At 41.5% G+C, this 72,089-nt stretch overlaps 3 protein-coding genes across 5 annotated transcripts; 2 read left to right on the plus strand and 1 right to left on the minus strand.

The window, feature by feature from the left end:
• The first annotated feature begins 1,565 nt into the window (after positions 1-1,565).
• Positions 1,566-3,511, plus strand: LOC134290057 (zinc finger and SCAN domain-containing protein 31-like). The gene is made up of 4 exons (XM_062857031.1): positions 1,566-1,892; positions 1,956-2,219; positions 2,292-3,083; positions 3,161-3,511. The coding sequence occupies exons 1-4, from the start codon at positions 1,677-1,679 to the stop codon at positions 3,443-3,445; spliced, it is 1,557 nt and encodes a 518-aa protein (XP_062713015.1). The 5' UTR covers positions 1,566-1,676; the 3' UTR covers positions 3,446-3,511.
• A 19,308-nt stretch (positions 3,512-22,819) lies between these two features.
• On the plus strand, positions 22,820-24,545 carry LOC134290058 (leucine-rich repeats and immunoglobulin-like domains protein 1). The gene is made up of 2 exons (XM_062857032.1): positions 22,820-23,011; positions 23,073-24,545. Exons 1-2 carry the CDS (start codon positions 22,992-22,994, stop codon positions 24,148-24,150), a joined length of 1,098 nt encoding a protein of 365 aa, XP_062713016.1. The 5' UTR covers positions 22,820-22,991; the 3' UTR covers positions 24,151-24,545.
• A 2,592-nt stretch (positions 24,546-27,137) lies between these two features.
• LOC134291871 (uncharacterized) lies at positions 27,138-59,689 on the minus strand. 3 transcript variants are annotated; one of them, XM_062860216.1, is made up of 7 exons: positions 59,532-59,689; positions 41,122-43,930; positions 37,992-40,872; positions 28,521-29,959; positions 28,321-28,444; positions 28,081-28,260; positions 27,138-28,018 (listed from the first exon to the last, which is right to left on the minus strand). In XM_062860216.1, the coding sequence occupies exons 2-7, from the start codon at positions 43,848-43,850 to the stop codon at positions 27,722-27,724; spliced, it is 7,650 nt and encodes a 2,549-aa protein (XP_062716200.1). In that variant the 5' UTR covers positions 43,851-43,930; positions 59,532-59,689; the 3' UTR covers positions 27,138-27,721. The 3 variants fall into 3 exon arrangements, with proteins under 3 accessions (XP_062716200.1, XP_062716201.1, XP_062716202.1); XM_062860217.1 differs by lacking the exon at positions 59,532-59,689 and adding an exon at positions 58,584-59,207; XM_062860218.1 differs by lacking the exon at positions 59,532-59,689 and adding an exon at positions 58,388-59,207.
• Between the last annotated feature and the right edge of the window lie 12,400 nt (positions 59,690-72,089).

A 72,089-nucleotide genomic window follows, 5' to 3' on the forward strand; every position in this document is an offset into this window, starting at 1 on the left:
AACGGTGTGGAAGCAATATCTAGCCATTTTGTTCTAATTAGTGCTAGTCCTTTTCCTGTTTTAGAAGCAATTGCAGTAAAATGAGGATTTTCGTCATTTCTTGTTGTTGTCATCAATCAAGTTCAATTGGCATGGCTTACTTGGTTAAAAAATGGTACGGCTTTGGAATTAATGTATCCTAATACCGCTAATACCGCTAATCAATATTAGAGCTGTCCCGCCCCTAGTGCCCATATCAATTTTATAAATTACACATTTTATGATCTTTTTCTACAAGAGAAATACATAAACCTGTATAACTGGCCACCCGGTCATGACTCTGGGTGAGAAAAAAGAAAGAAAGCCAAATGCGCGGGTTGTCAGATGGATGAGAATCAAAAAAAATCGAGAAAGAATCAGGCGAAACACACACCACGTGCTTATTTGTGACATTTCTCGACGTCAAAATGCTGTCAGAGAGCGCGGTTGCACTTATCGTCACACTTTTCAACCGTCACACTTTCATACTGTGCAGTTCGATTTAGTGGGAACTGTGCAATAGAATTTCTTTCAGTATTCAGTCCAGTCCATATGTTAAAGATGGCTCTACGTCAAAGATAAAGTTCGTCAATCGTATTCCTCTCATCGCACTCTACATACCTAGCCCGCCATATCTCTTGGATCTGCAGTTCTTAAGGCATCTGGTTTACTACTTATTAAAACATTTTATTGACTTTAAGTTGATGTTTCAACTTATTTTTTTTTCTTTCCTTTCCTTTGCATCAAAAAAGTCACAAACATCAACAAAACAAAGCACGGATAAAATCTAAAATTGAATAAATAATTAAAAATGCACGGAAAAATAATGTGGTAGGTGAAACGTAAACATGTTGCAGTTATCGAACGTCTACTGTACGCGCTTTTCAAGTGTTGGTCAAGAAAAGTTTACTATGTTTACAAACTTTTTGCTGTCAAAATGGGGTTCAACGCACAATTGATTGATGCACCAAGCGGTAAGAAGAAGAGTTTTGACATCCAAGCGGTGTGCCGTTTACATCCATCGACCAATCAGCGACGAGGATCTAATCGACGGCACACCGCTTGGATGTCAAAACTTCTTCTTCTTTTCGCTTGGTGCATCAATCAATGGGGGTCAGAGATGTTGGCTCGCTTTTTTACTGTGGGGTAGTACTCGGATGACAAGTGGCTGTCATAAATAAGTTTGTGCTTTAACTGCAATGCTTTTTAACTGTAAGCACAAACCCATTTAAATAAGTTTGTGCTGTAAGTCCGGTAAAGTGCAACAGTTTTGCAGTTATCGCACCGCTATCCGTCAAATTTATGTCAGAGCAGACGACAGCTGCATAGCGACACACTTTCGAATCCATATTAGATCACTTTCAGATCAACTGACAAGTCGTTGGCGTCTGTCAGTCGTTGCAGTTAACGAATTTCATTCAGTTGATGAAACGTAAACATGTTGCAGTTATCGAACGTCTACTGTACTTTTTCCTCAGTGCAAAATGAAACCAATCTAAAAAGTGCATTGTCGCTAGCTGTCATCGAATGCAGTTCTCCAAGCGGCTGCTACAATTGCATTGTTTGTAAATATTACGACTGGTTTGCCTTATTTTGCCCGATTCGCCAAAAAATTCGATTTTCACCCTCTAAAACACCACCAATAATCCGTGCGAGTGATGGAAACCGTTGCGGAACAGCGGACCGCTAACAAGGAACCAAAACCCCGACCGGAGGTGGAGCAGCTTCGTTTCTACGTGGAAAACTTCGAACGCCTCTGTCGGCTGTGCTTGACCAACGAGTGTCTGGTCAATGTCTATTCGAACGTTCAGGGCCGGAATGTGTTTTACGTGCGGAATTTCGTTAAGGAGGCCTTCCGGCTGCTAGAGCAAACGGTATGTTTGACCGTTTAATGGTATTTTGTCTAAATCTCAAGTAACAAGTTATTTTTTATTCAGATCAACAAAAAGGATCGACTGCCAAATTTCATATGTGAAAAATGTGAACGAAATCTGAACATAATTCACAACTTCAAGAAGAAATGTGACCAGTCCAGACGAATCCTGGAGAAGGTTCGAGACAAAACCATTGTGCCGGAGGATTTGCTGAAGATTGAGCAAGGGCATGTGTACGAGGATAAACTCGGTGATAAGGCTGTTACTCGGAACTGCAATAAGACAAAACACAAGAGCGACTCGAATGCTGCAGAGATACTGAAGAAGGTACATTATTATATACATCTCACAATAACATTAATCTGCTTGACTGTCTGAATTGATCTCCTTTTGTTTAAGCTGCCACAAGGCCTCAACGTCGAAAAAGTAAGAGAAGCTGATCGATATACAGTACCCCCAAGTATTGTCTCAGCGGAACTTGAGGAGAGTACGTTGAAGATTGAACCGGTAGACATTAAGCCTGAAGTACTCGGTTTGGAATTACCATTCCCGGAGACAGATCTCACCGTAGAAGTAGAATTAAATGATCTTGAATCCATAGTCTCACCCACAGCAGAGCGTGACGAAGAAGAAGAAGCAAGCGAAGACGATAATGAGGATGGCGCTGAACAGTATCTAGAAGGTGGAGACTCGGACAGCGATTGGAAGCCAGAGGATTCAGTAGCAATTGCAGCCATTGTAAAGCAGGAATTTTCCAATGAATCCAAGCGGAAATTTTCCTCCAAACGGGGACGGAGAACAAAAGTACAGATTTCGAGAGCAGATCGCTCCCGGAGGCGACAGGAGAAAACCATCTGCCCGGTTTGCGGAGCGTTGGTCAACAACATGAAAAGCCACATGGTGATCCACGAGGAAGTGCGACCGCATCAGTGCGAACAGTGTCCGAAGAACTTCACTTCGCGCAATAAGCTGCAGTCGCACATCAACAGCGTGCACCTGAGGAAGCGTGACTTCAAGTGCGAAGTTTGCGGAAAGGCCTTCCTGGAGAAGAACAATCTCAAGGGGCACCAGCGAATCCACAAGGGCGACCGGAAGTACAAGTGCGATCTTTGTCCGAAGTCGTTCCTGTTTGCGGGCACGCTGCGGTGCCATCAGTTGACCCACACTCAGGATAAGAAGCACGAATGTCAGGTAATAAATTTTCATTCTGATATTGCTTTTTTTGATGTGAGAGAATACAATAGTGACTCTTTATCGACTGCTTCCAGGTGTGCGGGAAAATGTTCCTGATGCGAACCACACTGAACAAGCATCTGTACGTGCACAGTAACGAGCGGCCGTACAAGTGCGATATGTGCGACAAAGCGTTCCGGACATCCACGCACAAAATTGTCCACATGCGGACGCATACCGGTGAGCGGCCCCTTCAGTGTAGGATCTGCGGCCTCGGATTCGCTCATCACAAGGCACGCAGTGTCCACTTGAAGACGAAGCACGCTGAAGAGCTGGTGGCCATGGACATGCTCGACGAGAGGGGGCATCTTAAGTTTTAAGCGAGAAGGTAAGCTAATAACGATTTATAGCTGTGCATGAATATAAACGTTGTGAGTAGCTGACAAGAGAGCGTAAATGTTCCGAACTTTCCTGAAAACTCTTGTCCAATTTTATCATCCACCATAGGATAACCAATGTAATTTAGCCTTCCATATATTTTGGCCCCCCTTGATCGCATTTCTAAGATTTTCTCAGATTTAACGACCATATGATAAAAATTATACAGTTTGTATTAAGGAGGATTCAAAATGCATTCGGTTTGTCCAAACAAGTAAAATCATAATCAGTTATTTTCATATAACTTTTAGCTAGGTAAACAACCATATGGATATTTTTGACGATAAGCATTTGTGAACATGATAAACAGTATACGTTCGAGAGACGAACCAGCTAAGCAGGGCCAGATTTAGAAATGTGGGGGCCCGGGGCCACAGAGTTGTGGGGGCCCTTTATATAGACGATATATTTTTGCCCATATAACGTGGAAAATATCTAAAAAATATGAATCATTCTTAATAAGGACTGTTCAATTTATAAAACGGACAACTTGCTTGTACGGTATCTTTTTTATTTTTCAATAAAATCATTATCAGTTTTATGAATAACTTTCTATAGCTATTCTCAAATGTAGGAAAAATATAACATTAAGCAAAATGTTCTTTATTGTGTTACTGAAGCGGTTTTCGTAAAACATCAATAAAAACCCATTTCTCAAAATTCGACATAATTTTCCACATACTAAACATGCATATTTTCATGAAGTTTTTAATGTATTGGAATCTTATACCATTCTACTAAAGGTAAAGCTCATTAGTTGGTTAGTAATAATGCACCAAGCAGCCTCCAGCTTGATATAGTGAGTTGTCTTGTTTACAAAGAAATTATTAAAAAATATTTATTTAAGTCCTGTGATGCAATAGCACAACGGATTCGGCTGAAAATTTGTCCAGAGTAGTAGAATATTGCTTTCTGAATGATGCAGAAGAAAAAAAAATACTTTAATTGCATTCTTTAGCAAAGCTAAAATCTATAAAATGGTCATAGTAAAAAATTGCATAATTTTTGCTCCATTGATGCAGATTTTCGACTCTAGCGAATCTTGTTATTATTTATTTTCAATAAAGTTGGTCCTATTTTATTGTACACCTTATTTAATATCAATCGGATTTAATTTTTTTTATTTCCAACATCATTGTTATGTAAAATTTGCATTAGGTTGCATTGTTATTTGGAAGAACCTTCAAAGAACGAAACTGTTTTGATTACTGTGCCTGTAATGGCACACAGTAACCAAATCAGCAATGCTATTAAGGAGCTGTTTTCTGCATTTGAAGCCACATTAGTCCTTCTTTCTACTGGATGCTTCAAAAAATTATTTATTGAATATTTTCATGCACTTTTTGCTATACAATTGAATTTTAATCAAAAAATCGAATTTCACTTGAGACTTTAATATTTCAACAACTAATTTTCCAATTGAGTTTAAACTTCCACAGAATGTTTGTTACTCATGCTGCTGTAGCATGGCACATACTTTTCTGATATTAAAAACGATATACCATATGTGAACAGTAATTTTATATGTATTTTCAATTTTCAGCAATCGTAAAATTCACCTTATTTAACACCTGGCCAATTTTCTATGAAATAAAACTATTTTTATTCGATTCAAAAAATCATTACTATAATGAAAGATTATGTACTGAACAACGAAGCAAGGGTGGGTAAATTTGAACTACGCGTCTTTTTTTTATAGCCTTGTAAATTTGTCTGTTTTATAAATTGAACAGTCCATATTATGTTAATGTTTTTGTGGAAAAAATTTAATTTAGAATAACAAGCAGATCTAGACAAAATGTTGATGTTTGCTAAATTTACTGAATGCATAACAAGTTTGAAATTCTAGCATGAAATCAAAAATGTTTTTCAAGAATGTATTTACGGCTTTGGATCTCAGATATAGTAGAAATTTATGCAAGAGTTCATGAAGAAACTGCTAGAAGAATTTAAAGCAAAAAATTGAATAAAAATTGTAGCACAATCGGTAGTGTCGTTTTTGCGAAATACAAAGAGAATTTCTTGTGGATTCCTGCTACAGCCTCTGAAAAAATGACTGGTCCATCACCATAAAAATGAACACTTAACAAAAAATCGTTCCAACGAGACATTCATGGGAGATATTGGCGACCTTTCAGAAGAATTTTTCATAAAACTTCGAAATCATAGAGAAAACTCTAAGAGAAAATGTTGAAGCAATTTCATTACAAATTTATGATGGGATTTCGGACTTCATTTCCTATTAAACTTCTTGAAAATCTTTAGCGGGAAACAAGGGCAATTTTTTAACCAATTTCCCCACAAATTTCTACTAAATTTCTCAAGGAATCTAGGGATTTTCTCAGGAGTTCGCCGTGGATTCATCCTTATTTCGTTAAGCAAAATTCTCAACTCAAAAATTCGAACTGATATTCTTTAAAATAATCTGCTTTCAATTCATGCTAGATTTCCTCTAAAAAGATGTGTCAACAGTTTTGGTATTCTCCGATTCGTCAGCTGTCTAATTGAAATCAAACTCAAGAGTTCCAAAAATACTTCTAAATTTCGGGAAAACCCTTAAATTCTTCCAAGAACTTCATAAACATTCTTTAAAATGTTTTCTAAAGCTTTAGACAGAAAATAAAAAAAAACAACAAACTTTTTGACAAGGCAATTTATATGTAGAGTTTTGGAGGACCTGTAGAACTCAGTCGAAGATTTTCTTCAGGATTTCGGGTAATTTTTCATAAGCAATTGGGTTTTTAATTATTAAGAATAATGTGTTGATTTTTGGATTTTATACGAAAGAGCACCTTTTTCTGAGCCACTATGATTTTTTTCGAACTTTATTTTGATACCTAAAATCAATTACAAAAAGATTTTCTGAAATCACGTTTTGACAGCTGAGCAACTGCTTGACAGCTCCACTCAGTACAAAATGCGACGAGGGGTGATTCGACAAATCGCTCCCATACAAACTTCAAACTGATTTTTAAATAGGTTCCCGGGCACGGAAATTCATGAAAATTTGAATTTCGGCTCAGTTTGGTATGCAGATTATCTCAACACCGCTAAAGAAGCCAAATACACAAAAACATAAATGTTAATTTTGTATGGAGGCAAAATTTAAAATTTCATAAATAGCTGGAAAAATATTTGCAGTCTTTCTCAAAGGAATCACGACATATCACATACATTTTTCCAGTAGACAGTCATTTGAAATTCTTTTGACAAAAATCAAAAATGTTACACTACTTTTTTTCTCGCTTCACATTTTTTCCGAGAAGTGAAATTTTGTGGGGGCCCCTAAAATGTGGGGGCCCGGGGCCCTGGCCCCCCTGGCCCCCCCCTAAATCCGGCACTGCAGCTAAGGGCTGAAAGTCTCTTAAATAAAGACAAATCAATCAATCAGTATACGATCGATAACTGCATGGATGTCAAGTGAGTTGACAAGAAGCGTCCATTGCTCTGTTCCTCACAAGTTCCTATCTCATGCTTCCACGAGTCAATCGATGACAATATTTTTAAATTTTAAATTTAAATTTTATATTTTAAAGAGCGTAAACTAAGAGTTGTGTTCCTAGCTGGTAGTGCAGCCTGGACACCGTCGTCCTTCTGATTTCAGCTTGGTTGAGGATGTATATCACGAGCGTCTGTTCACCAAGGATGTGCGGCTCAAAAACTGTCTGTTCTGGTATCCAGCGAGGAAAAATCCCTGGAGGAGTTCCTGGAAAAAACCCTGGAGAAAGACATGGAAGAATTCTTGAACGAATTCCTGGAGAAAGGCCTGAAGGAATTTCTGAGGGAATTCCTAGGGGAATGTCTTGAGGAATTTCTGAAGGAATCTCTGGAGAAATCCTTGGAGGAAATACTGGAGGAAGAAATCCCTGGGGGAATGCCTGAAGGAATGCCTAGAGGAATTCCTTGAGAAATATAAGGACTGTTCATTTTATAAAGAGGACACCTTATTTGTGTGATATCTATTTTATTTTTCAATAAAATCATTATCAGTTTTTTGCATAAATTTCCATAGGTATTCTACAGTGTAGGAAAAATATAACATTATACAAATTGTCCTTAGTTATGGAACTGAAGTGGTGTTTGTTAAAGCTCAATAAACCCCAATTTCTCAAAATTCTACACCACTTTCCACATACATAACTTTAAAATTTTTATGAACTTTTCAATGTGTTGGGATCTAATACCATTCTCCTAAAGGTAGAGCGTAATAGTTGGTCAGTAATAATGCACCAAGCATTACACAACTTGATATAGTGAGTTGCCTTGTTATCAATGAAAATGATAAAAAAATACTTATTTAAGTCCAGTGATGCAATAACACTATGGATTCAGTTAAAAATTTGTCCAGTACAGAAGGGAATCGCATTCTAAATGATACTGAAGAAAAATATGCTTTAAAGTACGTTCTTCATCATAAATTTAATCCTTCATGATGGCCATAGTGAAAAATTGCATACTTTTTGCTCCATAAATGCAAGTTTTCGATTCTAGAGAAGCTTATTATTGTTTATTTTCAGCAAGGCTTGACCCTATGTGATTATATACCTTATTTGAACATAACTACATGTTAAGTTCTATTTTCGCCATCATTGTTAAGTTGTATTTGCAAAAGGTTACATCGTTATTTAGAAGAACCTTCAAAGAATGAAGCTGTTTTACCTCCGGTAACTTCCATGAAGCACAGTAACCGAGCCAACAATGCTATCAAGAAGCGGTTTTCTGCATTTGAAATTGCATTATTAGTACTTTCGACTAGATCCATTGAAAACATTCAAAATTTTATTTTTTCATACATTTTTGTTAAACAAATAAATTTTGTTCTGAAAATCGAGTCCAACTTGTAACTTTATTATCTCAACAACTAATATTCCGATTAGGTTTATATTTTGCCAGAATATGTATCACTCATGCTGCTGCAGTGTGGCAAACACTTTTATGAAATTTAAAACGATGTTTTACAGTAATTTTGTTTTTATCTTTAGTTTTTGGGAATCGAAAAATTGACCTCTCCTAACACTTTTCCGCATTTCTATGAAGTTCAATAATTTTAACCCAACTCAATTATGGTTATTATCTGCTAATATAATGTACTGAACAACTAACCAAGGCTGCTCAAATTTGAACTACGCGTTTTTTTTTTACAGCCTTGCAAAGTTGTCCTCTTTATAAAATGAACAGTCCTTATGGACAAATTTCTGGAGCAATTCCTGTAGGAATACCTAGAGGCTTCCCGGGAGGAATAGATTTCTGAAAAAAATCCCTGGAAGAATTCCAGGAGGAATTCCTAGTGGAATTCTTGCCGGTATCCCTGGATGAATGCTTGGATAAATTCTTGAAGGACTTGCTGGAAAAATTACTGTAGAAATTCCTGAAGGAATCCCTGAAGCAACTCCTGGAGGAATCTCTGAAAGCACAACTAGAGGAACCCCTAGCGAAATTCCTTGAGAAATTCCTTTCCTGAGAATATCCCTGGAGAAATCCTGGAAAATCCCGAGAGGAAATTCTGAAAGAATCACTGAAGGAATTCCTAGAATAATCCCTGGAATTCCCGGAAAAATCCATGGAGGAATTCTTAAACGAGTTCCTGGAGAAATGCCTGAAGGAATTTCTGAGGGAATTCCTAGGGAAAAATTTCTGAAGTAATCTCTGGAGATTCCTACAGAAATCCCTTGAGAAACATCTGGACAAATCTCTGGAACAATTCCTGGCGGAATCCTTGGAGGAACTCCTGGAGAAATTCCTGGAGGAATCCCCATAGGCGTCCCGGGAGGAATCCCGGGAGGAAATTCTGAAGCAATATCTGGAGGATTTCTTGATTTTTTCCTAAAGGAATTCCTGGAGTAATCCCTGGAGAAATAGCTGGATGAAATTCTTGGGTCAATCCCTGAAAGAATTCCTGGAGGAATCTCCAATTGAATTCTCGAAGGAATTCCAGGAGGAATCCCCAGAGGATTTCTGGTAGGAATCTCTGGATAAATTTCTGAAAAAAAATCCCTGGATGAATTCCTGGAGGAATTCCTATTGGATTCTTGCAGGAATCCCTGGACGAATGCTTGGAATTCTTGGAGGACTTGCTTGAGGAATTACTGTAGCAACTCCTGGAGGAATCTCTGGAAGCATATCTGGAGAAACCCCTTGGCGAAATTCCTTGATAAATTCCTGGGATATCCCTGGAGGAATCCCTGACACAATTCCTGGAAGAATCTCTGACGGAATTTCAGAAGGAATGCCTGGAGGAGTTACCAGAGAAATACCTGAAGAAATTCCTGGAGAAACGCCTGATTAAATTTTTGAATAATTTCCTGGAGGAACTTCTAGAGGAATCCCTGAAGGAGAAATTTTTAGATGAATTTCTGGAGGGATCCCTGGAGAAATATCTGGATAAACGCCTGGAGCAATTACTGGCGGAATCTATGTAAGACTTCCTGGAGGAATCCTTGGAAGGAACTTTTGGAGAAATTCCTGGAGGAATCCCTGAAGGAGTTTCTGAAGGAATATCTGAAGGATCTGAAGGAGCCTGCAGGAATCTCTGGAGAACTATTTGGATGAATTCCTAGAGCAATTCGTAAAAGAATTCCTGGAGAAATTTCTGAAGAAATCCCTTAAGTATTGAGAATTTCCTAGAAGAATTTGAAGATATCTCTGGAAGAATCCCTGGATAAAATTTTAGAAAAGATCCTGAGATGAAATTCTTAAAGAATCACTGAAAGAATTCCTAGAACAATCCCTGGAATTCCCGGAAAAATCTTGAAATACCTTAAGGAATTTCTGTGGGAATTCGTAGGGGAATGTCTTGAGAAATTTTTGAAGTAATCTCTGGAGAAATCCTTGGGGGAAATGCTGGAGGAATTCCGGTAGGAATCCCTGGAGGAATGCCTGAAGGAATTCCTAGAGAAATCCCTTGAGAAATGTTGGAAACCACTAAACTGATCAGCAGTCTCTCCCTATACTGCTCGCTCACCGAAGGCAACGAGTCTGTCTTTCGGTTGATGCACAAAGCAGTCAATTAGATTTAGAAGTTTTGTAACCGCCGTGCTGTAAACGTGTCGCGTCTATTATGTAGTATTTTAAGTGTAAATAAAGTCTACGTTTTAATGTGTTCTTGTTTACTCCTGGGAGTTTAAATACACGACGATGTGTCACGGCCACCCCAAACTCCATGACGTAACAAGAAATATCTGGACAAATCTCTGGAGCAATTCCTGGCGGAATCCCTGGAGGAACTCCTGGAGAAATTCCTGGAGGAATCCCTAGAGGCATCCCGGGAGGAAATTATGAAGTAACATCTGGAGGATTTCTTGATTTTTCCTGAAGGAATTCCTAGAGGAATCTCTGGAGAAAGACCTGGATGAAATTTTTGGGTCAGTCCCTGAAAGAGTTCCTGGAGTAATCTTCCTAGTGGAATTCTTGCCGGAATCCCTGGATGAATGCTTGGATAAATTCTTGGATGACTTGCTGGAGGAATTGCTGTAGAAATTCCTGGAGGAATACCTAAAGCAACCCCTGGAGAAATCTCTAGAAGCATAACTGGAGAAACTCCTGGCGAAATTTTTTGATAAATTCCTGGGGATATCCCTGGAGGAATCCCTGACACAATTTCTAGAAAAATCTCTGGCGAAATTTCAGAAGGAATGCCTGGCAGAAATAGCAGAGAAATGCCTGAAGAAATTCCTGATAGAATGCCTGATTATATCCCTGAAGAATTTCCTGGAGAAACTCCTAGAGGAATCCCTGAAAGAGAAATATTTAGATGAATTTCTGGGGGAACCCCTGGAGAAATATCTGGACAAACTCCTGAAACAAATCCTGGTGGAATCCATGTAAACATTCCTGGAGGAATCCCTGAAGAAGTTTCTGAAGGAATTCCTGGAGCCTGAAGATCTCTGGAGCACTACCTGAATGAATTCCTGGAGCAATTCGTGAAAGAATTCCTGGGAAAATCTCTGATTGAATTCCCGAAGGAATTCCGGAAGAAACTTCTGAAGAAATCCCTTGTGTATTGAGAATTTCCTAGTTGGATGTTTAGAAGTATCCCTGGAAGAATCCCTGGCTATATTCTTGAAGAAAATCTTGGGGGAATCTCTGAAGGAATTCCTGACATAATTTCTGGAAGAATTTCTGGCGGAATTCCTGTAGGAACGCTTGGAGGAATTACCGGAGAAAATCCTGGAGGAATGCCTGAAGGAATTCCTGGAGGAATTCTTGAAACAATTCCTGGAGGAATCCTTGAAGGAATTCCTGGATAAAGTCCAGGAGGAACTCCTGGACGAACTTCTGTAGGAATTCCTAGAGAATCCCTGAAGCAATTCCTGAAAGTATCTCCAGAGGAATCCCTGGAGGTATGTCTGGAGGGATTAATGGAGAAATTCTTGACGGAATGCCTGGCGGAATGCTAGCACAATTTCCTGGAGGGACTCTTGGAGGAATCCTAGGAGGGATCGCTAGGGGAATCCCTGGAGGAGAAATTCTTGGATGAATTTGAGGAGGAATCGCTGAAGGAGTTCCTGCAGGAATACCAGGAAAAATCCTGGAGAAATCTTTAGAGGAGTTCTTGACACAATTTTTGAAGGCATGCATGGAGGATTATCTGGTGAAATTCCTGGAGGATTTGCTATAGGGATTACCGAAGGAATCCAAGAAAAAGGTACTAAAGAAATCACAAAAGGAATTCTTAAAATCTTGAAGGGATTCCTGGAAGAATGCCAGGAGGAATTCCTGGAATCCCTAGAGAAATCCCAAGAGGATTCCTTTGAGTTATTTCTAGGAGAATCTCTGAAGAAATGCCGGGAGGAATTCCTGGAGCAATTCCTGGAATAATCTCTGGAGAAATTCCTGGAATTCCTGGAGGGATCTCTAGAGGACTTCCTGGGGAAATCCCTGGAGAAAAGCTTGGAGAAATTCCTGAAGGATTCCCTGGAGGAGTTCTTGGAGGTGTTATGTATGCGTTAAACGATTTAGATTTAGGCACTCAAATGAATATGTGCGTTCGATAAAATGATGAAGAGAGCGGTTCGCTCATCGAGTATGAAATAAAAGTAAGTCAGTCGAAGTCCATCAGTGAGTCGAGACAGTCAAGCTAATTCCAAGTGGTTTTAATATAACGTGAAAGAAGTGTTTGAAGTAAGGAAGTTTCCTCCGCAGAAATGTAGTGTCCGCCTTGTAGGTTGAAGTCCACTTTGAGCAGTATATGCAGATTTATCAGGAGGAATGCCTGAAGAAATCCTTAGAAGAATTCCTGGAGGATTTAGAAGAATTCCTAGAGGAATTCAAGGATGAATCCCTGCAAGAATCTCTGGTTGAAGTTTTGGATTTCCCAGAGGAATCTCTGGAGGAATCCTAGGAGGTATCCCTGGAGAATTTTCTGAAGAAATCGCAGGAGGAAGTACTAAAGAAAACGCAGAAGGAATTCTGAGAAAAATACTGAATGAATTCTTAGAAGAGCTCGTGGGGAACTCCCAGAGGAACCCCGGTAGCAGTTTCTGAAGGAATTCCTGAAGAAACTCCAGCATGAATCCCGGAAGCAATCTCAAGATGTATTCCTAAGGGAATTCCTTAACAATTCCTGGATCAATTTCTGTATTATTTGAAAAAATCCTCTATGAATTATTTCAGCAACTCTTCTAGGGATTCTTATTGGACTTCCCCTGAAATTCAGTAAGTCCAGCCCACTGAAAATTCCTAGATGAGTTTCTGGAATAATTCCTTGAGGAATTTTTCAAATAATCCCTGGAGTTCTTCCTGGAAGATTCCCAGAAAAATTTCCCAAGTGAATCCCCGGAAGAAATTCTGAGGAAATTCTTGGAGTAATTCTTGGAGAAATATCTGAGGAAAGCCCTGGAGGAATCCCGAAAACAATCCCATGAAAAATTCTTAGGAAATCCCAGGAGAGCTTTCTATACAAATTCCATCAAGTATCACTGGAAAAAAATCTGATAGAATCTATATCTGCAGTAATTTCTGGACGAATTATTGAAGGAATCCTTGGATGGACTACTAAAAGATTTTTTTTGTACAAATTTATGAAGGAATTTCTGGATTATTTTTTAATAATCTCTGGTAAAAATTTCTGGGAGAATTCCTGGAAGAAATTCGTCCTGAAACACTCCGAATAATTCCAGATGGAATTATCGAAAAAAAAACTCTTGCGGAATTCTTGAACGAATATATGCAGAAATACCTAAAATGATATTTGGTATTTTTTTGGGAACCCTGGAAACAATCCTGAAGAAGTCCTCGAAAAAAGCACTGAAACAATCACTGGAGGAACCTCCAAAGATATCCCAGGAGTATTTCTCGGTGGAATGTGTGGTGAAATCCTTAGAGATTCTTAAAGGAATCTCTATAGGAGTCCATGATGAAGCCACTCCATGAAACTATGGGAAAATTTCTGGAGGTATTTTTCAATATATCCTTGCAGAATTATCTGTAAATATTTCTGAAATAAAATGTGTGAGTTCCTGAAACATTTATTGAAACAATCCTTGGAACACTTACTGGCGGAACCCCGCAAGGCGTCCATTGAGCAATTCAGTCAGTCCAATCAGTCCCTTGAGCAATTCTCGAAGGTATTTCTGGAAACGTTCCTAAAAAAATGATGAATTAAACCACCGCAGAGTCCGTGGGATCACTTGGCAAAACGGGAAAAAGTCACCGGAAAACTAATAAACTCGATTTTGGAGAATGAAAACAAGAACATCACTTCTTCGTTTGTATACAGTAGGTTACGAACTAAGAAAAACAAAAGCACGGCAGCAAGTACCGTTCGAAATAAACAGTGTTGGCAGATTGCTTGGTGAGTCGGTCCGATGATGTAGGGTAGTCGTTCGATTCCCAACACTCCCCCTGAATGACTACCAGTCCATCAGGCCGATAGCCCTACTCGTTCCACGAATTTCGATAGCGACGACGGACCCAAAGGCTTCGTTTGGGGGGTCCGCCACCATCTCAGCAGTAGGACAGTAGACTAGTTGCATAATATTCCGCTCACACAGCTCCCTCACATAGTGGCTCTTAGTATCGATGTGTTTCACGCGGCCACTGGCGCGCTCGGCTTGGGCGAACGAGAGACAACCCTGGTTGTCCTCATATATTGTCGTAGCACCGGTCTGGCGTTCGTCGAAGTCACCCAGCAAGCGTCGCAGCCATAGGGTTCGTTCAAAAATTACGTAACGCTAAAGGGGGAGGGAGGGGGTCTAGCTTTGTGTTACGCTTCATACAAAATTTCAAAATTTTCCATACAAAAGTTGTTACGTGGGGGAGGGAGGGGGTCTAAAATGGTCAAATTTTGCGTTACGTAATATTTGAATGACCCCATACAGCTTCTTGGCATGTCATCGCTAGTGCGTTGTACTCTGCTTCGAGTGACGATAGGGCCACGCAGGGCTGGCCCTTGCTGATCCAGCAAATCGGTCCTCCGCCATAGAAGAAAACGTACCCGCTTGTCGACCGTCTTGTACGCCTATCTCCTGCCCAGTCAGAATCGGAAAATCCGACCAATTTCCAATCACTGCCTGGTCCAAACTTCAGCTTATGCTCCTTCGTTGTCTTCGCATATTGCAGCACACGCTTTGCCGCACTCCAATCGCTCTGGTTCGGTTCGCTTACCTTTCTTCCCAGCAGGCCCACGCTGATCGACAGATCCGGCCGGGCGTTCACTGCTAGGTAGAGCAGTGCCCCGATCAAGCTGCGGTACAACGTTTTGTCGGCAAATGGTTTGCTCCCTTCATTCAAAGTCGTATATCCTGGATCCATTGGCGTACGCACCGGATGCGCATTCTCCATCCCAAACTTCTTCGCCAAATAATCGATGTATGCAGTTAGTCGCAGCGTATAGTAGGCACCATCTCGGCCGATCTCATGACCAAGGAAGTGCCGCACTGATCCGACTGCCGTAATGTCGAATCTCTTATGCAGTTCTCGATAGATGTTGTCAATCTCCGCTTCATCCGTACACCCCATCAGCAAATCGTCCACATAAACGAGTAGGTAGACGATAGCTCCTCCCGAGCGACGAACGTATAGACAGGGGTCGGAGTTACATTGGTCGAACCCAAGCTCAACTAACACGGTGTGGAGCGCCTTATTCCAACATCGAGCGGACTGCTTTAATCCGTAGATGCTTTTGTGTAATCTGCACACCAGCTCATGATCGGCAACCTCGAATCCCGGAGGCTGTCGCATGTACAGTTCCTCATCGACGGTACCGTTTAGGTACGCTGTTTTAACATCGTACTGTTTCAGCAGCAATCCCTTCTTTCCGGCCACTGCAAGCAGCGTCCTCAGCGTCGTTTGTCGGGTGACTGGAGCATACACCTCTGAATAATCCACTCCAAGCTTTTGCGAGTAGCCTTGCGCCACGATACGCGCCTTGTGTTTGGCTACTTCCCCAGCCTCATTGCGTTTCAGCTTAAAAACCCATTTCGCCCCGATGATCTTCCTACCGGCGGGTAGCTTCACTAGGCTCCAGGTTTGATTCACTTTGTGGGCTTCCATTTCTTCGCGCATGGCACTTCGCCAATCCGGAAAGCGCATCGCTTCACGGTAATCACTCGGTTCTTCTTCGTGAGAAACTTGTCCCACAACGTAATCGCCGAATCGGGACGGCAGCACACCGCGAGTGCGCCGATCGTCTCTCCTCAGCGGTCGCATTTCATTTTGTTCGAACCCATAAAAGTCTTCTTCATCATCGTCTTCTTCGAGTTCGTGCGTGCTCGCATCTTCGTACACTGATTCGGGTTCTTCAGGCTCTTCTTCCGCCACTTCGATGCCCTTATTCTGTCCAATAATCACTTCACTCTCACTATTCGGTTCTTCTTGTGCCTCCGGCTCAGCTACCTCCGGATCCGCAGGTGCATCCGATTTCGCTCGCTCCTCCTGCTGTTCTGATCCGTTGCCCAATTCTATGAACCGCGCATCGCGACTCACGGTGATCCGGTCGGTTTCGCAGTCCAAGAATCGGTAGCCCTTGTGGTGCTCCGAATAACCGACGAAGATGAGTTTCCTTGATTTTGCGTCGAACTTCTTCCTCTTGACATCAGGGACGTGGACGTACGCTTCACATCCGAAAATGCGAAGCCGAGAGAGGTCCGGCTTCAGCCCTGTCCACAGCTCGAACGGCGTTCGATCGACGGCCTTAGACGGTAGTCGATTCTGGATGAAGGCAGCTGTCAGGACGGCTTCTCCCCAATAACGCTTCGGCAGTCCCGCGTCCAGCAACATACAGTTGGCCATCTCTTGCAAGGACCTGTTCTTTCTCTCCGCTATGCCGTTCGACTGTGGTGAATAGGGAGTTGAGAATTGAGCCCGAATGCCTTCGGCTTTGTAAAAGTTCTGCAGACTTTCGGCGGTGTATTCGCCGCCACCATCCGAGCGGACGATGCGAACCTTTCATCCAAAGATATTCTCGGTCCAGCGGACATACTCCTCGATTTTGCTCGCCGCTTCGCTCTTCGACTTGAGCAAGAACACGACACAGAACCGACTAAAATCATCGATCATAGTCATGAAATATTTGTTGCCGCTGGGTGTCGGGTTTTCCATCGGACCGCAGAGGTCCGTGTGGACAATGTCGAGAGGTTGCTGCGATTTCCGTTCAATTACCTGTGGGAAGGGATTGCGAGCTAGCTTTCCCTTCAGGCAACACTCGCAGATAATCCGTTCACCGCAGTCCTTAACGTCCACACCATCCGCCAGTTCCTTTGATCGAATAAGGCGTCTATGTCCGACACGCCGGTGCCAAGTGTGTTGACACTGCGCGGTGTGATTTCCGGTCGCCACCATACTAGCTTCTGAAGTCTTCAGCACATATTGGTTGCCGCGTGTTTCTCCTACAGCAACCACAACACCATCAGCAGATTTGATTTCACAGCCACCCACCTTGAAGATGACATCGAATCCCTTGAGCGCAAGTTTGCGTACGGAAATCAATCCGCCTTCGAGTGCAGGAACGAACAAGACGTAGTCCAACGTAATCGCGATACGGGATCCTTCCCCGTTCACGCCGAAAACAACTCCGCTTCCGCAGCCCGCCGATTTCGTGACCGTGCCGTCTGCCAGTGTTACTTCAATCACTACGTCGCTCTTGAATTCGGTGAAAAATCCGCGGTCGTTCGTCATGTGACAAGTGCAGCCACTGTCAACGACCCACGCGCCAGGAAGTGCATCACCTACTGCGAAGCACACCGCCCCACAAACAGCACTATTTACACTTGGTTTCTTCGAGACCTTTTCCGCATCCACTTGCTTTGCCTGCTGCTCCGGCGTCGCCTTCTTCGATTCTTTTGAACCATCACTCTTCTTCGCTTCCAGGAACTTGCGGCAATTCCGGCGAAAATGCCCCGCCTGATGACAGAAGAAACATTTCTTCTCGTTCTTCGGTTTAACGTCCGTACGCAGTGCTTTCTCCTCCTTCAAACCACCACCCGGCTGGCCGCCACGCTTTTGGCATTCGTCCCGGAGCCGAGCCACTACCAGATCCATAGTCAGGTCCTCCTGCGGTCGATTTTCCAGCGAGGTAACGAAACTATTAAACGACGGTGGCAAGCTACGCAGCAGCATAACGGCGATGACATAGTGCCGCTTCAAAGTGAGAGTGAGAGTGCGCGTCCATAGGATTTTCGTGGATTTGCTATTGTTGATATTCTTCTTTGCGGCTTCGCACACGCGCACTCCCACTCTCGCGCGTAACTATAACGGCGCCCTAATAATTCGTAGCAGCTCGCCCAGTTCGATACCCGCCACATCGAGTCGCTCATAAAGGTTCTCGATCTGCTCGATGTGTTTCTCGACGTCGCCGCCTTCGGGGAGGTTCAACGAACACAGCTGCTGGAGCAGCATCGCTTGATTCCCGATAGTGGCTTTTTCGTGGTAAGTCTGGAGATTTCGCCACATTTCCCGCGCCGTCTCAGCCTTCTTCACAAACCGCAATTGGCTGTCCTCCACAAACAAAGAAATCGTCGTTCGCGCCTTTCGGTCGTCCTTCACCCATTGCTGGTCAACCTGATCCGGCTTGGCCTTAAGGAAGGAAGGAAAGGAAAATATGATCGTGCGTTACGGCCCATACAAAAGATTTAGGATTTTAATATAAAAATGCATTAATACGATGATGGTTGTGGATCAATCAGTTGCATTATGAATCATATTGCAATGGATCATTGAAGCCAACTTTTCTGCTGCTCACCGCATCAAAACAAAAGCGCCACCGTATATGGACGTTCACACAGTGACAGCAGTCGAGTTGTGTCAAAAACACGAGGCTACGGTGGCGCTATCTGTTCATTTCATAGCGGCCGTTTTAGTTATTTTAGTGATCCATTGTTTGGTATAGTACGAAAAGCTAATCCGTTGTGATCCGGCAAGTATAAATCAAATTTCATAGTGCTGATTCACAAAAACATATTTAGAATCCACTTGCGTGATTTTCAGATATGGGAACTTACGTATTTTCGCCAGTTTTGTTCTCTTCGTCATGGGGTTTTTTTTGAAACTTATTGAACTCAAAGTTGGCCTCAAATCCTTCCAAAGTGAGTTGAATGATATGCCCATGTTTCAGGCATTTTGGCCGACAAACACCCCCTACGACGAAGAGAACAAACCTGCCGATAATATCCAACGTCACCCTATTAGGTATGCAATATAAGTCATGTTTAGAAGTACACCACGAATGATACTTTTTTTTTATTTAGAATTATAAGTCAAAATGTTGAATATTCGATGGGCTAAACGTGCTTTGAACTAAGTTTTTCTAAGAAATCAGTGTATAAAAAGTTATAAGAAGAATTTTTTTTGAGTGTCATGTTCAGTTTGTTTGTTAAAAAAATAATATGTCTTGAACCATAAGAGACAAAAATATGTTTATTGTGACCTGAAATTATGGAAGGACTTGACTTCAAATAAATAGAACTTCAATGCAAATGTACTTTTGACTTTCAAATCAGGATGACAAATTTCCAAAAGTATCAACACGGTGCCTTTTTGAAGACTTTCAATCTAATGTAAAAACTTGATTGTCCCAAAAACCGATGTTGAATATTTTATATTGACGACGCACCGGCTGTAGATTATCATTTTCTTTATCATCGCCTCCATCCGTATCCAAACGTTTTACAATTGTATCGTTCATAAGTATACATACATACTATATAATGTTTTTTAAAAATATTGTCTGCTGTTTCAAAAATTTTACCATGAAGCAGGTGAAGAAACCCAAACTCTGCAATTTGCGGCTTAAGCCTGGCTTAGCGATGCTAAGCCACCTCAGAGCACCGCTTAAGATAAACCACACTTAACGTAAACCGTAGCTTTATTAAACCGGGTTTAGTGGTTAAGCCGACTTGAAAAAAACGAAAAAATGTTAAGCCTGGCTTAAAATTTTGCTAAGCCTGGTTTAAAATTTAAGCCCGGGTGAAGAAATCGGCCCTTACCGGATTTGCAGTTAAAAAGCATTGCAGTTAAAGCGTTTGCACCGAGATAACGTCTACTGTACTAGAATTAGAATAACTAGCCACAAGCGCCACGGAAGTCCAATGCCGCGAGGGTTCGTGTGACTAACTTCTACAGGGGGTGGCCAAAATGTTTGGGATAGGCAACTTGATCAGCGGGGTGTAGTTGATCACTATGGGATTCACGTCCTTCAACCGCTAAGGACGCTACAATTCTGTTTTTCAATAGAAGAACTTTTGACGTAAATCAATTATGTGAAGATATTTAAAGAATTTTTGAAGGGTTTTAAGCCAATTGTGATAGATTTTACATAAAAAATATCGTCTTTTTTAGATGTGTTTTAAAACTCGGTGGAAAGATTGTCGTTCAAAAAATCGCCTCCCATAATGGTAGCGCAACGCCTTGTATACCAGATGACTTACAAAATACTTTAATTCATTCATGGTAAGCTTATTCAACAAAGCTGTGAGTTCGAATTGATGTTAACATACTAGTTAGATAAAATTTGGTATTTTGTGCTAAATAATGTTAAAATCATAAAAAAACACCTTTGTGCAAATGCAAATTTGAAGAATGTAGTTAATTGTTAGAGAAATATCATGGCACTTGAAAGGAAATATGTACATACGAAAATATGGATCACAAAATGCTGTATTCTTAAAAAATGTTGGTTGAAATAATCAAAACAGTTAATTCAATGTAATAAACAAAGTGCATTTATAGAGTTCTAGTGTATTACTTTTATTAGCGCTCTCACGCTGAATCAAGCGCTGATTACATGAGAGTAAGAATATGGCATCCTTGGTAAAAAAATACTTTGAAAAAACACTATTTTACAAGTTTGCCGAACATCACATTTCAATATTGGGCTTCTGCACTGAGTTATAAACAAATGAGCAAAACGATTGCAAGGTGATCGAACACATCCTTCTTGGTGGTAGCCGTGTTGGGATTATGTGTAAATTCTCCTGACTCTATATTACGGTGCAGTGTTCTGTTCTTATCGCGTTTCTTGCTGATAATTCGTCATTTGTCGCCGCAGAAGCCATACAGAATCAAGTCTAGGGTGGGCCACTCTTTTATTAAAATAAGTAAAATTTAAAAACGATTTTGTATGTTTATGTATACAGTAGACGTTCGTTCGGTGCAAACGCTTTAACTGCAATGCTTTTTAAATGCAAGTCCGGTAAGTGCAACAGTTTTGCAGTTATCGCACCGCTATCCGTCAAGTTTATGTCAAATCAGACGACAGTTGCATAGCGATGCACTTTAGATCACATTCAGACAAATGACAAATATTTGACGTCTGTCAGTCGTTGCAATTAATGAATTTCATTCGATAGGTGAAACGTTAACATGTTGCAGTTATCGAACGTCTACTGTACTAGACTGGGTCAACAAGGTCAATTTTTTGGGATAAAGCTTTTTCGAAAATTTGGGTATGATTGATTGCAAAATTTGGGTGCAATCGAGGCTTTTCAAGGATTTTTGGTATGGTTTCGAAGGGGTTTGTGTGGAATCAAGAAGGATTTAGGGAGCTTTGAAAGAAGTTTCAAGAGGTATTTAGAGGAGATTCAAGGCGTCCGCGTGGTTTCAGGAAGATTTGGAAATGACTTCCGGAGGTTGCAGGATGTTCTCAAGGGTGTTCTAAGGATATTTCAGAGCGCTTTTACCCTCCTAAGACGTTAGGTTGTTCGCACCACGATGGCGGAGTGCACGTTCAGCGTGCCTGTCTGGGTCATATTGACCCTAACATCCTACTAGGGTTTAAGATGTTCCAAGACTAATCAGGAGGTTATGGGTGACTTCAGAAGGGTTTCAAGGCGTCTCAGGGGGTTTCGAAACGCGCCTGAGATCTCCTCAAACCCTCTGAAAGCCCCTTAAATCACCTGAAACCCTCTGTAATATTCCTGAAGCATCATAGAAAACACCTAAATCCAACTGGAACGCCTCTGAATCCTTATGAAACGTCTAACATATCCGAGAACCCCATAGAACGCCATGACACCCCTAGAAACTCCTTGAAACGCCCTTGAAACCGCCTGCAACAACCTGAAATCTCCTTAAATGCCCCTATGCCCCTGAAACACCCCTCAAGATCCCTGAATTCCTCTAGAGCGCTCCTTAACTCCGAGGCCCCTAGCACAACCTGGGAATGCCACTTAAGCCCCATTAAAAGCTCCTGAAACTGCTTGAAATCCTCTTAAGTTCTCTGAAACGCCCCTCAAAGCTTCCGAACTTCATGAAACGTCTTACATTCCCTGGAACTCCAAAAAAAACTCCATAGAAAGCCCATGAAACTACTTGCAACTCTTTTGACACAACCTGAGACCCGCCGAAAATCCCTGAAACCACCTGGAACGTCAATGATGCCTCCTGGAACCACTGAGACCTCATGGAACAGCTCATATCGACCAAACCGCGTCTGAAATACATTGTTTTGAATTTTTTTAATGATTCGAGGTTCTTCTCGAAAGTTTGCGGCTACAGCCGAAATGATTAACTGTTGAGGCAGCATCCATTTCTTACGAAACGCTAAAATTTACATGTTTTGACCCATCACCTCCTAACGCTTTTTTGTATAAAAATCCTGAAATGTTTATATAGGACGTAACGCTCGGCCGTACTCCCTCTCCCATTAGTGGGTTCCGTAAGTTGACGCAAATTGTGCTTTTGGGGAATGAAAAATGCTTATGCAAAATTGGGAATGACTAAAAAATACAAGAATAAATTCGTCATTTTCGTCTATCAGTTTCATTACACATACGAATTTCATTCGGTAGGTGAAACGTAAGCATTTTGTAGTTATCGGACGTCTGCTGTAATTCTCGTCTTTTTGTAATTATCTTTTCGAATGTCGTTGCATAAATAACGGAGACCGCTTCCAACCGAAATAACGGACCACTCTAATGTCACTCTTCCGTTCTGGCTCACATCACAAACATACCCAATGCGGCTGGTGCATAGAACTTTATCAGGCCAAGTTTGTAGCAAATCAAGCGTTCAACATAGTGATTCAAAGTCAAATTCAAAATAAATTTATTGAAGATGAAGATAATTTTTGTGATGTGAATAAAATTCAAGCAATTTTTGTGGGTGTTTGATAGTAATTTTAACATTCTCTTGCAGACTTTTTACCATCTTAAAACTCGACGGCATGATATCGTTTTCTGTGAATTCCGGTTCATCAAAAGTTCTAATTCAAGGTTTCCGTTGGCCCGCTGATGCTGCTGCGATGCAGAAAATTCCAGATAACAAAGTGCTTGTTTTTAATAACGCAAAAGTTGACATACTTCCGAATTATTTCGCAAATCAATTCGAGAAATGCATTCGTATTGACTTTCAATATGGAACTGTTAAAACTATTCACATAAACCCTAAAATAACGCACATGGAAATACGCTTTTCATATACTGAAAATTTGATGATTGAACGTGAAACACACTATCAGCTAGAAAAGTTTCTATGTATCAGAACGAAACTAACATATATTCCAGAAAACATAAATCAACTGAAAAAAATTAGGGAATTAGATCTTTCGCACAACTTGATAGAAACAGTACAACTGGATCAATTTGATGGGTTGGCCAATTTGGAAAAGCTTGGTCTATCTTTCAATAAAATAAAACGTATTGCAAGTGATGGTTCGATTAGTTTTCCATCGCTCACTGATATGCAACTTGAACATAATCAATTGCAACACTTTGACGTATGTAGTTGGAACATGTCTTCACTTCACCGCCTTAATCTAAAACATAACAATTTGACACATTTTGCAATCAACCACTTTCGCTCACTACACTTATTAAACATGGAGGATAATCCACTAAATTGTGCATGGAAAGATAGTTTACTGGAAGACAAACGTGGCAGGGATATCTTAGGTAAACTAACTTGTGACGAAAAAAGCGTGAATATTTTCGGGTTAGACTGTTCGCCATCAAACAAAAAGATTGAAGAAAGATCTCCGGCGACCATCGATCAATTGCAGCAGGAAATTTCTAATTTCGACTCCAAGCTAGCCAACATGGAAGAAACAAACAACAAAAAACTTTCCGATTTGAGCAACAGAATAGAAAAAATTGAAGCTCTTCTGGAAAATCTGGTGTCGAAAATCATCGAACAACAAAATGTCTCAAACGACATCATTGAGGCTATGTATAGGATAGAAATTGAAAGAGCGTCTCAAAACAAGAAGAATAAATAAGCATACTTATCTTTACACTGATTACGTATATTTAGCTTAAGTTGTCCTTGAAATAAATGTCATACGGAAGTAACACTTTTTTACAATTCTTTTAGTTTGGAGTACAGTAGACGTTCGCTCGGTGCAAACGCTTTAACTGCAATGCTTTATACTGCAAGTCCGGTAAGTGCAACAGTTTTGCAGTTATCGCACCCCTATCCGTCAAATTAAATTTCTGTCAAAGCAGACGACAGCTGCATAGCGATACACTTTTAAATGCATTTTTGATCACTTTCAGACAAACTGACAAGTCTTTGATGTCTGTCAGTCGTTGCAGTTAACGAATTTCATTCGGTAGGTGAAACGTAAACATGTTGCAGTTATCGAACGTCTACTGTAAAAATACTCATTCGATCGAAAACCAGAATGCGGCACCAACATTTCAAAAGGGCGTAACTGCATTTACAACCAATGCCTTCTCACAAAGCTGTGGAGCGTGTCCCATCTCTCTCGAGCAATCCACTAGCACAAATAGAAAGATAAAATCCTCCTCTTTCGATTAACGGATGTGAATTGCGTGAGATAAATGAAATACGACCCACAGCTCTGTGAGAAGGCATTGGTTGCAAAAGCAGTTACGCCCTTTTGAAATGTTGTTGCCGAATCCAAACATTCGAAAAAGTGATGTTCGAAATATCGAATTGGTTTGATCGAAAACAAGAATGCAAACGAGGTATACTTTCCAACGTATCCGATTCGATCAGAAACAAGAATGACGATGAATATCGTTTTTTGCGTGACGTTTCGTCCTAATCACATTTCGACCATTTTCAGACAAAAAACACGAAATCAAAACATTAACTTTACACAATTTTTCATTTTACATTTTTTTTATCCCACAACTCACAATAGTGGTTTCGCGGCACGGCGTCACAAACACTAATGCAAATCTACTGGTTGAAAATATGCCCATTAAGGCTCAATTGAGAATGGCAAATGCTTCAGAACTAAAAAAGCACTTTTTCCCAAAATGATCCAAAAATCGAAGAAAATAAGAATGTCCGATTGTTTGTTTAGTCAATTATGACAATCGGACACGCTGGTTTTGTTTGCTTTTGCGTCATTCTGAAGAAAAGTGGTTTTTCAGTTTTGCATAATATGCTATTCTCATTTGAGCCTTAAATGGGCATTAAATCAAATTTTGATTATGCCGAGAACAGCTGATTTTTGTTTACTATTTTCAACCAGTAACTCAGGTAGTGTTCGTGTAATGCAACGTGTACGTACACGTAACACCACTAAAAGCAGAAACCACTATTGGATCACTGCAGCTGATGTTACCACCTATCCAGCCGAGAGATCACTTGCTACTGTCTAGTACACTGAAAAAAGTTTTCACATTGTTTTCATCTGATTTTCACATGGATTGTTTTCATACGCGTGTCCATTGAATTTTATGGGAATATCACATAGATTTTGGGAAATTTGGGAAGATTTTCCAATAGAAGTAATGTAATTTCCTAATGTTTTCCATAGACCGTATTGATTTCATGTGATATTTCCGAAGAAATTTTCATCGGAAAATCTAAACAGTCATATAGCCAAACTAATGGAAATTTTCCATTGGATATATGATTTAGTTTTTCAGTGTAGGGTACTTTGCGGTTGTGGTGCGCGTCCTCTCTCGTTTGCTCTTCGTCGTCTATCGTTATCCGTCACTTGTCGCAGCTTAATAACTAACGCATTATAGTTCGTGTTGAACAGATAGAAATACAGTAGACGTTCGATAACTGCAACATGTTTACGTTTCGCCTACCGAATGAAATTCATTAATTGCAACGACTGACAGACGTCAAATACTAGTCATTTGTCTGAATGTGATCTAAAGTGCATTCGAAAGTGCATCGCTATGCAACGTCGTCTGCTTTGGCATAAACTTGACAGAAAGCGATGCGATAACTGCAAAACTGTTGCACTTACCGGACTTGCAGTTAAAAAGCATTGCAGTTAAAGCGTTTGTACCGAACGAACGTCTACTGGTCTACTGTATCAATACTAGTCAACGGTGATTAAATCCAACAAGTCATGGCACAACTGTCAAACGATATTCTCCTTCTCGTTCTCCTCACATCGTCGTTTATCAGTTTCAGAACCACTGACAAATGATTTCCAATTACCTCCAGCAGCAATCCATGCGAATGATCGAACATGAATACAGATTGATTGGAAAAGGAAGAGCTTATTTGTTTCTCAAACCCTTTTGTTACATGGCGACCGTGACAGGGTTTGCATTTCTTGATCTATTTTAGGAAACAAAGCTTTTTCGATTCTTTTTAGCGACCAAAGCAACTGCGCAAAATTTGTGATTCCACGACTTACTGCATTCCCGCGCTTCGCACTGCTATTGAAATTTGAAATTTTTCTCGTTAGGCCATATGAATAAAGCTGAGTAAAGATCTACTCTTTATTAAATCTTTGTGAAGCCGTGGTGCAAATTTCTGTGAACCTTCATCACAGACAAACAGACGTAACACTTGCGAAATTTCCATCGAACACGCTTTTAATGATCATTTTAAATTTTCATAGTTGTGGCTTTCACAACCAGAGGCGCGCGCATCGTTTTTCTATGCGTTTGACGTTTCACAATAGCGCCTTCTGTTGATGATATTGCACAACACAGTGATTCGTGCAACTTTTCCACCAGGTGATGGTAGTGTGAACTGGGCGATGGATTTCCACGGAAATCGTTCAAGGTGTTACGTCTGTTTGTCTGTGCCTTCATCATTCACCAATCTGACCAAAGAGTATTTACTCAGCTTTATTCATATGACCTGTTAAGGGCCCAAGCTCATCTGAAACTATGCAACTGATGAAGTAAACTTGGATATGCTGAACTACTTTGTAGAAGATCGCAAAGCGATTCACTGCTTGTGTAAACCATTATACCTACCCTAGGGTTTTTTTAGCCAAGCTTTTCGACGATATATTTCTTCCGCCTTCCAATCACCACAAATTGCATAAAGATACCGCATCTGGTGTTATCGGAACAAGCGTGTCTCTGTTTTCATCTGCACAGTTCTTAGTTCTGCCAGATTCAACGCTACAGCATGTCCGCACGCCATTTCAGGGAAGTACAACAGTAAAGTTCTAAATTTCTCTATTGAAAAAGTGAGAAATGTTCAAAATGTCAGGGTTGGTCATCATACCGTGAATGCTCGTTACACAGGTGACTAAAATGTTCTAATTTGTATTGTGTGATGCTGTAAGATCGAATTCGCTTGTTATATTACTAATCCGATGAACTGCTTAACACCAAGAGATCCATTTTCCCTATATACAACTAGAATACGCTTAATTTAGTTGTTTTCCCTACAAAAAAGATGCGTGTGCTATGCGATAACTGACTTAACCGAAATTCGACATTGTTTCAAATTAAAACTGAAGTGGCGTGTAACAATTACGCTAACATTCTCATACACTAGAAAATAAATAACGATGAATCCTCAGCAGAGTTAACATCCTCCACTTACCATTACACACTGAGGTAATTGAGTGATCCTTGAATAAATCGCCCGCCGTAACTAACCGAAGCCTAATCGTCATCCAGCACAATCACAGAAGAATCTTTCGGTTTGTCGGCCGCTGCCGCCGGTGTTGAACTCGATGACCCTGGCGGAGGATTCGATTTCGAGACGCGGTTCAGAATCGATTGCGGTACGGCCACTCGTTTGGAGACCAAGTGAATTGTGGGTTTCCCCGAGACAATACCTCGAGCTGCTTGCAGTTTGTCCAAGAGGATTCGTTGTTCCTTCTGGTGCTCGCGGAGGGAGTTAGATTGCGTCGTCAGGGCTTCCGAGGCTTGCGTCAGCTCTTTGATGGTGTTGGTGGCCTGAGAGGGGATGATTCAATTTAGATTGAGAGATGCATAAATGGGAATTTCAATGAACTGACCTTAACGAAGATGTTCTCGAAGAATTTATGGCACTGTTCCTGTTCGTACTGTTCCTTCTTGCAGCACAGTATCGAAAGGCGAAGCAACAGCAGTTCCTCGTAGAAGTTGGGCTTCGACGTTTGGAAAGCGATGATTGCACTCGCCTTGTACAGATCGATAACGCCATCATTAGTGACAACCTGAGGGAATGGAAAGTTTTCAATAATAGGCTTCAATGGATTTAACTCTAGCCAACTTACGCATCTGAGGTTGATGGTATTGATGAGCTGCTCCTGCGCCGGCAACGATTCAGTTCTGGCCTCAAACTTCCACCCAATGGTTAACGAAAACGGCTTGAAGGTGTAGGTATTCTTTCGAATGAATCTGAAAAGAACACGAGATGATTAGACATCAGAATATGTGATTATTATCACATATTTGAAAATTCCATGATACTCACCGATTCAGCAGAACAACAGCCGCCTCGAAGTTGGCCAACCGCACAAACTGCTGCTTGACCGAAAGTTCCCGCACTTTGATGATGATGTCACTGCTGGACCACAGTACCGGCACCACGCCCAGCCCGGGTATGTTGCTCCGAAGCACTCCGTCCGTGGGAACCTTCGGTGGCTCGATGTACGACGCACCCGCAGTCGTCGCAGTAGGTTTAGGCGTTGTCGGCGGGGTTATCACCGAGCTCGGAACGGATTTGCTAACAACCGTTGGAATGATCGTCGGCGCTTTTGGCGAAATCTGGGGGCTACTGGTGGTTGGCGGCGTCGGGGAGTTGCCGAGAACCGAATTGGAAACCGCCTTTGAGCTTGCTGAAGATGAAGGCGGAATGCTGACGTTTGTGCCCTCGGTGAGACTATTCATCAGGGATCGCTTGATTCGGAGCACCCCGGTGGACGGATTATAGATAACACCCTTCTGACTTGGGTTCAGCAGATTGATCTTACTGGCAATGAGCGCTGCTTGCTGGCGGTTCAAAACTGTTGTGCATGATGGTGTTTTAGACGCTGGAAGAGTTGGAAGGCTTGTCTTTTTGGAAGTATCCAGAACATCCTCGTCATCATCCAAACACACGACTTCCCCAACCGTAGGAGGCTTCGCCTGGGGTACCGCAAGATTCACTGGCGGAGTCGTCATAGCAGGAGCCAAACGAGTCTTTTTTGCTTCCTCATCAGCCGTTGACGATGGTTGAATTTCGATTTCCGTCGTTCCGGTAGATTTCCGCTTCAGATTCAAGCTGACACTGCGCAAGTCCGATAGTTTGGTGAATCCGGTCGCCTGGGAGGGGACGATTGTGGTGGCCGTTGGAATGTAAGACATCCTTCGAGCCGGAATCTGCAACTTTTTTCTCTCAGCGACGGCCGTGGGAGTGGCAAAGGTAGGAGCCGGAACGTACGACATCCGCCGGACCGATATGGCACTGTTATTGGACTGTAGCTTTGGCGGTGGTGCCGGAGGCGCTTCTGGGGGTTTAACTTGCAACTGTTTGCTTTCGGCAATGGTCTTTTCAACCAGAAGCGACAGTTCATTCTTGGGTTGTGGGGCTGATGGGGATCGCTCAATTTGAGGATCCGATGAACTAGCTGTAATGGTTGTAGATGTCGTGGTAGCCTTCGAAGCGATGGACGATGTTTCCGAAGGAGCGTCATCATCGGAATCGGAATCGTTGTAGAGCTGGTGAATGAGAGACTCCAGCTGGCTATTATTGCTGGCGTTATTTTGGATTTTGGACGTTTCCGGTTCAGGTTGTGGGGCTACGAAGGGTTTCGCTTCTATGGGAGATGCGGTGATGGTAGGAGATTCAGTGGAGTCCTCTTCGTCTTCGATGACGACACAATCGTCGTCTTTGGTGGAGGATCCCGTAGTGGAACTGGGTGTTGATGAAATCTGAAACAAGAATGTAACATTTGACTAAGCTGAATCCATGATGTTATTGTTATTAGAGTAAATGACTGGTACGTGTAAACGAAGTTATTGATGTATGAAGAAGAATGCACCCCGACGGCAATGCTGCAGCATTGAACCCGTCAGAATTTGCTCGGTGAACTTTCTGTCAAACTATCACCGTGAGTCTTGTGTCCCTCAGTAGCACGCGTAGTCCTAAGATGGAGAGCTTGGTTCCCTACCCATCGACCCTGTATCCAACGACGGCAGATCGGCATTTCGACCTACTCTGCCCTTTGTTGTCCTTCTGAACTGACTGACAAGACATCTTCCCCGCCTTGAGGTCACGAAGGGGCATCAATCAGACGGAAGTACACAAAGCTTAAGAATCGGTCTCTGGTACACAGTTGAACATCGGCGCAATGTAACCACCCGAACGGATCTCGAGGTATCTGGATGAGTTGGCATACGTCGAGATTGGGTTGAACCGTACGCCACTTGCTGCGAGGTTGAAGACTGCGCCAGATACACGTCCTTCCATCGATTGCACACGCGTTCGGTTAGCTTCTCAATCTCTTGCCACTGGTCCAGTCGGTTGACTGGCAAATGCTTCATGCTGGGCTCAGGAACCAGGTTGGTGGGCTGACCGATCAAAAAATGACCTGGCGTCAAGGCCTCAGCCCTGTCGTGTTCACTGGACAGCGGACACATTGATCGTGAGTTGAGGCACGATTCAATTTGGCACAACAGTGTTGACAAATGCTCGAACGTGATGGCCGATTGTTCAAGCTCAACCACGAGATGCTTCTTCACACTACGCACTGTGACCTCTCAAATACCGCCCATGTGCGGCGCCGAAGGGGGATTGAAAGCCCAGTTGATTCCTAGGTTCGACAGGTGGCGGTTTGCGTCCTTGCTGTTGACAAGAATCTGCTTCATAAACTCTCGTAGTTTACGATTGTCCGATCGCATCTGACATGATATAATCGCTTTAGAGCTTCAAGGAAGGTATCGGATGAAAGGTCGCTTGCCACTTCCAGGTGGATCCAGGTGGTCGATAGGCACAAAAATACCACGAGGTATCCTTTGGTGGTTTTCACTCTTCGAACGCACGCTGCCTTTAACATGACGGGGCCAGCATTGTTCACGCCAACGATCATTTGGCAGCCATTATCCAGTATTATTGACGAAGTGTTGATGTCACAAGAGCCGACCCAGAATGAAGGTCTCGCAGGTGTAGATAACTAGTAGTTCCGTAACTCGATGCTTTGGTGGCAAAATGACGGGGTTTGTCATATCTTATGGCTGAACCGAGTTTTGCAAGCGGCCGCTCACACGCATAGTGCCAACAATGTCCAGAAAGAGATGCAACGGAGAAATAATGTGTTTGGATTGCAAAGACTTACCCTTTCGTAGAGTTCTACCTCTTGGCCATACTCGTCGTGTTGTGCTGCTTGCAGAAGTTGAATCTGTAGCCTCGTCGATCGACGATGGTTGCACACAAAACAAGCGAACCAGAACCAAGAAGCTGGAACATTGTGTGATCAGTTGCTTCTCAATCTTGAAGCTAGTTGCTGCCCTTGTTGTTGTGGTATGTAGAGACTTGACACATTTGACTTCCATTCCATCCTCATCGACCGCCTCGAGGGGCGGATCCTGATTCCAATTCGCCTTTTTCATCCACTATGCTGCCCCCACTCGCATAACAGTCCCATTTGACTTTTCATCACTTTTAACGTTATGAATATTCATCATTTTTGTTGTACTTCCAAAAACAACAATAAAAATTACGAATTTTTATGTCAATGTGTGAAAAAAATACCAAGTTATGAGCGTCCCATATCAAAAGTACCCGCATAACAGTCCCATCATGGATTTCTGTGTTACGTATCACAAAACTGAACAACTTTGTAGTGATTGTAATATTTTTTACAGTTATATACTGCCGTGAATCGCAAGTCAGTCCCATCTGCATTTTGGTCAAAAATGAGTTAATGGCCGTTTTCGAGCTTTCTTCGGATGATCTTTCAGCTGCGTGCAAAAAAATATGTAGTTTGTTCAGTAAAATTGAAAAACAACACCAAGTCAGATTGTCCCATAATGAAATGTAATCACAAGTCAGTCCCATTACGAGCTTGTGCACCCTCCAGTATAAAACTTAACACTATTTTAGCCAGTTTTATATTTTTCACTGTTACGTTTTCACGTTTGAAACAATATGTGAAAGTTTCATGATGATCGCAGAAGTTTTCAATTCATGGCGATTTTTTAGAGTTTCACATAGCACGGTGCTCCCCAGACCGTTTTTATAAAATAAAAATCTCCATCCAATCGGTGCCCACCATTCGTTTTCTATGACTATCCTGCATTTCTGGGCAAAATTTGAAAAAAATCGTAGGGCCCATTTTCGAGTTACGCCCTTTTAAAGGGCGTAAAGCCCAATATTCAAAGAAAAAAATGAATAATTTAGTACTCAGTAATTTTTAAATGATTTTGATGAAATATTTTCATGGAAAATTGTATTCTATTGAGTATTACATTTGTTTAGCCTAGTTTTTGTTGAAATAATGAAGAAAATATGACGTTTTCGCGAGTTGGCATAAATAAAAGTGTATTTATATGAAAATATTTGTAACTTCTCAGGTTGAAATACGTTAAGAAAAAACGTGAATGTATATAAACAAAAAGTAAATAAAGTAAATGAAGGGAAACCTCATAAAAAGAGAAACCTAGCATAACATGTGAAAAAGGCCTAAGTGCTTTTATAAACAAACATGTTTCGATCGCTGTAGGACCTAACTGCATCCACCCATGAATATCCGCATCATTAACCGATAGCCCGAAGGTTGCTCTATCTGAAAAGGGTGTTGGTGTGCATGGGTGTATCGAGATGGGTCCTATAGCGATCGAAACATGTTTGTTTGCAAAAAGCACTTAGGTCCTTTACACATGTTATGCTAGAAATGATATTATGTGTGTTCGAATGAATGGAAGAAGAGTTTGAATTGTTTTAAGCCCTTTACATAATTCTTTTATTTGCACAAAAATAAAAACAAATCAATTCTGTATGAAATCATGAACACCAATATGTGTTGATTTATAAATTTTTAATGGCAATTACATTTAACCATGTATGTATTGTATTTGAAAACGTAATATTTTGAATAAGAATGTAGTGGAGTATTATAAATAATAATACCCACACTGAAAGCCGCTTTAAGGTGATAAAGACCACACAAATGTGTTTAAATTTACTATTGGAAAACATGATCATCACACCACAAACGCCTCCTGGCAGGGTGTTGTCCTCTTTTTATAGAAACTATATGTGGACATGTGATGCAAATGAAAAGACTTAAAAAACGCTAATGCCGAAGCAAGTCTGTTTATAACCCATTTTTCAAAGGAATATCTATATATTTGCGCGGCTCATTGCAACTTAGGCGCTGTCCATAATCTGCGTAAGGTATCTGTTCCCTTAATGCCCCCTTTTTCATTGTTCTCAAAACAAGGGACTTGAAACGCTGTTTAATTTCTTATATTTATTATTTTTTTGGTAAGGAGTACGCACGATAACAAAGAAAAACGGAATCAATCGTAGGCCATGTCAACCACACCCACCCCTCCTCCCCTTGGGTCCACGCAATATTTACGAAATTTTATGGTGCATAAAACATTGATCAAGCCCTCCCCTTTCCCTCCAAGTCTACGGTTTTCAAAGACGGTACATATTTTTGGCTGTAACATTGTAGAAATTTACATGCCAGCACCATATTGAAATTATCTTCTGAGTACATAACTGTAAATCATTATTTTTGCATAAATACCAACATAGCAAACAAGCGGAATGTACAATATGCGTACAAGCATTTCCAATAGTAAATTTAAACACATTTTTGTGGTCTTTATCTCCGTAAAGCGGCTTTCAGTGTGGGTATTATTATTTATAATACACTAGCTGTCCCGGCAAACGTCGTACTGCCTGCCTACTGTGTTTTTTGGCGTACAGCTCCATAAGGACGTCCCCCGCAAAGTAATCTGTATGGGAGCCCCCGGTTCCAGAAACCGGAGAGATCCCGCACCAAGCTAAGAACCTTCCCCGGCTCGAAAAATACTCACATACAAAATTTCACACCGATCGGTCCAGTAGTTTTCGAATCCATAACGGTCAGACAGACAGACAGACAGACAGACAGACAGACAGACAGACAGACAGACAGACAGACAGACAGACAGACAGACAGACAGAAATTCATTTTTATATATATAGATAGAATTACATTCTTATTCAAAATATTACGTTTTCAAATAAAATACATATCTGGTTAAATGTAATTGCCATTCAAAATTTCTAAATCATCACATATTGATGTTTATGATTTCATACAGAATTGATTGTTTTTTTTTTCTTGCGCAAATAAAAGAATTATGTAAAGGGCTTAAAACAATTCAAACTCATTTACATTTATTCAAACACACATAATATCGTTAGCATAATTTGTGAAAAGGGCCTAAGTGTTTTTTTTGCAAACAAACATGTTTCGATCGCTATAGCCCCCATCTTGATACACCCACGCACACCAACACCCTTATCAGATAGAGCAATCTTGGGGCCATCGGTTAAGGGTGCGGATATTCGTGGGTGGATACAGTTGGGCCCTACAGCGATCGAAACACGTTTGTTTACAAAAGCACTTAGGCCTTTTTCACATGTTATGCTAGGTTTCTTTTTTATGAGCTTCCTTTTCATTTACTTAATTTATTTTTTGTTTATATACATTCACGTTCTCCTTAGCGTACTTCAACCTGAGAAGCTCCAAATATTTTCACTGTTATTTATATCAACTCACAAAAACGTGATATTTTCTTCAATTATTTCAAATAAAACTATGCTAAACAAATCTATTACTCAATGCAATACAATTTTTCATGAAAATATTTCATCAAAATCATTTAAAAATGATTGAGTACTAAATATTTCGATTTTTTCTTTGAATATTGGGCTTTACGCCCTTTAAAAGGGCGTAACTCGAAAATGGGCCCTACGATTTTTTTTCAAATTTTGCCCAGACATGCAGGATAGCCATAGAAAACGAATGGTGGGCATCGATTGGATGGAGATTTTTATTTTATAATAACGGTCTGGGGAGCACCGTGCATAGAAATCGAACTTCAGAGGCCATTTTCTCAATGCCTACTTTTTACATATGGGACTGACTTGCGATTCACGGCAGTATATTCATGTGCAAAGCAATCTGTGCAAGTTTCGAGATGATCGAAATATTTTTCAAATTTTGGCGATTTTTCAAATTTTTATATGGAAACAAGTTTTCAAACTTCAAATGTCGTTTTCTCAATTCCTACTTTTTGCAAATGGGACTGTTATGCGAGTGGGGGCAGTATGCACCTTGGAACCACAACCGATTGTCAACCAACTCGATCGGCGATATACCGCGTGATGCCAAATCAGCGAGGTTGTACTTGCTAGAAACATGGCGCCAGCAGCAGTATTCCAGTATGGAAGCAGCTCTATTTCCAAAAAGTTTTCCATTTGTGGTAGAGCTTCGATGATTTAGCGCATCAGATGCGTGAGCAGATGTGCATCGTTGAGCTCTAGGCGGGGCAGCGAAGCTTGCTTGATCGGTGCTATCCGTGATACCCGGAGGCAACCAGAAACTTTGTCATCGGTTGTACTAGTGTAGACCACCTCCATGAAGTTACATCCGACCACCACAAGGAAAGATGCATCGTGAAATTCTAATATGTAGCTTCGAGTTGAGACAAGCTCTGCTTCACTGCACGTAAGGACCTGCAAAGGTAGAAGGTGCCGTCGTTGTCAACACAATGACGGCACCTTCTTCCTTTGCAGGTACTTCCGGCGACTGATCTTATTCGTGATCCTCCTGTACCTTGATCTGACTTCTTTACCTTCAGATACAGCAGCGTGTGGTGACCCTGTTTACACTCATTACTGCGGCATACCATTTTTGACGAGCACGATTTTACAGAATGTGAGGCTCGTGGGCAGTTAAAACAGAGTTTGGCCTTTTGTACTAGTTCTCGCCTGTCCTTCACACTCATGATTTTGAAGTCTTCACAATGATACGTATTGTGCTCACTAGAGCACTTTTTGTCCACTGTTGTATGCAGCATCTTCAGCTTCTCTGCTACCGGCTTGACCGCTTCTTTCTTCGGTTCATTCACTGGTTCCTTCGAAAATGCCGAACACGTTTCCAGCACCTCACAACGCTTCTTGAGAAACTCCAGCAAGTCTTCGAACGTGAGATTTTCGGTGTTTCGACAACATCCTGTGACCAGCTTGCTCATGTCTCTTTGTCCAGTTTCTCCAGGATATGATGAATCAGCCACGGTTCCGGCCGTCCCAAAATGTCGAACTGTTGGATGATTTCGTCAGACGTTGTTACCAGCCTGCCCAGTGACTGTGGAGTAGCTAGGGTTACCGGAGATTGAGCTAGGAACTTATGAACCAACGAAAACACGGTGTAGCGCTTCTTGTCTAAGTGGGCAATCAAGATGCAGCACGCATTTTGATGATTTGGCGCCCGAGATAGCAAATTTACTGACCAATCTTTTGGCGTCCCCCTCGAAGATAGGGTCTGGGACATTTGGGCAGAGCACCTATATTGGGCACTTGCTGCTATAGCTCAGTCAATTTTAAGCCGATTGACTTGATTTTTGAGATATCAGCTACGCACAGTATCTAGCCATGTTCAAAAATTCAGTCAATCGGTTTGAAATGACTGAGTTATAGCAGCAGGTGCCCAAAATATGTGCTCCTGCCCAAATGGTCCCACTCTATACTGCATTGTTAGAGCATCGGAAATAAATGACGGATCGGTGGTAGATCGTTGAAATGTAAATATCTTGGAACGTCATCCACAGTTTACATTCACCACTGAACGGTTGAATGTTGATGGAAGACAACCGAACGGTGAGCTGGGTTGACGAATTCGGCATCTGACTTCCATCGAGAGGGGCACTATTCGACAGCTGTGCAAGAATTTCGACGGTTTTCCTGGTTCTTGCTTGATCTAGCAGAAGCTTCCGCTGCGTTTCGATAAGCAGATGCAATGTCTCTTTCCAGTCGCTCGATTCGCCCGCTGTTCGCTGGCTAGCCGATGATTCCACGTCGAATTCGTCCAAATAGCCTTCAAAAACGTCCTTGGCTCGGTAGAACATACCGAAGAACTCCTCGCGTAGTATGTTGTGGAATGATTCTCCCCGATCGATCCTTGTGCCTCCCGAAAGCTAGCAGCAAGTTCCTTCAGCTGGTTCAGTCGGTCCCTAACCTCACTTAGGGAAGGACTCCGCTCCTTGGACCTTGACAGCGTCTCAGTCTGCGACTGAAAGCTCTCCACGTACCTGAATCATTAGGGCGTTCCGGCGGCTAATTAACCTTTGCAGGTCCAACATTATTCGGATCGAAGGTTCAAATGTTTTGACATGGAATAGACTGTAGGATTCCAATTGATTTTGACCTTGGATTGCAGATTATCCGGGAATAAAAACTCACACGCGACTTTAGAAAAGCGATACAAAACGTTTTATTGCGTTGATGACGAACTACAAACTAAACTTTCTTTTTTCTAGTGGATTGCCGCGCTTTTTTAGTCCCAGTGGAAAATAACAAAATAAACACTACGGAAAATAATACGGCACCCGTACGAAGGGCACAAGTATAGCAAACAGATTGATTCAACGGCAACGAATAAAATACGACAGTCTTCAGTGAGCTGAACACGCAGTGCGAATGTTGGGGAAAAGAATAGCGGTAACGATATTGAGTAGGGAATCAGCTAGAGGTCAACGACCGTGATTGAAGAAGACCTGACAACCCTAAATGTTCGGGGAAACTGGAGGAACATCTCCCAAGACCGACGAAGATGGTGCTCACGCTCGACACTGGAGTAAAGTTACTTTGTAGCCAACAAGGTATCAAGATAGGTATGGCAATCAGAGAAGTTCAATCGACGCATGCAAAAATTAATAAAAGAAAACTCATTGTGAAACTCACCTGTTCTTCCGCTCGTTCCGTCGTGGCAACCGCCCCTTCCGACTCGGGCACCAGCGACGTCGACATCGTACTCGAAGTCACGTTCGGCTTCATGTACAGCCACGAACCGGTCGTGTGGTCCGTCCGTACGATGTGATTGTTGCGTTCGTACTCCTCTCGGGTATACATTTTGCCGTCCACATTCTGGCACAGGATCAAGTCCATGTTCTGCGTGTAGCTGTACGGACCGAGGAAGATGCACTCGCCCTGCAACGGGGCCGCGTAGATCTGCGGCAGGACGTCCTCCTGGTTGTCCTTCTGGACGATCGAGGTTAGTCGTACCGTTTTCCGGTACCGGTTCGCCAGCTGGATGGCCTGCTTGATACGACCGTACGCCAGGCAGGACTTCCAACTGGGGATGTAGATGTCGCTGAAATCGTCCGCCACGTTCAACATGAACCACCGGCGCATCCCGATGTTCGGGATGGCAATGTTCCGGAAGTCCTTGATCTTGGTTTCCATCAGCTTGACGTTGGATTTGACCATCGTTATGGTGGATGGTATCATGATCGGATTGGGAGTCTGTTCCGTAGGAACTTCTTCTTTGATTGGTTTTGGAACTTCAACTGGTTTTTGTGGCTTATTGAGAAGAGTTGCCGGTTTCTGAGCGGCGGGTTCGTTCTTGCGGCTGGCTACGAATGCTTCGTAGTAGCGATTGATTTTCGGTGCCACCTTCGGATGAGACGCCGGAGTTGGCCGAACTTCGCAGCCCTTGTCCAGATAGTTGTTTTCCGCTTTGATGAACCCACAGAAGCGCCAGTAGTTGTCCGTTCCGAACAGCACCAACGAAAGCTTGTTCGTTTCCGGGTTGTCAATCTGATGGAGAACCATTTTGGTCAGGAGTGAAGTTCCTCGCGATTCCAACGTGCATTTGCGAGCTAGGCGAACGGATTTCGTATTTTTGAAGGATGGGGGATTCTTCCGAGTGTTTTCCGTAGTCAAGATTACCAATTCCGATCCATTTTGGAAGGTTATGTCCCACACGTCCACTTGATCTTCGTTGAACGCCTGAAGGAACTTTTCCCACCGGTATAAATACAGGATGCCCTTCTTTGGAGGATTTAGCCGTGAGGTGTTCTTGCGCATCATCTCCCGGATATGCTGCATCGTGTGCATGATATCGGAATTGACCTGATCGAGCATCGCTTTTTGTGGTTCATCTTCTTGTGCTACTGCAACATCCTGAACCAACGAAGAATTGGACTCCTGATCGTCACTTTCGCAGTCAAAATCAACGTGTTCGTTCGCACTTTGCTCGTACGGTTCTTTCATTCGGTACTTGCGGCCTTTCAGCATGATCGTTTCGTTCTTGTAGCTGAACGTGATTGGCTTAGCCTTCGAATCGTTCTCCACCCGTTTGAGAATGCAAACCGTTCTTTGGAACTTCCGTGCAATGTTGATCAGGTTGATCTTTCCGCTCGAAATCGCATCACTTTCCACATAATATTTCTTCTTTCCACAGTAGATCAACGTCTTGTTCATATCTACCAACGGCGATAGTAGAATATTCTGCTGGATCTTGGCATCCGTGCCGACAATGTCGATGAAGATCGGTTCCTTCGGAGGATATTTTCCTTCCCCTTCGCTGATTTGCCGCTGACGTACACGATCTTTGATGGCTTTCCTGGCCTGTTCCTCAAGTTCTCGCCTCCGTTCCTCAAAGAACGACTTTTCGCAATTTTCCAACAGTTCCTTCAGTCGTTTCTCGGCATGAGGATTCTTTCGCTTGGCTTCTTCGATCTCCTTCAAGTACCGACTTTTCCTGTAGTAGTTCCTCGTTTTGAAAAAGTTCCTGTTCACCGGAATGACCCGTCTACACGTTTGACCGTCGGTGATCTGCAGGTCTTCGATGGATGCCCTTGTGGAGGATGGTGCCGATTCTCCACTGGCCCTCTTATCCGGAGAAGCTGGTGGTTGATCGTCTAGCGTTTTCCTCTTTCTTCTGCGCCTCTCGTTCCACGGCTTGTAGGATTCTTCCGAGCTGTCGCGCTTTCGGAAGGGCTCCCTAATTTCTGGAACAGGAACAGTTTCCGTCTTTTCGAACGAGTACAGTCGTCGACGGCGCGGTTCAAAGGCCGTTAGGAGAGGGTCCGGCACTGGCACGGCTGGCGTCGGTAGAACAATATCGCTTTCCTCGTTGAATCGGAACGGCTTTCCTTGGGTCGCGTTCCCATGGCAGTAGCAACGATACAGACAGTGGATCATACACCAAGGCTCTATTTGGTCTAGGTCTTGCAGCTTGTTCAGGACCACGTGCGTGTGGCGAATCCGATCGGCCAGGCTGAGCGGTTGATTCCCTATGACGGAGCTGGTTTTGCTTCGTTCCACTGAAGGTTCGCGAGATTCTTCCTCGTTGGGAATGATACCATTCATCAGGCTCTTCACGCTGTTCTCATTGTAGTAATCTTCGTACTTTTTAGGTTTCTTTTTGTGCCTCCGGCAATCCGTATCCGTATTTCGGACCAACACCGTGCTGTTGTTGGTCATTATCACAGTTGGGGTGAAATCACGCTCCTCTTTGGCCAGCCTGGCGGTGGCCTTTTCTCGCAGGTACTTAACATCTTCGCTGGATAAGGCGGACAGGCCGTCTTCGGTCATGTCGGGCTTCACATCCTTGGTCGAGCTGCGCCTCTTGTCGTATCCACACTGGCACTCGAAAATACATTCCAGTTTGTTGCAGTGCATCCGGGTCACGTTGCCATGCTTGGAGCTGAAGACGTCGCATATGCAACCTTTGCCGCAGTACCGCTCGTCGCAGCGGGGTTTACTGTCCTCGGCTGGTGGTGGTGCGGGTTCCGGAATGGTTTCGATTATGGTGGCGTTGAGGCGTTTCATCTCACGGCTGGAAGAGGAAATCATACATCTTGAAGATGGTATGGTCCAAAAAATGTATTGAAGGATGATTGGTGATGAGTTATAGGATTGGATGATGTTGGGATTTATGGTAGTGAATAATGTGTTCAGTAGCGTTGATATGGTCCATTTGTTTTGCATGGTGTGAACGGAATTAACTTCCGAAAAATGTTATTAGAATTAGGCTATGTCACCTTTTCAAAGCTACTGACCAAAACAAGATTTTTCTAATACTTACAGCATTCGTTTCGACTTGGCCGCATTCTCGACGTTCTTCACCACATCCTGCTGGTTAGCCAATTGCTCCAGCGGCTTGTCTTCCCGGCTGTAGTCGCAGTTTGGATCGTCACCGATGAAAATTTCCCCAGCCAACCCGATGGCAACCGCGTTGGTCAACTCCGACAATATGTCGGCGCATTCCTTCTCTACCGGATCCACTTCGGCATCGGCACCCTCTTCCGGTGCTTCGTCCAGATGTTTCCGAAACGTGAGAGGTTCCTGCAGTTCTTTTTCGAATCGATCCAAACTTTCGGCAGGTGAATTTGGCGCACTGGGTTGCGCCAGCCTACGCCGAATCAAGATCCTCCGTTGGTTGTTCAGATAGGGCATGGTGAACGAGAAGGAACGATCCTTCTCGGGAATGTCCTCTTCCCGGCGGTCCGGCGTTTTCAGAGTGGACACGGCGAATCGGGCCCACTTCTCGGTGATTCCCTGGAAGGGGAGCATCATCTTGAGGTAGGGTTTGACGGTTGCATCCAGAGGGCGATCGATCCGAGGAAACACCTCGATCTGAACGGTTGGCATTTGCAGAACTTCCAGTGGTCCGAGGTAGGCACCGTCTTCGGTGCGGTTGAGCAGTTCGTAGTCATAGCGCAGTTTGGAGGAAAGGGGTCCGGGTCGGGTACGAACAAAGGGTTTCGTGGAGTTACAGAGCAATTTCTTGTCCTGTTCCGTCGGTTCGACGGGTATTGATTCTTCAGGCTCAGTTTTGATTCGGGTTTCATCCGGAGGTTCAATCAGACTGAGATCAATGTTCACATTAGCGGGATATTCGGGACAGTGGCAGACGTGCTTCCTACTAACGGTTGCCGGCGCGGAGAGTTGCTTCTTACATAATCTCTTGGCCGCGTGGTTGCCTCTACAGCCGGCCAGCTTGATATAGTGGTTATCGACTCTCAACGTTTGGAAGAAATACTTTCCCTTTTCGGTTCTCAACCAGGACAACGCCTTCCAGGTATCCCTAGTGAAAGGTATATTCTGCTCCTGCAACTCCTCCATGTGCTCCTGGTCCAACTCAACGTCAATGTTCTTGCTCCGCTTCTCGATCTCGTTGAAGATCTTCGACTCGTTGTCGATCATCAGATATCGCACATCATTCTTCTTCTGCAGAAGAATTCGCTTCTGGGCCACGGTTCTGGGTCGGACCATATCGTCCGGTCGTCGAGGACATTCCAGTCGAGGCGGGAGCGACCCGAACGATACCATACCCTCTTCACGGAAGAGATCATCTCGGTTTTCGATCTTGATATCCTCGGCGATCGTACCGGGAGCTAGGAAGGGTGCGTTCGGGCGACATTTCTTGACGATCGGCGTCGGAAGCAAACCGGGAACCGTCGGTTTGTCCAGCTTGATGGCTTCACCTTCGTCGAAGCCGTAGAACTCCGTCGACGAGTTGGAGTTTGAGTTCTCCGTGTCCATGTTGAACTGCTTGTGGATTTTGTCGAACACTTTAGAAGGGCGCTTCTTCTTTGGTTCGTCCTCGTCCTCTTCAGCGTATCTAGGTTTGCTGGCAAGCTTCCGACGATCCCGGAGTCTTGCATTGGTAGCATCGTTTTCGATCTCCGTGGCTACCGGAGCCGGCTTCGGTGGTGAAGTAGGAAGTTTCAAATTGAACTTGCTGAACAGTGAATCGACCACCGAACTCTTTTTGACCAACGGTTCCAATTTGATTGTGCTGAAGGTCGGATCGAACAGATCGGTTGTTGAGATATCCTTCAGGGATTTTGTTGGCAAAACACATTCTTTGGAATCTACGATGATCGATTTTTTATCTTTGGTATCGTCTTCTAAGGCATCCGTATCTACGAAAACTATTTCTGGCTTTGATTCAACCTCCTCTACCAGTTCCACATCGGAATCTTTATCTTCTTTCAGTTCCTTCTTGACCTCTTCCAATTCATCATCTTCATCGGAATTTTCATAGTACTTATTCAACGATTCCAACTCGGAATTATCGATCTCCGGTTGTTCATTCTTTACTGGAGACTTCACTTCACTGGTTTCAACCTTTGTTTTCAGCTCTTGTTTCGTATCTTCTTCAACCTCATCGTCCCTTTCCAACTCCTGAGCTCTTGATTTCAGCATTGAAATGATTACCTGAACTTTCTCCTGCACAGAACAATACTCCTTAATCTCCTGCTTTAACTCTGAGAACTTCGTCGGATCAGGAATTTCCACTTTTTCACTTTCTTGTTCTTCTTCCTGATCTGTTTCTTCCGCAGACTCACTGTCCTCTTCCGAAGACTCGTCTTCAGACGATGACTTGCCTTCATCCGCTACAACCTCTTGTTCATCTCCAACCGTCTCCTCATCCTCCTCCCTCTCCTCCTCTTCCGTATTCTCGTTCTCCGCGTGCTTCACCAATTGCTGCTGCTTCAGAATGCGTTTCCTAAAATACTCCGGAATCGTTGCAGCACCCGAAAGGCGACAACCACCCGTCGTTCCGACACGTTTCTCCAGCACCAGATTGTGCTCCCGATGGTGAGCCCCAAGTTTGTGGGTAAGCTGTTGCCTATGCATCAGTCGGCAGAACAAGTTTTCCAGCTGCTTCCGACGGCGATGGGTGGTCGGCAACGGTAGCCGGCGGCGGCAATAGCGTTTGGACAGTTTCCGGAAGACACGCCGGTAGCGGGCCCGACTGGCAGCTGGGATGATACGGAACCGATTGAGACGCCTTGTGCGACCCATCCGCGGGTGCGGTTCAACGGTGCATCATGCTTAATCCACGAGGTGGAACATCGTTGAACGACGACAAGGACCGGTGGAACCTGGAAAGGGTGAGATGACAAGAAATTTGTGAATATTGAAACCATTGAAAATCGAATAAAATCATAAATTCACATTCACAAAGGTCTACGCTGATATTCTCATCAACTCAGTTCGATGAACTGAGCGCGTGCCTACACTGAAAGACGGCTTGCGGTTCAAATTACTATTCTGAGGGTCAACATAAATGCACGACGCCACTTGATTTATGCAGACTGAGTTTCGTTTCAATTCAACAGATTAATGTTTTCAATTTTACTATTGAGTTGTCCAAAAAAAGTCTCACGAAATCTACTGCAAGCCTATCCATATACGTGAGAACAAAAGATATTTACAAAGTTCTTACAGATAGATTAACACGGGAAATCTGAACACAAACCACTAACACACAGGAATTTGGATTGGTCAACGGACTCGATTTACAATTAAAAAAAAGTTTCTGTTGGCAACCAGATTCGAACCAAGAATCTTGAGATCACCAGGCTCGCACGCTACCACTCGGCTATTGAACCGGTTGATATGAGAGAAAACAGAATGCACACAAGAAGCGTTTATGGGTTGATAATTATGTTTTGCCATAGTAAATTTGAAAACATTTTTGTGCTTGTCATAACCGCAAGCAGTCTTTCAGTGTATACCACATGTAGGTACTTAACCCATAATAACTTTCCTTCTTTTCACGATTCTGAAGGACTATTTCAATGCCAAGAAATAATCCCTTTGAAAAAAATACTACACACACTTAATTTTGATTACCGGGTTCGGTAATTTTTTGACGAGATTAAAACTGCTGAGCACTGAACTCGTTCAGCAAAAATGCATTGTTTACCTTTTCCATACGATTTTGACAGTTGTTTTACTGAACCTCAGTAAAATCGATTACCGAAACTACCGAGATCGTACTGCAGTTATAATCTCGTCAAAAAAGTACCGAACAGGCAATTCAGTAATAAGTGTGCATACTTGAACATAGTTCCACTATTGGAAAAAGTACAAATTTTCGGATGAATTTATTTCGTCGCTCTTGCGCTTCTTCGGACAGAAGATCACTAGGGTAATTGATCCGATCATGGAGGAGTTAAGCGCTGGGTTCATGTTTAAACCACAATTGTATCGCCCCAAGCAAACTTTTTACATGGATTGAATTGAAAATAACAAAATCCATCCTTAATCTACGGGAAAATAACGAAATATTGCCACTTTGATGTTGTTATGAGCATTTTATTCGTTTTTATCTGAAAGATCATTGTGTTCCTAATGTTGCGGTATGTGTTCCTAATGTTGCGGTATTTTGTTCCTATTGTTGCGGTATCCCATTGAAATCATATGGGATACCGCAACATTAGGAACACTACCGCAACAATAGGAACACAGCAGCAAACACATTTATGAAAATATTTTTTTAAAATAGGTTTTTGGGCAAATCTTAAGCAAACAAATGGTGCAATCTCATAATTTAAGCACCATACATCTATTAAAAATACCTTTTGGTAACATTTCAGTCGAAAAAGTGCTCAATTGCCATTACCGCAACAATAGGTACTACCGCAACGATGGGAACAATTACCCTATTTCTGATAATTTTCGATCCACGCAAAAGAATTCTATGAACTGACGATGATAAGGAAAAGAATCGTACCGCTGTACATACAGCTTTCTCGTGGCTTCTGCATACTTTTGGAAAGCCTCCACGTCAATTTCCAGCTTAGGGGATAACGCCCAAAGCATTGTGGCGAAAAGACAAACAATTTCAAGTTCGATTTCCGAGATCTTTGCCGTTGTTTCCGGATCGAGATGTGTTTCCGTTGTTTGAATTGCCCACAAACAAAACTAATAATAAAACAAACTCTTTACCAACAACACCGGTTTGCGCGCAAACTAGGGTATGTGTGCCATAAGTAATCTCACGCTCCCATATTCATCCTACAGTAGACGTTCGCTCGGTGCAAACGCTTTAAGGCCCCTTAGCGTGTCAGCTCAAATTTTGCTCTTCTTATTTGATTCTTATTCCAAACAATCATCAAGCACGATAGTAGTTGTGTAGCCTTTCTATACCAATTCCATAAACAAACAAACAAAAATAGCACCTCTTTGTCTCGGTACTTCCAATGTAAACATTTCGAGAATATGAATCATTTGAAAGCAACTCAAGCAGTAAACTACTCTACTACAATGAATAACAAGGAAACATATCCAGATATCACGAAAAATGTTAGATTTTTTATTTATGTAACAAGCTAGAAATGATCGAATTATTTTGGTACACTCTCTCACTGTTTATGTTTGCTGCAACAGCAGTGCTGGCGGACCGCCTGGTGAAGATTCCGTAAATTATAATGCTTTGCTTATTTCACTAACAATTGTGTTAGAAAAGTTTAAAAATAATCACCCCACAAATTATTTTTGATTTTATGACGCATAACCAATGTGTTTGACTGGATTTTTTAATTGATTTCGATCATTTTCATTGATGCTTTGGCCAGCAGGATCGACATCACTGCGTGCAATGATCGATGATTGTGCGCGCCAAAAGACATCACCGCGCTGCCGTCGTCGTCGTTGGTAAACACCGCCAACCACAGTTTAGTGCGGTCGAAACAAATCGTTAAAAATTTCTACTTTCGAGTGAACTAATGCTTAGTAATCGTGATTACTTGGAAAGAGGCTTGTATTTGAAGTAGTGTGAATACATTTTTATGCCGAATATCTCGCGTGAAATTGATTATTTTATAAAATAAGATAAGTGTCGATTTTTTACAAATATGTATTGGTGCAATGTTGTGTAAAGTTGATTTCGGTCAATGATTTTGAAGAAGCCATTTTGCGATGACACGCTAAGGGGCCTTAACTGCAATGCTTTTTAAGTGCAAGTCCGCTAAGTGCAACAATTTTGCAGTTATCGCACCGCTTTCCGTCAAAATGAAATATTAACAGCGATGCGATGTTTTTCGCATGCACTTTTGCTGCAATGCGATGTTTTCCGTATGCACTTTTACTTCATTCTGCAGCAACTGACAGTTCTTTGACGTCTGTCAGTTGTTGCAGTTATCGAATTTCATTCGGTAAGTGAAACGTAAACATGTTGCAGTTATCGAACGTCTACTGTATTCGAAAACAAGCGATTACGGCACCGATTGATTCTGTTCTTTTTGTTTTCATGGGTGCTCACTTCTGACAAAAATACAAAAATAAAATACAAAACAAACAGCGCTTCAATCTTTTCTTTTTCGTAGGATGAAAATGGGAGCCACATGCTTAATAAGGAAACCAATACCCTATTTTTGCATTTTTTTAGTAAAAAATCTCTACAATAATAATTGGAATCCGTTTTTAACCTTCCATCAGTCGCGCCAAAAAGATATACACGAGCGATCGCGCCGGGTACTCAATACACGGCATGCGCTTTCAAATATGGTTGCTTCATTAGATAGAATCACAGAGAACAGACATCCAGACTAGAACAAGTCTCATTAAGAAAGTTGTGTAAGGGAACGTCCATAAATTACGTCACGCTTTGAGGGGGGAGGGGGGGTTTACCAAAGTGTGACGACTCATACAAAAATTTCAGAGGCCCCATACAAAAAGTGTGACATAGGGGGGAGGGGGGGTTGAAAATGGGCAATTTTTGCGTGACGTAATTTATGGACGTTCCCTAAGAATTTGAATCTTTACTTGAGTAAGGATGCAAATCAATTCACGATGAAAACACTAACGCCACCAGTGGTGAATTGGGTTTTTAAATTTTGAAAAATGTATTGATTTTTTGATTTTATACCGTCAAGGCGCCATTCACCGTGGGGGCTCCATTCACCGTGTGCCTTCGAATATTTTTTCATTATTTCCATATTATGATTGAATGATATGACAATTTTCCTTCAATTTCAGCAATTCAATGTTGTATTGGTGAAATTGAAGGAAAATTGTAATATCATTCAATCATAATATGGAAATAATGAAAAAATATTCGAAGGCACACGGTGAATGGAGCCCCCACGGTGAATGGCGCCTTGACGGTATGAGAGAGCACCTTTTTCTGAGCCACTATGATTTTTTTCAGATTTATTTTGGTACCTAAAATCAATTTCAAAGAGATCTTTTGAAATCACCTTTTGACAGCTGGGCAACAGTTTGACAGCTCCGCCCAGTACAAAAAGCGACGAGGGGTGATTCGACAAATCGCTCCCATACAAACTTCAAATTGATTTTTAAATAGGTTCCCGGGCACCAAAAATTATAAAAAAATTGGATTTCGGCTTAGTTTGACATGCAGTTTCATAATATTTAATTATCTCAACACCGTTAAAGAAGCCAATTGAATCATTTCAAGTGGTGAATTACATTGATGAAAATTTAACCGATTGCAGCGCCACGCTATTGCCACTTGTTCTTCTTTTGACCTCTCTTCAATTTAGTGTTCTTTGAGCACTTTCCACAGTTCTTAATGAATTACCTACATCAGCTGTTTTCCTACTCTCCGCATCTACCAATGTGGCGCTAGCTTCTATGCGCGAAAAATCGCTAAAAAGTAAATCGCAAAAAAAATTGTATGGCGAATAGCATCTAAAGGCAAATTTATCGAAGTGGAATACATTATTCGAAAAAATATTTGGTAGTGGTTGTGCACAATGGTGACCACTATTAAGGCTACCAATTATTTTTTCAGGAAAAGCATTCTATTTCAAGTAATTCAAGTTTAGATACTTTTCACCATAAAAAATTAAATGGATTTACTCCTGCTGATCAACTGTGGGCGTGCGCCAAGCGGGTAGTCCATTGAAGGGCTTTCTTTGCCTGCCATTGCATGAATTTGTATATTGTGTGGCAAGTATGTACAATGATACGCTATGCCTAGGGAGTCGAGAAAAGTTTCCCTACTGGAACGGGAATCGAACGCGGCGTCTCCGGATTGGCGATCCATAGCCTTAACCACTAGGCCAAGCTTTAGGCTAACTGAAGATGCCACTTGTGTTGCCGATGAAATATTCTTTACACAAAATTCAGATTTGACTTGGATGTCTGTTCTCCGTGATAGTATTGTAGGGTATGTGTTCCATCATTAATCTCACGCTCCCATATTCATCCTATTCGAAAACAAGCGATTACGGCACCGATTGATTCCGTTCTTTTTGTTTTCATGGGTGCTCACTTCTAATAAAAAATACAAAAATAAGAAACAAAACAAACAGCGCTTCAATCCTTTGTTTTTCGTAGGATGAAAATGGGAGCCACATGCTTAAGAAGGGAACCAATACCCTATTGTATTGTATTGTGGTGTATTCGGCAAAAATGTTCAGCTGAAGTGGACATGTGTACATAATATCTATAGAGCCAAACCTTGGCCACTGGACTGGAATGTGTTCTGGAGGAGCCAACGTCGAACACGTTTTGGCCATAGCGCTAAAACTAGGTAGGCTGCTTGAACAGAACAGATGTGTACCTTCGAACTACTTTCAGTATTTATTACGGCGTGTGCCAATGATAGGAACCCTGTACCAGTTATGGACACAATGGTTAATTTGGGTTCCACTTCGCACTATTTGCATGCATATTTTATGGGATTATCCATAACTGGTACACTCTGGCGAAATAGGGTGCAAGGAAGCCGAACAATGAAGGAAAATAATTTATTTATACAGTAGACGTTTGCTCGGTGCAAACGCTTACAGCATTACAGTTTTTAACTGCAAGTCCGGTAAGTGCAACAGTTTTGCAGTTATCGCACCGCTATCCGTCAAAGGTCTGTGAGCACAGATGACAGCTGCATAGCGATGCATTTTTGAATGCATTTTAGATCACTTTCAGACAAACAGACAAGTCTTTGACGTCCACGCTAACGCCGCTCAGCACTAAAGTGCATAATTTCCAGACTACACCAAAAATGTGTAACCCTTAAACATTTACAAAATCAGCTCCAGTGTCCGCAAAATTGTTAAAATCGCAAAAATTTTTGTACGCCAATCTAGGTAGGATTACTAGTGACCTTGGAAAACAAAAAAAAATCAACATTTCGCATCTAGAAGAGTGTATGAGCTGTTTTTTGAGAATGTGTAATTACTACACATTTTTGTGTGGTCTGGAAATTATGCACTTATGAGTACTGCCGTGAATCGCAAGTCAGTCCCATCTGCATTTTGGACAAAAATGAGTTAATGGCCGTTTTCGACCTTTCTTGGGATGATCTTAAAGCTGTGTGAATAAAAATATATAGTTTGTTCAGTAAAATTAAAAAACAACACTAAGTCAGATTGTCCCATAATGAAATGTAATCGCAAGTCAGTCCCATTACGAACTTGTGTATCCTGCAGTACAAAACTCAACACTGTTTTAGCCAGTTTTATATTTTTCACTGTTACGTTTCCTCGTTTGAAACAATATGTGAAAGTTTCAAGATGATCGCAGAAGTTTTCAATTCATGGCGATTTTTTTAAGTTTCACATAGAAATCGAATTTGAAAACTTCAGAGTCCATTTCCTCAATGCCTACTTTTTGCAGATGGGACTGACTTGCGATTCACGGCAGAGTAGGTCTTACACATTTTAGTGCTGAGCAGTTTTAGCGTGTCTGTCAGTCGTTGCAGTTAACGAATTTCATTCAGTAGGTGAAACGTAAACATGTTGCAGTTATCGAACGTCTACTGTATCATAATTTTAGCATATTGTTAAGTTTGAATGATTGCCACCATTTTTTGTGAACGTGATCTGTTGTTCACAATTTTAGTTTATCTGCATCATTGAAGGTTGAAAATCAACTCAGGCGAATTTAAGGTACAGTAATCCGGGGTCAAATTGATCACTTTAAAACAACTTTTGTGGATAACATTAGTGGCAATTCAAATATTGCTAAAAGAAATATTGTAAAGTTAGTACCGAGTGGATGTCAATAAAACTACGTGATGTGAATTTTGTTCAACAAATTTAAACTTTAAGTTAAATAATTCCAAGAATAAAAAAATATAAAAATGCCACTTTGGGGCGAAATTGATCAGCATACAATGAAGCATCGGTTAGAAAGGAAATTGCCTTCTCCGCTTAATTTGGCTCTTTTAAACCAGAAAAGAACGCGTTAAACCTCTTACAACTAGTAAATTTGACACATAAAGAGCAAAATTAAAATTGAAATTTTCCCGTAAACGTCTAAATGTAGATGATTTCCTTTGAAATAAGTGATTTCTATCATAATATTTGACTATATCATCATAAAATGAACTTTTTTACCCTTCTTACAACCATAAGAAGCAAATGTCTCTGTCTCTCTGTGTGTGTGTGTGTGTGTGTGTGTGTGTGTGTGTGTGTGTGTGTGTGTGTGTGTGTGTGTGTGTGTGTGTGTGTGTGTGTGTGTGTGTGTGTGTATGCGTATGTTACAAAAAAAAGTCACGCACGTTTCTCAGCCGTCTGATATCCGATTTGAATTCTCTTGGTTGCAAATGAAAGCTACAACATCCTAGTAGAACCCTATTGAATTGGGTTTTTAAATTAAGAAAAATGTATTAGTTTTATGATTTTACTCGAAAGAGCATCTTTTTCTGAGTCACTATGATTTTTTTCAGATTTTTAGAACTTTGTTTTGGTACCTAAAATCAATTTCAAAGAGATTTTTTGAAATCACTTTTTGACAGCTGGGCAATTGCTTGACAGCTACGCCCAGTACAAAGTGCGACGAGGGATGATTCATAAAATCGCTCCCATACAAACTTCAAATAGATTTTTAAATAGGTTCCCGGACTCCAAAATTCATGAAAATTTGGATTTCGGCTCAGTTTGATATGCAGATTCAGAATATCGAATTATCTCAACACCGTTAAAGAAGCCAATTTTATTACGATCGGACATTTGGTTACCGAGATATTTTTCGAAGAGTATTTTGAAGTAATATGGGTTGCTTTTTGACAGATTTTTAACATTTAGAATATTGATGAATATCTCAGCCGTCTGTCAACCGATTTGAGTTCTCTTGGCAGCAAACCAATGCTACAACATCCTAGTAGAACGCTCTTAAATTTTATTTCGATTGGACATTTGATTACTGAGATATCTTTCGAAGAGTACTTAGGAGTTATACAACTAAACTTTTTGAGATTTTTAACAAAGTGTATCATACTAAATATCTCAGCCGTGTGTCAATCGATTTGGGTTCTCTTGGCACCAAATGAAAGCTACAACATCCTAGTAGATTGCCCAGAAATTTTTATTAGGATTGGACATTTGGTTACAGAGATAACTTTCGAAGGGTACTTAGGATTTATATAACTAAACTTTTTGAGATTTTTGACCAAGTGTATCATAATAAATATCTCAGCCGTCTGTCAACCGATTTCGGTTCTCCTGGCACCAAATTGAAACTATAACATCCTAGTAGAATCCTATACAATTTTATCAGGATTGGACATTTGGTTATCGAGATATCTTTCAAAGATTACTTGGGAGTAATACAGGTTAACCTTTTGAGAGATTTTTGACCAAGTGTCTCATAATAAATATCTCAGCCGTCTGTCAACCGATTTGGGTTCTCTTAGCACCAAATGAAAGATACAGTATCCTTGTAAAAGGCCCTGAAATTTTATTTGGATTGGACATTTGGTTACTGAGATATCTTTCGAAGAGTATTTCAATAAATTCCTTTTTTATATAATTATATTCGCTTGTTATCTTGAATTAGTTTTTGATCAGTCTATAGGAAATTATTGTTCAATAAATAATGCTGACCTCATATAAAGTGTATACTAGCAGGTTATGTTTTTCAATAAAATTATAAACTACAAATAAATAGGAATTCTATGAAAACTAACACTATGTTAAATGAAAGCTTTGAATTCATATATTGTGGGAAAAATGCATGGTCCAGTTCAAAATAACTAGCTAATTCCAAAACTGAATAACTTCTTCTTCTTCTTTATGGCTCTACGTCTCAACTGGGACTTGACCTGCCTAGCTTCAACTTAGTGTTCTTTGAGCAATTCCACAGTTATTAATAGGCTCCTAAAGGCCTATCTCAATTTCTGCATAATTCGATCAAGCATTGATTAAAACGACATGTTTACTCATTTTTTAAGTATTCATATTAGGTAAAGCCCATAAAATATATTTTCAAAAATTTTAAAAAAATTTGCAACACTCCTTGTTTAGCACTCAATTTTGGGTAAATTTTGTTTACCGTGTATGTCAAACAGGAACCTTTGTTATCAAAAGTGAGCCAATGTGATGTCTTTTGCAACACGCCGTTTCACTTTCGTTACGTCAAGGTTGACCTCGAATGTCAAACAAGACCTGCTTATCAATATTTTATTTTCGATTTTATTAACTATTCTGCTGCCCATAACTGCATAACAGTCACATTCGACAAAAGTAGGCATTGGAGAAAATTGATCTCAAAGTTTCCAACTTGCACTAGTATGGAAAAGGTTCTAAATTTCAAAAATTTGGCAAAAATTCAAAGTCAATTACTCCGCAATGCAATCTTCTACAGCTCTTCTTGTATGCTGGGCGAATAGTTCAAAAAAATATCAGAGCAAAATTTGATTAGTTGTACACAATGAGGCCAGTGTGTATTCCCAGTGTGACTGTTATGCGGTTACATTCGTTAAAATTTGTTAATGAGACAAAACGACTTGGTATTTTTTTCACATTTTGTGGAACAAACTTGTAAAGTTTATTTGGATAGATGAAAATACTGATGATTTGGAGATGAGCCCCGGTATTAACTCAATATTGACAAAAACTGCAAATGTTACAAATATGCAGTTATGGGCAGTCTGTCACTGTTTAAGTTCGGAAAAAATACCATTGAGATCAGAAAAGCATGCTCCTTCGTATTATGCTGCAAAACAGGAAAAATATTTTTCATTTTAGGACCCTATTGAAGGGCTTTTTTTGCCCGCCATTGCATGAATTTGTATATTGTGAGGCAAGTACAATGATACACTATGCCCAGGGAATCGAGAAAATTGTCTCGACCGGAACGGGAATTGAACCCGCTCTCTCCGGATTGGCGTACCATAACCTTAACCACTAGGCTAATTGATTAACATAGTAGATATATATTTTTTGTCCTTTTTACACCATAACCATGAATACCAAGTACTTCGGAGCTAATTTATTCGACTGATTAAGAGATATTAGACAAAGTGTATCTCGCTGATTTTCTTATCCATTTGTTAATCGATTCAAGATCTTTTGGCAGTTAACAAAAGATACAATATTCCAGAATATGTAAGCTATTTTTTAAAAATTTCACACAAGATTCTAGAAGGTGTCTGGCATTTCTGGTAGTTTAGTCCATGGTCCATGATGCTATTTTGGAAACCAATCCACTGGATGCCAAATCCACAATATTTTCTAGAACTTTTTGCCCATCACACAAAATAAATAAATACATAAATAAATAAATAAATACAAATACAGGTCGGACTCGATTATCCGGAGTCGGGTTTTGGCCCATCCAAAAATAATAGCTCGCAAACGGAATGCTCTATGAAGCTGAAATTTTGACTGATTACTAACCAAAGTTGGTTTAACAAACTGTCAAAATTTCAGCTTTATAGAGCATTCCGTTCCTCAGATATATGTTTGGGAAGCATCAGATTCCGACTCCGGATAATCGAGTCCGACCTGTACAGTAGACGTTCGCTCGGTGCAAACGCTTTAACTGCAAGGCTTTTTAACTGCAAGTCCGGTAAGTGCAACAATTTTGCAGTTATCGCACCGCTATCCGTCAAATGTCTGCCAGAACGGATGACAGCTGCATAGCGATGCATTTTTGTATGCATTTTAGATCACTTTCAGACAAACTGACAAGTCTTTGACGTCTGTCAGACGTTGCAGTTAACGAATTTCATTCGGTAGGTGAAACGTAAACATGTTGCAGTTATCGAACGTCTACTGTAATACAACAATAGTATTAATAAGTGTCGGGCCATCTGAATTTAATAAGTTACCTAGAGATATACAGACGATAACTGCTCGTCAGCATTTCAAATTCAAAATTAAATATTTTTTGTTAAATCAAATACCACAACTCTTGCTTTAACCTTCCATCTTTTCTTTATTTTCGTTTATTTATATGTTAACCGTCATAAACAACTTAAAGATAGTTTGTTTATTATATGATATGTTAGAAGTAGTAAAATTTTAGCTTATAATTTATATTCGTGCTTCTTTAAAAGGACGCTTAGTCCACTAGAAGCACATTAATGTTTTCTTTTGCTATTTCGTTCTCTTATTAGCTGTCATTTTTTTATTATTCTCAGCCATTTAAATTATTGTTGTTTCGTTATTTTAATTGTTGTGTTGTCTGTTGGCTGAGAACAGAGTGTCCACTACCAGGGAGCTCACTACGGAGCTTTTTGGTGTGGGGGAGAGCGGAGGGTCACTCTAAAAAAAGAAGGGTTCTGTTCACCATAGGTGGATTAAATCGGGGTTTTTAACTTATTCATGTTCAGAATAGCTACAAAACTTCCCAACCAAGGCTCCACAAAAATGTTAAAACATAAAATTTACGGGAAGTCCGATATACAATCAATTGTTTAGTAGTAATGATTACAGATTAGTGAGAAATACATTGCAAATCCCTAAAAAAATATGGAAAAATTACCTTTTGCCTAAAATAAAATAAAAGTCTATCCTCAACTCTAAACATCTGTGAACTAGATGAGGTAAGAAGCTTAAGATCATTACAACGCTTAGAAGTTCCTAGTATGGAGTTACAATGTAGTAACCGAATGATCAATTTCACCACGCTGACCAATTTGACCCCTGTTTACGCTAATTAGTCTATGGTATTACATTCGACTCTCTATTTCTCAATGTTCTACATCTCGATATCTCTCCCTATCTCGATGGTTTGATCAGTTCCTTCAATCTACATACATTTTTCCTCTCTACATGTCAATACCACCTTAAATTGATATCTGCCTATTTCGAAATGATCTTGTTCGTTTTGATTCTAGATTGTCTCTCTATGAGCCTCTGTACGAATTTGCCCTGTCCTGCTCACTCCCACAGAAAATTTGTAAACAGCGCGCACAGTAAAAGTCACATTTGTGCCTTTTAGTTCACAGCATTTGTTGCTGTGTTCATAGCTTGGTTTTGTCTAGGAAAACTAATCCTAATCGGGCATCCCGTTTCAGGGTTCGATACTTGAGCTTAACAACTTGAAGTCCGTGGCAGGGGAAGGTTTACATCTCTAGTACTTGACCGCTGCCCGAAATAACCTGAAAGTCGGCAATCAAAGTGGGATTGCATTTCATGGGCCTCTATTTTTCCAGAACCCTATAAATGTGCATTAAAAGTATGGGAATATATATAAGTTAAAATGAAACATACAACACAAAGAACGAACGAATAATAATCTTATAACACATTAAACAATAATTCTGTCTTATAATTGTAACAAATATTTATACCCGTAACAACTCTCCCAGGGCATTGACGTTTGAGCGGTGCCGGCTCATATGTCAAATTTTCGGTGAGAGTAAGCAGGCCAGCATCAACTCGTGCAGTGGACCATATGTCGATATGCCCCCACAGGTTACTATAGTCTATAGACAGGTTACTATAGTCCAGGAATCCTCTATTGATTTCCCTATAGCGCTTTTTCTATTGATTTCCCAGGGGAGCCTCTCTTGGGATTCCTAACGGATTTCTTCGTGGTATTCCCAGAGAAATATCCCTTGGTATTGCTTAGCGAATTTCTCTGGTGAATTCTTTTGGAATTTCTGCAGATTCTTAAAAAAAATGTTGGAAAGTCTTTTGGAATTCGCTACAATTTATGCTAGGATTCCTCTAGTACTTGCTCCAGATATTCCTCTATAACTTTTACGTGGATTTTTCCAGATTTTGGAATCCTAGCAGGGATTTTTTCATAAATTACAATAGGGAATCCTTCAATGATTTTATCCAGGAACGCTTCTTGAGATTTCCACAAAAAATACTTACGGGATTCCCAAGAAATTTCGTCCTGTAATTTCTAAGGAAATTTCTCCAGGGATTCCTCCAGAAATTTCATCAATGATTTTTCGAGAGATTCTTCTACAGATATACCTCCAAAGATTTTATCAGAGAATCCCAGAGGATTCTTTTTTTAGAAATTGTGCTTGGTACTGGCGTAACCGCTCCCAGTAACACAGTAGGAATGGTGCAGAGTCCATCATCGATTTGACTCTTTGGAGCCCAAGGCTAATTGGGTTTTGAGTTAGGGTACTCAGACCCGATGGTAGCCGCTGCATGTCTGCCATTGATTTTAAACAATAATTTTAGATATAGCTCACAGGACAAGCGTGTAGAATAACAACATGGGGCAGATATGCTTAGAAAGGCAGTACAGGTGATTGGACATAATGATTTTCTCAGTATAATCTGCCATCGTTTTGTCACCAGAAACGCAAAGTACAGTCATATTACAAGCGATGGGTTTTCAAGCAAGTTTTTTTTTCTAACGCTGTCCTCAGCCTGTCCAAAATACAAAATACACATAAATCATGACACATTAAATTGACTTGAAAAACATCTACAGTAGACGTTCGCTCGGTGTAAACGCTTTAACTGCAATGCTTTTTAACTGCAAGTTCGGTAAGTGTAAGAATTTTGCAGTTATCGCACCGCTACCTGTCAAAATGGAATGTCAACAGCGATGCGATGTTTTTCGCATGCACTTTTCTGCAATGCGATGTTTTCCGATTGCACATTGACTGCATTATGCAGCAACTGACACTTGTTTGACATCTATCAGTTGTTGCAGTTATCGAATTTCATTCGGTAAGTGAAACGTAAACATGTTGCAGTTATCGAACGTCTACTGTATATATTAAATTGTTTTTTTCTACATTAGGTACTTCATGCTTAAAACACTCCTTGCTCAGGAAATGCCACTTTTTTAAACACTGATTTATTGATACAAATTGCGAATCACGACTGCGTTGGTACTACTCGTACACTCACAACGCTGTGACATTCCAAATTTGGCCTATTCTGGGTCGTTCTAAGAACCTGCACTTTGTAATTCAAACCTTGCGTAATCGCGCTATCAGGTCTAACACGCATTCTTCCATGTACTGCTTCCATGATTTGTTACACAAATAGGATGAATGATTTAGGAACAAATTACAAAGCCATTACATCACTAATTCCAACAATTTCCTGTCTTTGACTTAAAACATACGAAAAACAAAGATGGCGTCGGACAAACGAAAAAACAAGATGGCTGCAAGATAGCAATTTTACGTCGCACAAATCCTTGCACAAAGCACATTTTCAAACAAACACTTCAGCTATTGCAATTCAAGTTACGTTACCTTATATCTGACTGTAATAAATTGTATAATTGCTCACAAAGTTGTGCAAATCTACAAAATATTGCTCAATTTTTTGTTCCTAACCCACAAGCTCTGACACACCCAATTGGCATTTACAACACCCACTTTTTTGACACATTCCACCATTACCGTATCACAAGAGTCGATTTCTTACTGGTTTATCGATTTTCTCCAAAGTACAGCTAATTAGCACCGATTAAAATGCACTTTTCACTACTTTTGCGAATAAGTTCTTTCAAATGTGCCCAAAAAGAGCAAGATGGCCGTCAACGAGTAACGTCACACTGAAAAACACACTCCCGATGATCGCTGCGACAATCACTGACACTTTGCGAGTAAAATCTATTTACCTACGGTAGTCCATGGTTGCCACGGCTTGCTTGGTTCGATTTGGCCATATTTCTTTCAATTCCCTCTCGGCCGAAGTCGCAGGTAAATTGATTTGAATAATTCGGAAATCTGTTTTTTACTGCCTGCTTAGATGAATCTTCTTTCTTTTTTATTGTCACTCACGCAGAGACTGCGGCGGCAATGGTTCTTTGCGGAATGAAGAGTGATATCACGACGTCGTATACACCACCACGGTGGTTACGTGCGGCAAACAAATTCCCCTATGGTTGCAGAAGCGAGAGAAAAATCGTCTCGCGAGCAAGCCCCCATCGAGAACGCCGTAACATTGGCGCGCGTGTGAGAAACAAAACAAAATAAAAAAAAGTCAAACAAACTGGCTGGCTGACTGACGGCGGCACTAGGTGCAGCTGGGAGAGTAACCCAACCTAAGCTAATGTATGTTGCGCTCCTATCGGGGGTATATGATAGTTCACTTTGGGATCATCAAAACTCATTCCGTTTGGTGATGATGCAACTCAAGTGACCCAAGCGGTAGCCATCTTGTTTTTGTACCCGCCATATTGGATTTATGTTGGCAGCATGCAATTTTAATTTTTATTCCATAGTTTCCTTTCCCCTGGTTAAACTTATGTTTGGTACATCAATAGTCAAACGTTTTAGTTTGATTGACTAAACATTTATTGGCATTCAATCATTTTCACCTCGCCCACGAGACGCGTTTATTTTTATGCGTTTGACGAAAAGTGAAGCGTTCGTCACAATCGAAAATGACGTGCGCAGTTGGCGCGGCGGTGTAGCCGTCGCCGACCGATACACTCACATCGGGTAACTGCGTCTCTCATCCCAGAAAAATGAAAATGGCGACCGCCATGCCGCAGAAAACGCCAACATTTCCCACCCGCAGAATGCGGCGAACTGTGATTGCAACGTTGGAAAACATTACCTACCGGTGACTAAGCGCTGGCCGATCCCAAATTTCACAACTAAACTCGATTCAATCACTTTTATCAACGCGAAATTTCACTTCTACTACCGCCCAAGAAAGCACTTGCGTTGTATCGTCGTTTGTCCCGTGTGCAGTGTTGCCTTTTTGTGGTCAATGTTTGAGCCAGATCTCACCACGCAGTTGTCAAAATCGGCGGTGTCACTCACGTCGGCTCGGGTCGCGTTTTTTGCGCTCTCCCATCAGTGCTCTCTCGCCTCTCTGGAGCCGGTGCAGCACGTGGTTGTGTTGTTATTTTGGTTGTGCTACGTTTGGGTGTTTATGCTTTTTGTTGATATGGTTCGTTGGTGAAGGGATGAAGTGGGTGGTAAGCATAAGGGGAGGAAATCATATGATCGCTGGTTGGTGAGAGAAAAGAGCGCGCCAACATTAGGGAATGTTGATGCTGATTGCTGAGTGCTTGGGAGCTCAAAGGGTTTGTTTTGGTTGCAATATTTTGTGCTTCGGATGGCAATGTTGGTATCAATGTTGAATTCCGCTAATACTAATTTTATGATGCCTATCATTTTGAGTGCGTGTGTCGGTAAGGTTAATCAACAAAATGCTGTAAAAATGTGTTTTCACCTGCAGACTGCAATTTGTGTCTAGATAGAAGTGCCGTTTTGTAATCGGAATCTTTTATCGTGCATTTGGTGTTTATACAAGAATGGGATTTAGCTTAGTTGCTCTAACCGTCAAATGGAATAACTTCTGATGCTTTTCAAAGACGAACACTTGAAATTCTAAATACGCACACCAAACGCCTACAGCAAAGCAAACATCAGCAAATCGAATTTCTGCATTTTCAGCAAAATGTTGCTGGAATCCAGCACAACCAACTTAGATGTTTCAGCAAATTGTCCTGAAATTGATCAATTCGCTTTGCTGGTTACATATTTTAGGTGAAAGTTTAAGACGACGTACATTGTTTACCTAAATGTATTGCCATTCAATCATGAGGGATGTAAATCATGAGTTTCACAAATTAAATGCCCGCACGATGAGCGATTAAATGTGAGGCTGAGCAACGAAAAAAAAAATCTACTTTGGAAGCAAAAATCTAGTATAACATGTGAGAAGGGCCTGAGTGCTTTCTATAAACCAACATATTTCGGTCGCTGTAGGGTCCAACTACATCCACCCACGAACATTAACACCCTTAACAGATAGCTCGAAGATTATTTAGCTCTATCTGATATGGGTGTTGGTTTAGGGTGGGGCTAATTAAAAAAAATCTCTCCGGGATATGATTTCCCCCAAGTGGAAAGTGATCTACTAGTCGAAATAAGCGAGCTGTACAAAAATGAGTGATTTCGGTTGATATTTAGGGTTGGCGCAAAGGGTTTAAGTGAAATTTTCGCTAGAATAAACCTTCAAAATACATTTTAAATTTAATTCTTAAACATAGCATTTCTAAATCGATGATTCTAGAACCCAATTGGACCAAATTTGTGCTCAAAATTGCGATATCTCCACTGATTTCCGAGATATTTGAAAAAAAAATGTCATATTTTGGTATCTATCAAAAAAAAAAAAATACAGAAATATATACGACATTTTTTTCAAATATCTCACAAACCAGTAGAGATATCGCAATTTTAAATACAAATTTGGCCTAATGGGGTTCTAGAATCACCGATTAAGTCTAGAAAAATTATGTTTGAAAATTAAATTTAAAATGTTTCACCAACGAAATGGTAAACTTAATCCACAGCTGTGCGAGCAGCTTCTATATCACCAAGTCATAGCTCTTTTCTCGCCTCCTTAACCACTGGCAGAACAACATATTGAGAAGGCGCTTTTTCTGCCTTTTCACATTTGTTACATGTATAATAGTTATACGTTATACGGCAACCCCAAATTACAGGTTATGGATACCGTGACGCAATACATGTGGAATGGATCACTAAAATAACTACAACGGCCGTTATGAAATGAGCAGATAGCGCCACCGTAGCCTTGTGTGTTTGACGTAACTCGACTGCTGTCACTGTGTTATCATCCATATACGGTGGCGCTTGTTTTGATTCGGTGAATAGCGGAAAAGTCGGCTTCAATGATCCATTGGAACAATTATACTTATGACACACATGTGATACAAGAATCACTGTACAATTGCGCTTGAAATGAGTGCCATAATGAAAATTCTCTCAGTTCAAGTAAGTCTTGTTAGAATTTTCTTGACACTGCGTACCGTTGTACAGGAATCACACTCGTATCACATGTCTGTCTGGGGTATTAAATTACTTGCCTCTATACTTGGATTCGAACGCCCGAACTCCGTATCCACTCGTCCCAATGAAATCGGTTCCGGATCATTTGGGCGAACGTCATTTGGCCGAATGCCGTTTAGCTGAATGTCATTTGGCCGAAAAATGAATGATGAACTCAAGTGATCTTACCACTGTTCCCCGCATCAGTATAACTCGAAAGAACAGCCTACGATTCAAAGAATGAAAAACCTTCGATAAACTATTGGCAGTTTCAATGCCAGCTAATCCCTCAATGTCAAAACTAGAAAGAATAGCCTATGATTTGATTCGGCTATTTTTCATCATGGCGTCGCGAACAACAAATTTGAATGTGTTTGTTCTAGCTGTCACGTCGGTTCGTCGGTGGTAGGAATTCTCTCTGAATAATCAGAATTATTCTATTAAGATTTTTCCTAGAACCCTGCGAGAGAATACTCCATATCTATGAGACGGATTGTCTCAGAGTCCCGATAGGAATTCTGCCCAGAATCATGTGATAGTTTGTTTCAGATTCCTAAGAGAAGCTTCCCCTTGGGTTTTTTGCCAAAATGTTCCAGAATCTTAAAATGGATTATCCCAGAAACCTGAATAGGATTATCCCAGAATCCTAAGGTGAATTCTCCCAGAATCCTGAGAGAATATCCAAGAACGGTTCTTCCACATTCCTCAGATACATACATACATTCTAGAATACTGAACAAGATTTTCACAAAATAAATATTTTCGGAATTCTATGATGAATTCTCCAAGAAACTTAAAATAAATGATCGAGAATCTTGAAAAGGGTAGCTTAGAACCCTAAGAAAGATTACTCCAGAATCCTGAGAAAGGTTCCCTCGCAATACAGGGCGGGATTGCCAAAGAAACCTGAGATATACTCTCACAGAATTCTACACAGATAATAATAATGAGATTTACACGTCATGTAAACTTCTATTCATGTAAACTTAGTGTTATGATGGTCTACACGACATACCATGTAAATTCGCGTTACAGGTACTCTTCGATATAACGTACAAAAAAGTTTTCTTTTCGCACGTTATATCGAAGTGTACGTTATATCGAAGCAGAGAAAAATTAAATATTTTTTATGCTAGTATTGATGTATTCGACGTGAAATTAATCCCAAATAATGATTTCGGTGAAATTCACAAAACCAAGATTGAAAAACTTGAGTTTTGACGAAAAAGTCATTTCGTTTTTTGTGCTTCGATATAACGTACACTAAATTTTTCCCCAAATTGCGCTACTTCTGGGTAACAGCCCGAATAAAAAATACAGTAGAAAAACTGAACGTTGTATTGTAACAGTACTATTTAGAACCATATTTTTACAATAGACACCACTGTAAAAATAAAAATATAAAAACAATAAAATGTAATGTAGACACCATACAGTAAATTTTGATAAGATTTTTACAATATACTATACGGGTTGTTAAGTATCGTAACAATATAAAAAAATATTTTTCTCCATATACAGGGTGTTAGGTTCCTGAGGGCAAACTTTTTAAAGGGTGATAGAGGACCATAAATGGTGAAAAAAATTATTCTACGCATATTGTCAAATCTCAACCGTTACGTAGTTATTGAACTTCCCATGTTTTTGACTCTCATTGCCTTAATTGACTATAACTTAAAAATGGCTGAACTTATCGCAATTTTTTGACCCTTTTTCGAAAGATTATTGAATTTTCTATCAAATGGCATCTTTGAATCAATGAACATAGGCTGCTTTTTCCAATTACGCAGGTTCACAGAACGAAAAACTATTCAAATCCACTTTTCAAAGAAACTCACTTCTATCACACACGAACGCCGTGTTCAAAGTCATCATGGCGATCGCCTCAAGCCTTAAAATGCCCTCCATTCCATCCTTTCCATCTGTTCCTTCGTTCTTACTCCATGTTGTCTATCCTTGGTAGCAAACAACCACCCATTATGCTACCAGGTTGCCTACATTTGTACTCACAGCTGAGTTTTCGCCCGCCGCCCATTTTGACCACAGTTGATTCAAAATACAATCAACATTCAGATTGCAACATTCTAACAAGCTAATATAAAATTACACTTTTTTCATTTAACTAACAAAACCCATTATTAAAACCAAACACTAATCAAACAAACACTACAGTTTCCTTGATAAAATGCACAACATTAAAATAAATCTGGGGATCTTTTAACTGAACGGTTACAGTTTATCCAGGAATCCGTATTCGTGCATAATCTGCCATAGCTGTTCTCGATCGATTGTATCATACGTCGATTTGAAATCGATGAACAAGTGATGTGTGAGCACGTTGTATTCGCGGCATTTCTGCAACAGCTGGCGGATGGCGAATATCTGGTCCATTGTAGCGCGTTCACCCATAACTCCAGCCTGATATTGCCCCACGAACTCTCTTGCAATCGGTGATAGAAGGCGGCATAAAATTTGAGAGAGTATCTTGTAGGCAGCGCTAAGTAGTGTGATCGCGCGGTAATTCCCGAAATCCAGCTTGTCGCCCTTTTTGTAGATGGGACACACGACACCTTCCATCCATTCCTCCGGTAATACTTCCTCCTCCAAAACTTAGTAATGACCTAGTGTAGTGCTCTCATATCAGAGCCTCTCCATCGTATTTTAGAAGCTCGCTTGGTAGTTGATCTGTACCAGCGGTTTTGTTGTTTTCAACCAGCCAACCTCCTCTTCAATCTCTTGGAGGTTAGGGGCTGGAAATCTTTCGTCCTGTGCACATACTCCTAAATGTGTTACCACGCCTCCTTCGGTACTTACAACGTCGCCATTGAGGTGCTCGTCGTAATGCTGCTGCCACCTTTTGACCACCTCACGCTCGCTCGTGAGAAGTTTCCCGTGATTGTCTCGGCACACGTCGGCTTGTGGCATGAAGCCTCTGTGCGAGCGGTTCAGCTTCTCGTAGAACTTTCGTGTGTCCTTAGCGCGGTACAGTAGAGTGGGTCATCGTTTATATGGAAAAATGAAAAATTCAATGGTATCCCATCAGATCAAAGCTTTTTTGATCCCATTTCAGGACCCAAATAAGTTTGCAAAATTTGAGCACGATCGGTTGTGTCTACGTTTTGCGCATCGCGTTTAAAGTTTGTATGGGATTTTACATGGGAAAACGCACTTTTTTGCATTTCTCTCATGACAAGCTCGATTTTTTCTAAAACCATGTAACCAATAAAGTGAAAACATAGCCTAGGGTGTCCTGAAAAACTTTGTCGAAGACCGCGAAGTGATCTGATGCTTATGAAAAAAGTTATAGCGTTGGCATTGCTTGCCGAAACAGCATGATTTTGTTGCTATTGTTATTCCTTTACATGTTAAAACATAAACACATTAGCGTGGCTCAAAATACCACATGTCAAAAAGTTCGATGGGCCCCCTTCTAATTTCGTTCTATATGACGCCACGATGCTCTGGTCAAATTTTCAGCTAAATCCGTTAACATTAGGGCGGTGCTAAACTCGTTTGAAGTTTGTATGGAAGTTTATATGGGAAAACACCGTTTTTAGCATTTTTCTCATGAGGGGCACTATTTTTACTGAAAACACATAACCGATTATTTAAACATGTAAGTGCTGAAAAACTTTGTCGAAGACCGCAAAGTCATCCGAAGCTTGTAAGAAAAGATATTACATGCAGACCATTTGGTGGTGCTTAACATTTAACATGTAAAGGAATAACAATAGCAATAAAATCTCATTGAATGGGCCCGTAATGTCTAGGCTATAGCTTTTTTCGCAAGTGTCTGATCAAGTTGCGGTCTTCGACATAGTTTTTCGGCATATCCCAGGCTATATTTCTATAGGATCGATTACGTGTTTTAAGGGAAATTGGAACCCCTCAGAGGAAAACTACAAAAAACGATGTTTTCCCATATAAACTTCCATACAAACTTCAAACGAGTTTAGCACCGCCCTAATGTTAACGGATTTAGCTGAAAATTTGGCCAGAGCATCGTGGCGTCATATAGAACGAAATGAGAAGGGGGCCCATCGAACTTTTCGACATGTGGTTTTGCCATACAAGCTTGAGCCACCCTAAAACACATGCATGCGATTCGTTGGTTATAACTATTTTCACAAGCATCGGATCGCTTTGCGGTTTTCAACAAAGTTTTTCAGAATATCTTAGCCTATCATTTTATAGTATCGTTTAAAAAGTTTCAGACAAACTTTTTCAACTTATAACAAAAATGCAAAAAAGTATGTTTTCCCATACAAAATCCCATACAAATTTCAGTTGCAATGCGCAAAGTGTTGACGCAATCGATCGTGCTCATATTTTGCACAGATACTCAGGACCCGAAACGGAACCAAAAAAGTTTTGATCTAAGAAAACGGTTCCGATGACCCACGCTACAGCTCTTCCTTCGCTTCGCGATCTCGTTCTTCCTGCTGGCGCTTCTTCATCCGGAAGATTGAGTTCTGCCTGTTCCGCGCCTGTCTGTAACGTGCCTCGTTCGCTCTCGTACGGCGTTGCAGCATTCTCGCCCATGCTGCATTCTTCTCGTTTTCCAACTGTTCACATTCGCCGTCGTACCAGTCGTTTCTGTGATTCGGAGTCGCGAAGCCTAGTGCTGTAACCGAGGTACTACCTATGGCGGATCGGATGTCCCTCCAGCCATCTTCAAGTGTAGCTGCGCCAAGCCACTCTTCCATTGGTAGGGCCACTGCTAACTGCTGCGCGTAGTCTTGAGCCACTTCTACGTTACGAAGTTGCTCGATGTTGAGCCGCGGAGTTCGACTTCGACGCGTGATGATAACTGTCGAAAGTGAGCGCATGCATACAGCGACTAAGTAGTGATCCTAATCTATATCTGCACTGCGGTATGTGCGGACATTGGTTATATCCGAGAAGAATTTACCGTCGATTAGAACGTGGTCGATTTGGTTTTCTGTTTGATGGTCGGGTGATCTCTAGGTGGCTTTGTGGATATCTTTGCGAGGGAAGAAGGTGCTTTGGACTACCATACCACGGGAGGCTGCAAAGTTTACGCATCGCTGGCCGTTATCATTCAATACGACGTGCAGGCTGTTTCGCCCGATTACCGGTCTGTACATTTCCTACTTGCGCGTTCATGTCGTCGACAACGATTTTCACGTCACGCGGCGAGCAACCATCGTATGTTTGCTCTAACTGCGCGTAGAACGCTTCTTTCTCGTCATCAGGTCTTCTTTCGTGTGGGCAGTGCGCGTTGACGATGCTGTAGTTGAAGAAACAGCCCTTAACTCTCAACATGCACATCCTTGCGTTGATCGGCTGCCACCCGATCACGCGTTGTCGCATCTTGCCCAACACTAAAAATCCTGTTCCCAGTTCATTGGTGGTGTCACAGCTTTGGTACGAGGTAGCCACTTGATGTCCGCTTTTACACACTTTCTGTCCAGTCCAACAAAGTTCCTGCAACGCCACGATGTCGAAGTTGCGGGGATGCAGTTCGTCGTAAATTATCCTGTCACATCCTGCGAAACCTAGTGACTTGCAATTCCATGTTCCAAATTTCCAATCGTAGTCCTTATTTCGTCGCGTGGGTCTTTGCCGATTGTATCCAGTTGTATTTTCTCCAATGTTGTTCGCAATGTGGATTTTTACGGGTGGCTTATTGGGCCTACGCCAACATTCCTGTCTCGCCGGAGGGCCATCGTGCCAGTTCTGTTTAACGTCCCAACCAACACCAGGACGACCACGCTGATGGGGCTACCACCTTGGATCTAGCTGGGCGTGGTGTAGCGTTTCTTATTCAGCTGCTGGATGCCAGAACAGACGCTGTTTGAGCCGCACCTCCTTGGTGAACAGACGCTCGGGTCGTACCTTTTCAATCTAGCTGAAGTCAGAAGGACAACAGTGCCCAGACTGGTTGCACCCAGCTAAGCACACAACGACACAACTCTGATCATCTTTAGTGTCTCGTACTTGACTCGAGCTACTTAGGTACATCTCAAATGTCATGGAAAAAGTCAAGTTAGAATAGAACAATTGAGCATTAAATTTAAATTGTGTTTTAAAAAGTTAGAATATTCTAATTCTTCACTTCATGTGCAACTCCAACAGTTTAAGTTCAGCTTCCCTTGTGCTGCACTCAACCATAGCAGTTGCAATGATATTGTCATACAAAGCACAGTGCAAGAGAATTCAATAACCCGCTCTCTGAGTTTTGTTGTTCGATTTTTGAGTTCAGCCAGCCAGCAAGCAAGGAAAGAAATAAAACAGTTGCTGGCCGTCGCGTTGTCAGAGATGGAGGTATCGCAGACTTGAGCTCATACTCCAGCCATCAGTTGCTCCGTAACCGTCGTTGATCGCGATCGTGTCTTATTGGCGTCGTCGTCGGCGTGTCAAACCGTTTCTGTTAGGGTGATCGTACTCGTTGTGGTTGTTGCCGCTGCTGTTGTTGATGACGCGATTGTTGTATAGAGCGTAACAGTAGAAGGCGTGTTTCAATTCAGCTTTTCAGTGTGAGTGTGATTCGCGTGAATTATTATCTTTGTTAGTAGGGCATTAAGCCGGAATTTCTGCGGGTCTGTAGAGCAAAGGAATGAATAATGCAATCAAAGTCTATCGTTTCAAACCATTACTTGTCGATTAAGAATGATTAAGTGAATTGTACGCTGGATGCCATTTGCAGTCGGAACTTACTTTTGTTGTACTTACAGTCGGAATGATACTTTTGTTGAAGCAATTTCTAGCATCAAGGCCAAATTGGAGATTTGACGACTAGCGAACTGTGTGAATCATCGTATGGTTTTGGTTAGGATAGGGCAAGACGTCTAATTTGTTGGAGCCCAAATTGGGAAAGAAAACCTAAAAATCTGTAAAATATCATGAAGAAATCTATGATCAAGAAGTCAGGCGTCACATCAAATTCTATATCTTACCAAACTAATTGTTTTGTTAACTGATAATCAACGATAAAATAGAATGGTACATCTTATGAAAAATTCACTTATGTAAATGTATCAAAACAAAAAAAAAATACTATAAATGTACCAAATTTTAACTTTAATTTTATAAACAAAAAGAAGTTTGAAATAACATCTCATCGAAAAGTCTCATCATAGCACGAGCAACAGAATACCATTCTGTGAAGCTGCAATCTGTGTAATCCGAAGCTTGGTGATGCCAGAATACACGCCTGCTAAGTTCACAGCTTCCCAGGGTTCCCAGATTTCGCAAAACCACATCCATTGAACCCCAAATCTACTAATTTTCAAATTTTCGCCAAATTTAGCAAGCCTTACCCACATATTTGATGTGACCCTGTCGCGAGTGTCGCCGTTGCTAAAGAGAAGGTCGTTATAATTATAAAGCAAAACGAAGAAAGGAAAAAAAATGGTGTGTCATGCTTTCGCTAACACTTGAATTGCACTTTGCCATGGCGGTAGCTTGTTGATTTTCAAATCAAGGAAAATTACATTACGGTGTCCGTTGGTTGGTTCGATACGCGCGGTTTCGATTCCACCGCGATACGTTGAGGTGCCTGCAGTTTTTTTTTATTCATTCAGTTATTCTTCATTCAGTGGGAAAGTGAGACGTACCTTTGAGGCTTATTTTTGCAACGAGTGATTTAGTTTTATATGCGGTAATTATTGGAGAAGAGAAGAAAAAAAATAAGTGTTTCTGTTTAGGCGGAGATTTTGACGCAGTTTCTGTCGGCAACCTTGAAACAACGCCGGTTTACGTATGCGAAGGGCTATTACACAGGTCGGTGAGTGGAATAAATAAAACACGAGTGAGAAGTGGAAACACAGTTTTGCATAGAAGAATGTTTTGATGTGTATGTTATTATGGATGTGTAGCACGATCGGTGGCGTGAGTTAATCTTTTTCGAGTCATTAGCATACATTACTGGTTTGAATTGTTTTGAGATAGTGACCCTATCTTATTTGTTATTTATCATTTTCGAGATAAGTTTAGATCTTGAAAGACATTCCAACTGTGGATGCTTTGGAGATACCTTTGTTTTAGTATATACAACTGTGTTCATAAAAATAGCAGTGAAAGCCTATTTTTATACAAAATAGTCAATGGGGCACGTTCGGTGTAGTACTAGATTTGTAGTAATGAGCTGAATTTTTGTATGGTGAGAAGGTCAATTCTTCGTATCTGCAAAGAAATGGAGCAAAAAGCGTGGGTATTATGATTCCTTGCCTAATTTGATGCTGTTTGAGTAAAACTTTGGATAACTATGTTGTTTATGTTGCAAGAAATGGAGAAAACAACAACACTGTTGCCCAAAGTTTTGCTCAAACAGCATCAAATTAGGCAAGGAATCATAATACCCACGCTTTTTGCACCATTTCATTGTACAAACGGAGAATTGACCTTCTCACCATACTGAAATTCAGCTCATTACTACAAATCTAGTACTTTACCGATCTGTCCTATTCTGACACCCTGTATCTTTATTCTACGAGTGTCTGCTCACCAAGGAGGTGCGGCTCAAACTGTGTCTGTTCTGGCATCCAGCAGCTGAGTATAAATGCTGTATCGCGTCAGCTATACCTAAGGAGGCAGCCCCTCAACGCGATGTATGCAGCGCGGCTCCGGTATAGTAGCATGCTGAAAACCTTCAAACACCAACAAAAGCAGTAGTAGAGTAAACGGATTGATTCAATGGCAACAGATACTAGAGGGATTGCAATCAGCAGTACATACTTCGTACGTAAGAATATCCGGAAACACACCTCGCGACACATTCATTTATTTAGTTAACATCAAATTCATGATAATACTGAATCAACAATTTGCCGCCATAATACTCGATTTGCAGCTGCAGCTCTCCAACGTCGGTCACGCCCAACACTCGCCAGATCACGCTCCACCTGGTCCGCCCATCGTGCTCTCTGTGCTCCACGCCTTCTTGTACCAACCGGATGGTTAGCAAACACCAACTTTGCAGGGTTGTTGTCCGGCATTCTTGCAACATGCCCTGCCCACCGTATCCTTCCGGCTTTGGCTACCTTCTGGATGCTGGGTTCGCCATAAAGTGCAGCGAGCACGTGGTTCATCCTTCTCCGCCACACACCGTTCTCCTGCACGCCGCCGAAGATCGTCCTTAGCACCCGTCGCTCGAAAACTCCGAGTGCTTGCATGTCCTCCTCGAGCATCGTCCACGTCTCGTGCCCGTAGAGAACCACCGGTCTTATTAACGTCTTGTACATGGTACATTTGGTGCGGGGTGAATCTTTTTTGACCGCAGTTTCTTCTGGAGCCCATAATAGGCACGACTTCCACTGATGATGCGCCTTCGTATTTCACGGCTCACGTTATTGTCAGCCGTTAGCAAGGAACCGAGGTAGATGAATTCTTCTACCACCTCGAAAGTATCCCCGTCTATCGTGACATTGCTGCCAAGGCTTGTCCTGTCTCGCTCAGTCCCACCTACCAGCATGTACTTTGTCTTAGCCGCATTCATCACCAGTCCGACCTTTGCTGCTTCACGTTTCAGGCGGGTGTACTGTTCTGCCACCGTTCCAAATGTCCTAGCAATAATATCCATGTCATCCGCAAAACATACAAATTGGCTGGATTTCGTGAAGATCGTACCCCGGCTGTTGAGCCCGGCTCGTCGCATAACACCTTCCAGGGCGATGTTGAATAGTAGGCAGGAAAGTCCATCACCTTGTCGTAGTCCCCGTCGAGATTCAAATGAACTGGATAGTTCACCCGAAATCCTTACGCTGTTCTGCACACCGTCCATCGTTGCTCTTATCAGTCTAGTCAGCTTCCCGGGAAAGCTGTTCTCGTCCATAATTTTCCATAGCTCTGTGCGGTCGATACTGTCGTATGCCGCTTTGAAGTCGATGAACAGGTGATGCGTTGGGACCTGGTATTCACGGCATTTCTGGAGGATTTGCCGTACGGTGAAGATCTGGTCCGTTGTCGACCGGCCGTCGATGAAACCGGCTTGGTAACTTCCCACGAACTCATTTACTTTAGGTGAAAGACGACGGAAGATGATCTGGGATAGCACTCTGTAGGCGGCATTCAAAATGGTGATCGCTCGAAAGTTCTCACACATTAACTTGTCGCCTTTCTTGTGGATGGGACAGATTATCCCTTCCTTCCACTCCTCCGGTAGCTGTTCGGTTTCCCAGATCTTGACTACTAACTGGTGCAGACAGGTGGCCAACTTTTCCGGGCCCATCTTGATGAGTTCCGCTGCGATACCGTCCTTACCAGCCGCTTTGTTGTTTTTGAGCTGGTGGATGGCATCCTTAACTTCCCTCAGCGTGGGAGTTGGTTCGTTCCCGTCCTCTGCTGCA

The sequence above is a fragment of the Aedes albopictus genome, chromosome 3, assembly GCF_035046485.1.
Source record: "Aedes albopictus strain Foshan chromosome 3, AalbF5, whole genome shotgun sequence".
In the NCBI taxonomy this organism is placed as follows: domain Eukaryota; kingdom Metazoa; phylum Arthropoda; class Insecta; order Diptera; family Culicidae; genus Aedes; species Aedes albopictus.

Excerpts from the sequence above, each read along its gene's own strand:
- LOC134290057 (XM_062857031.1), top strand. The coding sequence starts at position 1,677 with ATGGAAACCGTTGCGGAACAGCGGACCGCTAACAAGGAACCAAAACCC. Across the intron at positions 1,893-1,955 it reads TCCGGCTGCTAGAGCAAACG|ATCAACAAAAAGGATCGACT; the intron begins GTATGTTTGACC and ends TTTTTTATTCAG. Across the intron at positions 2,220-2,291 it reads CTGCAGAGATACTGAAGAAG|CTGCCACAAGGCCTCAACGT; the intron begins GTACATTATTAT and ends CTTTTGTTTAAG.
- LOC134290058 (XM_062857032.1), top strand. The coding sequence starts at position 22,992 with ATGAAGATAATTTTTGTGAT. Across the intron at positions 23,012-23,072 it reads ATGAAGATAATTTTTGTGAT|ACTTTTTACCATCTTAAAAC; the intron begins GTGAATAAAATT and ends ATTCTCTTGCAG.
- LOC134291871 (XM_062860216.1), bottom strand. The coding sequence starts at position 43,850 with ATGGGTCGCACAAGGCGTCTCAATCGGTTCCGTATCATCCCAGCTGCC. Across the intron at positions 29,960-37,991 it reads CGGAACGAGCGGAAGAACAG|ATTTCATCAACACCCAGTTC; the intron begins GTGAGTTTCACA and ends TTCTTGTTTCAG. Across the intron at positions 28,261-28,320 it reads ATACCATCAACCTCAGATGC|GTTGTCACTAATGATGGCGT; the intron begins GTAAGTTGGCTA and ends CCATTCCCTCAG.